Source organism: Pyrus communis, chromosome 7, assembly GCF_963583255.1.
Source record: "Pyrus communis chromosome 7, drPyrComm1.1, whole genome shotgun sequence".
Classification (NCBI taxonomy): domain Eukaryota; kingdom Viridiplantae; phylum Streptophyta; class Magnoliopsida; order Rosales; family Rosaceae; genus Pyrus; species Pyrus communis.
In genome coordinates this window covers 18,202,058-18,274,146 of record NC_084809.1, presented here as the reverse complement: position 1 = coordinate 18,274,146, position 72,089 = coordinate 18,202,058, and the positions used below count along the sequence as shown (strand labels likewise).

Sequence of the window (72,089 nt, the reverse complement as noted above, 5' to 3'; positions counted from 1 at the left end):
GCTAATCTAATTTGAATTGACTCAAACAGAAACTAGAACTTAATTGGGACGAATTTGAAAGTGTTATGACTCCAATTGCTTAAAAACACAAAATAAAACAAATACGAATGACTACGACTCAACAAAATATGGGGGAATTGTGGTTGGACGAATTTAAACTAAATGGGCAGATTGTAAAGAAAACAGATTTTAAGACAAAATTGTGATGAATCAATGGATGATGGGATAGCTAAGGGGTTCTTCTCCACACATGAAATATATGCAACGTAAATCAATTTCCAATTATCAATCCAATAAGTTATGAACCTCGATACTCCAAGTTAATTAGGTCCGCTTAAATTAACCTTCAGATTTCCCTAGAATCATTGAATTGGATGAATATGCATCGCCGTCAAATTATTCCTAACAAATTCTCTATATGAACAGCATGATAAAGATATAAGTTAGAATCATTACGTTCTTTGGAAATCATAAGCATCGACAAGGCATTTGTAACTATGGAAAGCATGATATGCTTGCCAGGAATCTACTTAACATGATCGTGACTAGCAACCTTCACTACTTGTGAATATAAATTCATAACGATTAGGTGAAACAAACTTATATCCTAGCATCAAATTCAAGCATGCAAATTAAGCGTGCACTTTCAATCAACATACAAGAATAAGTTCTAAATCAAACGGTTAAGCAAATTGTATTCAAAACTTATGCAACGATAACTGGAAGTAATCAACTTATTTCACATATATAATCATGGTTTCGAATCACCCCCTAGCTAACTAGAGGGTTTAGCCTCTCATGTTCACAGAAAGAGAAATAAAATTGAATTTAAACATAACGAACAAAAGATTGATTACACCTAGAACGCACAACGAATCCACTTGAATTTCTGCGCGTCCAAGCTCCTCTTTCTTCTTCTCCTTGCTGCGGCAGAGATGGTATGGGTGGTTTTTTGGATGATTTTCTGGTTTGGGAATGGGTTTAGGGAAGTGTGATGGTGCGGCAAGGTGTTAGGGAGGTGTATGGAGGTGTGGAATTGGCTGCAGTGGTGGTGGAATGGTGCGGCTGATGGTGGGAGAATGGTGCGGCTGATGGTGGGAGAAGGTGATGGAGGCTACGTGAAGATGAGGGAAGGCTGGAATTCACGGGTTATTTTTGGAAGAGAATGGATGGGATGGTGGCTGCACGGTTTTTAGGTGTTTTTGGGTGAATAAATGGATGGAATCCCCCAGTTGCGGCTGATTAGAATTATCAAAATATGAATGCATCCCGCTGGAATGAATTAGGGTGAAAAATTGATGGGGGGGCCACGGCTTAGAAGAATGGGATAGATTCTTTAGGGGAGTGACGGCTTAGGTGGTAGAAATTAGGGTGAAATATGATGGAATGCACGGCAAAGGTGTAAATTGTGGCTGAAAAGCCTTTTTGTCCATATGTGGCTAAATGCTTTATGAAAATATAAATGCAAGGAATTAATTAGGTCGGCTAGGGTCAAACTAAAAAGGTACGGCTGAGATTAATTAGGGTGATTAGGGTTAGGGTTTAAGTGAATGATATTGGACACAAATGCCCCCCTAGGGTGCGGCAAGGGAAGGAAAAGAAAGTGCAAAGGCACGGCTTGGGCTTTAAAGTGGGCTAGGGCCATTGTTTTGTGTACTCAAGTGCATACAAGGCCTACAAAGTGGCTAGAAAATATGGACGTTTAGATTAGGAAAGGTTACCAAAACGGGAAACTTAGGGGTAACTTTCCTACTTCAAGTAGGAAACCTTGTTTGAGTAGGATTCCTCGTTTTGGTAAGAATTCATCGTTGGAGTAGGAATTCGTCGTTTCTTCAAATCTTCAACTCATTCATTCCTCTTTCGCTCCAAAAGACTCCAATTTGCATCTTCTTGCACACTTTGGCCTTATAATCTGAAAATACACAAAAGTAGCCTTAAACACTAAAATAGCTAAGTAAACACAACATAAATGCACGAGAACTGATGCGTGATTTACTTGACACTCAAATTAAACCCTCGTTTGACAATTGTAGTAGAATGGATAAGTGAGGGATCGTTCTAGACCGGGGATTAGGAGGGCTTGCTAAAACCTTCTAAATTGACTTAAAAACATAAAAACACAATATAAAACACTATTTAATGCTCGAAGAAAGCAAAACTAAAAATAAGAAAGATTAAGACTAAGACTTCAACGAAATAGGGGGGAATTGGATTTGGACGAATTTAAACTAAAATGAATACTTGGAAACAAAACAAATTGTAAATATGGATTTGACGGAAATGAATGGATGGGAAGCTAGCTAAGGGTTCTTTCTCTACACATGATATTTATGCATATGAATCAATGTCCAGTTATTCCTTCATTGAATTATGAACGACAATGCCCCAAATTAACCGTGACATCACTAGTTAACCCTCAGATTTTCCTTATATTATTGGATTGGATGGCATCATTCGACAACCCAAAACATTCTCAAAAGTTCCCTACATGTCATCATAATAGAGATACAATCGAAGATCATTAAGAATAATGAAAACCATAAGCATTGACAAAGCATTTGCAACTATGACATCATGTTACTCATGCTAAGAATTAAACTTAACGCGATCGTGACAAGCGACCTTCACTACTTTCAAGTATAAGTTAGTAACGATTATGTGAAACCTTCTTAAACTTTAGCCACATATTCATGCATGCTAATTAAGTGTCGACCCTCAATCAACAAACATGATGCGAGTTTTATACGCACACAAATTAAACCCTCGTTTGACAATTGTAGTAGAATGGATAAGTGAGGGATCGTTCTAGACCGGGGATTAGGAGGGCTTGCTAAAACCTTCTAAATTGACTTAAAAACATAAAAACACAATATAAAACACTATTTAATGCTCGAAGAAAGCAAAACTAAAAATAAGAAAGATTAAGACTAAGACTTCAACGAAATAGGGGGGAATTGGATTTGGACGAACTTAAACTAAAATGAATACTTGGAAACAAAACAAATTGTAAATATGGATTTGACGGAAATGAATGGATGGGAAGCTAGCTAAGGGGTTCATCTCCATACATGTTACACTTGCATAATAAAATGATTTCCAATTGCATTTCAATAAACCATGAATTCTCAACACCCCGGGTTAATTAGGTCCGCTTAAATTAACCGTCAAGTTTTCCTTAAGTTAATGAATTGGATGATTGCATACGACAACCCAAAGCATTCCTCACAAGTTCCCTACATGAATTGCATAATAGAGAAACAAGCAAGAATCATTAAGCATCATGAAAACTATAAGTGTTGACGAGGCATTCGTTACTATGATTGCATGAAACTTATGCCAAGAATTCGTTTAACGCGATTGTTTATAAGCAACCTCCACTACTTGTGAATATAAGTTCATAACGATTAGGTGAAACTCACTTATATTCTAGCGTCATATTCATGCATGAAAATTAAGCGCGCATTCTTAATAAACATACATAAATAAGTTATCAATCAAACGGTTAAACAAATTGAATCCACAACTTATGAAACGCAATTAGAAGTAATCAAATCAAAATGCAAGCATAAACATATATTTCGAATCACCCCCCTAGCTAGGGGGGGTTTAGTTCCTCATACAAAACAAAGAGAATTAAAATTAAACATTGAAATCAAAGAAACACCTAAACATTCCAACAACTCAAACTTGAATTGTATGAACGTTTAGGCCCTCTTCTCTTCCTCTTCGTTGTAGCACAAGGTCTAAAGATAGTTGGTTTGGGGGGATGGAAGTGTGGAATGGAGTGGGGAATTATGGAAATAGGTGAGGAGTGGTGGAGAAAATGGTGCAGAAAATGGAGAGAAACTCACGGCTAGAGAAGGAATGGAGTGTTTGTGTTGTGGTATCTACAATGGAATGAGATGTTTTGAATGATGGGAATGCAAGGGTATTTATAGGAGGAGTGGAGATGTATATGGCTATTTGTTTAAGGTGTTTGTGTGGAGGAATGATGGAGAATTGCATGTGGAATGGCTGCAATGATGAAGAATGAAAGCTGAAAAATAAAAGGGAAAGCTGGAAATCTGAAAATGCAAATGGGAATCCTGAAATGCAAAGGTGGCCACGGTTTTGAGTGTGTTTTGTGTTGGAAATGCATGTGAATGCATGTGAATGTTGTTTGTGTGAAGTGTGTGTGGGTTAAAGAGTGAATGGTGGTGTAATGATGAAGTGTGATGGCTGAAAATGTCAAGGGAAATGCATGTGATTGCATGGCAAAGAATTTCAGGATGCATGTGTGTGTTGAATGGTTTCTTGGTGAGGGATGTGGAGTGGTTGAATGTGGTGCAATGATAATGTTTTGTGGCTGAATTGGTGGTGGAATTATGATGGGAGTGCATATGATTAAAGAGTGGGAGTGCATGTGGGTGAATGTGAAGGGAATGCATGTGTTGATGACTAGGTTAGTGGGTGGAAATCTGAAAATGGCATAAGGGAATGGGAGCTCACGGTTTTGAGTTGTTTGTTTGTGTGAAGTGTGTGTGAATGCATGTGAAGATGCTAATAAATAATGCATGTAGGGTTAGGAAATAAAATCATAACTTAAAGGGAGATGATTAAAGGGTGTTGAAAGGTTTGAAATGCATGTGTTGAATTGGTGGTTGAATGATGAAAGAATAAGTGAATGATTATGATAAGTGTATGATATGTTAAGTGATAAATGAATGATATGTTAAGTGATAAATGAATGATATGTGGTGAGTGATAAGTGAATGGAAGTGATAAGTGATAAGTGAATGGAAGTGATAAGTGAATGGTTTGATAAGTGAATGATATGATAAGTGAATGCTTATAATAAGTGAATGATATGATAAATGAATGCTTTAAGTGTTTAAAATAGGGAACAAAGCCCTTCCTTGCATGGCAAGGAAGGGAGACACAAGGAAACACACGACAATGTCCTAAGGTTGCAAGGAATGTTGTTTTTGTGTTCTAAAATGCGTAGGAGTCTTCAATGATGCTTAAACATGAGGTCTTTTAGGATTTAACTTTCCTACTTCAAGTCTTTAATTTCGTCCATCCTCTTGGCTCCAAGCATATGATATCCATTCCAATCTCTAATTTGCTCCAAAAGGCTCCAAAAGGCATCCTTTTGCATACCTTGCCCTTAGAACCTGAAAACACACAAAAGAAGCATAAAGGACTAAAATAACTAGAGAAACATAACGTAAATGCACGAGAACAAGCCATTTAAGTCGCATGAATATGCTCCTATCAAATACCCCCACACTTATCTTTTGCTAGTCCTCGAGCAAAACAGAAAGAAAAACAAAACAAAACCAAACGAAACAAAAAAAGTAAAACACAACCTAAACATTCCAACAACCGTCTTAGGGATTTCCAATGCACATGACACGTTAAAAATCATCATTCCCACAGATTTTAGTCATCTTCACACTTAAGTACATTCTTAATCATAGTCACCATATACTAGTTCACAATTAAGCATTTAAAACCATGTTTTGAATGTAGTAACATGCCTTAGAGAAATTGCTCAAATCCTTACAAGATATGCACTCGTTTTTCACACAGATTTTCTGACTACACACCCTACACTAGTTATATGTGAGAAGATTGATGTAAACATATAGACGAACACTCACATATGTTATAACAAGGAAAGCATTTTCTGGATTTACGATAATGACATGAATATGATCTCATGAATGGAATGCTACTACTTAGAATGAGAACCAGTGATTCCATAAGCTCATATCAATTTCAAACTCCACATTATTGAACACATAACGATCAAGATAGAAGTCAAAGGGGTGTAACGGGGCTAAAGGTGTTTGGCTAACAAAGAAGGTATATGGAAAACAAAGGTTCTTAAAGAAATAGCGAGCAAAGCATTTGAATTAATGTAGAATTCACTTTTGAATGAAAACTCAACTTTTGAACAACAAGGGGGAACAAGCTCTTTTTTTTTTTTTTTTTTTTTTTTCTTTCTTTTCTCTTTTTTCTTTTTCATATGTTTTTCACAAATTTTTTTTTTTCTTCTTTTCTTTTGACTCTCAAAACATACAAACTTAAGAACAAACTTTTACTCCCCCACACTCATTTTCTTGCAAAATGTACTCAAAAGGAATTCATTTAAGTCATGCTCACTATCTTTTAAGAACAAGGGTACAGATGGTCCTAATCTAGGCTAGGTAAGGGGTGATATGGTTAGCAAAGAAAATAGGTTAAACGAGGCTCAACGGTGTTAAGACTTACAATATATACGAAATATGGGAAGTAAGGCTATTTGGCTATGGTGGCAACTACACAACTTCATCTTGATATATGTTATGCAACTCAATATCATGCTTTGAATGAAACGGATATAAGTTCTAGCATTTAGTTCTATCATGATACAATTGCATTCTAAGTAGCAACCAAGCAAGGAATAATGAGATCATTCAACAACTTTAGAAAACAAAGAATCACAGAAAATAACTCTCCAAAGAAGGTAATGGCTCGAGTCTCACAGGGTTGTAGCGTTTGTTTGAGTTCCTTCCTTCAAGCATGTTACAAAAACGAATTTTTCTTTTATGATTGCATGTGAAGTCATACATTATAACCATAACTAAGCATAAACCAAGAGTAAATCAAACTTTTCTCTATGTTTATAACTCTTTTTAACAGTCATGCAATTACAAACCAATTCCTTATCATTGTGTTGGAAGGTACCCTAAGACACAAACTCACAAAAACAACTCAAAACACTCTTTTTAGGCTTTTCAAAACAATTTTTCAAATTTTTATGTGCTTTTCGGAGTTATAAAAACAAAACATACTAAAACACTCTAAAACAACTTAAAAACACCTTAAAACAGCAAGGAACAACATTTGAAGTTATGGGTGATAAAATCCCACGAATTTGCATTAACAACATTAGTTACCCCCCCCCCCCCCCCCCCCACATTTAAATCAAACATTGTCCTCAATGTTTTAAGCATAGATTCACACAAAACATAAGTAATCACACAAACAACAACTAAACATACTAAACATGGCAGAATGTAATTAACAAAAAGAAGAGTTTAGGGACGCAAATCTGGTTATGGAGTGTAAATTCCCTCTTCTCTTTGTTGATTGCATTGAGGCTTGATCTTGATGATTCCACAGGCTTACTCTTGAACTGGTTTCTGCCCATTGTTGATTTTCCTTTGTGCTACTTCTTGAACTGGGCAGCAGGATGGTTCTTTTGGTCTCCCCCGAAGGTCTGAGCATACCCTTTTGGTCTGTTTCTTTGTTCAATCTTTCCAATTCGTATTGAAAAGGGTTGGAGGATAACTCAGCCTATGTTTGTCTCCACATGCTTCAATGTATCATTTTCACTTGCCTTACTCGCTCCCCTTTGCAGAAGTGGTCCCTTCTCCGGAAGTGTATCAACCGTTGAAGATGACTACTCGAGAGCAACGCTAGGTAAGCAATCAGGAATAGATTCCAGGCAGTTGGCTCCAGATCTGAAGATTGACTCCAAGTGCCGGCTGATTGCTTCTTTTACTTTGCCATGCGAGTAAGAACAAGGACAAAGAAAAAGACAGGGAAAGAGCATGATATGAGATACTTTTGCTTTTGACCTTGATGATATGAGATACCTTTGCTTTGAAGAAGCGGTGGATGAATCAGCACATGCTTCAATCCGCCGTTTCCTCCTGGGTCATATGTACTCCAGGCATCTGGTATCATCTTTGGGGAAGAAGAAAGAATTGAGTATTTTGAAAGACCTTGCTGGGAGTGCGCCCTCAGAGGTGAGGGAGAGTTGGGCATTTTCTTCAGGTTTGCCCTGCCATAAAAGACGAAGGTCGACATATATAGAGATAATATCAAGTGGTGGTACTTTTTACCCTTGTCGACAAACGTTTTGATCCCACAATTCCGGCTTTTTGAAATAGTGGCGCCTCTTCGATCTTTGAATACGCCTCTTCGATTTCTGAGCAGGCGCCCCTTCGATTTCTGAACGACGCCCCTTCGCTTTCTGAACGACACGTGGTAGTGCAGATGCGGCTCCTTTTGACAAAGCTGCACGCGTTTTCTGAAAAGCAGAGAAAGCGTCGCCGAACTTTGCGCTTGTCGGCTAAAGATGTGTAGTTGCGATGATGGCCTCCACGTGTTTTCAGCTTTGTCAGAAATCTTTTGCCAAAGTTGAACGCGTCTTCTGAAAAGCCGAGAACGCGTCGCCTAAATTACGCCGGAAATTCCGGCTCTTTGAATCGGTGGACGCGTCGCCTTGGCTTTTTTATTGAGCTATCGATCACCACAACAAACACACTCTGAAGATTTCCCATTCCTGAAACTCGACTCCGGCCCTTTGTGAAATTTTTAACTCCATCCACCCCTTCTCTTTGAACACTTTTGAAAAAAATGGCAAACTCATCGAACCTTAGCTTAGATTTGAGTCTCAGCAGCGATCCGGTTGCGCCCCGTCAAGGTAATGTATGGCGCCCTTCTTTTTTATCTTCTAACGGTCCTCTTTCAGGTGAAGACTCTGTGATGCAGGATGCCACAACAGCTACAATAGTAGCTAAAAACCTCCTCACTCCAAAAGATAGTAGGCTGCTGTCAGGACGGTCCGATGAGTTGGCCGTTCAAGAGTCCCTTGCACTTAGTGTTCAGTGTGCGAGCTCTGTGTCCAACATGGGCCTACGCCTGCTTGCCCGCTCCCGTCAGGTGGAATCGTTGATGGCAGAGGTGGAAAGACTTAAGCAAGAGATCCAGCAGCTTAAGTACGAGAATAGAAGTTTGCATGTGCTTGCAAATAACTATTCGTCGGGGATGAAGAGGAAGCTTGATGAGCTGCAAGAATCTGAGGGTCGAATTCACAGTGACCGTCAAAGGCTTGCGTCTTATCTCCAGAGGCACCTTTTTCCTGGGTCATCCAGCGCTTGGCCAAGTATTGAGGCCTGGAATGCTCTAGCTCCGATGCCTCCCGCTCCGATGGCTTCCGCTCCGATGCCTCCCGCTTCTGCGCCTTCCGCTTCTGCGCCTCGTAGTGGGGCTTCACGTAAACAACCTTTGTGAAGCTCCACCTTTCTCCATGTTTAGTATCTTTCTTTCAAATTGTTTTTTTTTTTTTTTTTTTTTATTAACATAAATAAAATCAAACGGCATGGAATTTATCTTTGAATGGGCGGTGATACTTGAAATGATCCGGTAATAGTTTAAATTCCATTTTGGGTGCCTGAATCATTAACCACATGTTAGTATAAAAGAAAATTGAAATTCGGGGAGGCGGCTTACCTGTGTGCTCCAAAATGAACTCCAGAATAAACACCCCTTCGAAAGTTATGACTTGTCCCGTGTCATAAAATCCAACTTCCTTGGGAATTGTGGTTTCAAATTTGTCCTCTTTGATGCCTTCTACATCTTCTCCAGCCACTACCTTCTCTTGAATCATTCTTCTTGGTGTACAAAGTCCTTTGAAGAATTCAACACCATCTAAAACTTGCTGTGTTGCACCAAGAATTTGAATAGCATTTTGCACCTTTGGGAAGGCTTCCACGATGTCCTTTTTACTCTCTTCTTGGTTGGGAATCAAAAACCTGCTAGGAAAAGGGACATTGGGTGGAATAACATCAAAATAACATGAAATTGGGACGTCCTTACTGGTGGTGGGTGGTTTAGAGGGCTTAGGGGGCTGCGGCAAGGGTTGTTCTACCCTTGCCGTGTGCATGTCTTCTTCCTCCTCCTCAATTAGCAGCTCTTCATCCACTTCTAGGCTATGTTTGGACATTTTTAGGTCAGCTCCAACCTCCATAGCACTTCCCAAAGTGATAGCATTATGGATTTCAAAATCTTCCTTCGAGTTTTCAATAGTTGAGTTGGAAAGTTCACTTTGCTCTTGAATTTGTTTCATGAACTCCATAATCTGCCCAAATTGCTCGTCCAATTTACCCAACTTCTTGTCTTGATTTTGTTCGTCCTGCGTCAAAGAGGTTAGTAATTGAAAATTTTTATCATTATCCATGGACATACTTGAACTTGATTGGAATTGTTGTGGGGGAGGTTGTGGTGGCTGCATAGGTGTTGTATTGAACTCCTCATATGGTTGCCAATATGCTTCTTGTTGAGCCTCCTTGGCTTGATTTTGTGACCCCTACGCCAAAGAATTTATTTCATTAAGAATTTGAATATAATCTACTGGCGAACTTGAATTTAATTGAGCATATTGCATATGAAGTTGTGGTGGCTGCATAGGTCTTGAATAGAACTCCTCATATGGTTGCCAATATGCTTCACGTTGAACTTGTTGATCTTCCCACCATATAGAGTTTGAATGATCCCTCCAATCTCTTTGTGGACATTGATTGGCTTGAAATCCTTGCCTATATGAAGCACCAAATGTAGGGACACTCTGCATTGTGGTCCTTTCGGCATACGGCGACAATTTAGAAGTAAGATTTGCCAATTGAGCTTGAATGCTAGCAAAATCCATATCTTACTTCTCTAGTACCTAAAAAGAAAGAGAACTAAATCAAAAATCAAAAGTAACAACAAACAAAGAAAACAACACTAAGTTAGAAACTAAAACGAAAACAACTAAACCCAAAAAAAAAGAAAAGAACTAAGGGATTAGCAAAGTTGCTAATCCCCGGCAACGGCGCCAAAATTTGATGCGAGTTTTATACGCACACAAATTAAACCCTCGTTTGACAATTGTAGTAGAATGGATAAGTGAGGGATCGTTCTAGACCGGGGATTAGGAGGGCTTGCTAAAACCTTCTAAATTGACTTAAAAACATAAAAACACAATATAAAACACTATTTAATGCTCGAAGAAAGCAAAACTAAAAATAAGAAAGATTAAGACTAAGACTTCAACGAAATAGGGGGGAATTGGATTTGGACGAACTTAAACTAAAATGAATACTTGGAAACAAAACAAATTGTAAATATGGATTTGACGGAAATGAATGGATGGGAAGCTAGCTAAGGGGTTCATCTCCATACATGTTACACTTGCATAATAAAATGATTTCCAATTGCATTTCAATAAACCATGAATTCTCAACACCCCGGGTTAATTAGGTCCGCTTAAATTAACCGTCAAGTTTTCCTTAAGTTAATGATTTGGATGATTGCATACGACAACCCAAAGCATTCCTCACAAGTTCCCTACATGAATTGCATAATAGAGAAACAAGCAAGAATCATTAAGCATCATGAAAACTATAAGTGTTGACGAGGCATTCGTTACTATGATTGCATGAAACTTATGCCAAGAATTCGTTTAACGCGATTGTTTATAAGCAACCTCCACTACTTGTGAATATAAGTTCATAACGATTAGGTGAAACTCACTTATATTCTAGCGTCATATTCATGCATGAAAATTAAGCGCGCATTCTTAATAAACATACATAAATAAGTTATCAATCAAACGGTTAAACAAATTGAATCCACAACTTATGAAACGCAATTAGAAGTAATCAAATCAAAATGCAAGCATAAACATATATTTCGAATCACCCCCCTAGCTAGGGGGGGTTTAGTTCCTCATACAAAACAAAGAGAATTAAAATTAAACATTGAAATCAAAGAAACACCTAAACATTCCAACAACTCAAACTTGAATTGTATGAACGTTTAGGCCCTCTTCTCTTCCTCTTCGTTGTAGCACAAGGTCTAAAGATAGTTGGTTTGGGGGGATGGAAGTGTGGAATGGAGTGGGGAATTATGGAAATAGGTGAGGAGTGGTGGAGAAAATGGTGCAGAAAATGGAGAGAAACTCACGGCTAGAGAAGGAATGGAGTGTTTGTGTTGTGGTATCTACAATGGAATGAGATGTTTTGAATGATGGGAATGCAAGGGTATTTATAGGAGGAGTGGAGATGTATATGGCTATTTGTTTAAGGTGTTTGTGTGGAGGAATGATGGAGAATTGCATGTGGAATGGCTGCAATGATGAAGAATGAAAGCTGAAAAATAAAAGGGAAAGCTGGAAATCTGAAAATGCAAATGGGAATCCTGAAATGCAAAGGTGGCCACGGTTTTGAGTGTGTTTTGTGTTGGAAATGCATGTGAATGCATGTGAATGTTGTTTGTGTGAAGTGTGTGTGGGTTAAAGAGTGAATGGTGGTGTAATGATGAAGTGTGATGGCTGAAAATGTCAAGGGAAATGCATGTGATTGCATGGCAAAGAATTTCAGGATGCATGTGTGTGTTGAATGGTTTCTTGGTGAGGGATGTGGAGTGGTTGAATGTGGTGCAATGATAATGTTTTGTGGCTGAATTGGTGGTGGAATTATGATGGGAGTGCATATGATTAAAGAGTGGGAGTGCATGTGGGTGAATGTGAAGGGAATGCATGTGTTGATGACTAGGTTAGTGGGTGGAAATCTGAAAATGGCATAAGGGAATGGGAGCTCACGGTTTTGAGTTGTTTGTTTGTGTGAAGTGTGTGTGAATGCATGTGAAGATGCTAATAAATAATGCATTTAGGGTTAGGAAATAAAATCATAACTTAAAGGGAGATGATTAAAGGGTGTTGAAAGGTTTGAAATGCATGTGTTGAATTGGTGGTTGAATGATGAAAGAATAAGTGAATGATTATGATAAGTGTATGATATGTTAAGTGATAAATGAATGATATGTTAAGTGATAAATGAATGATATGTGGTGAGTGATAAGTGAATGGAAGTGATAAGTGATAAGTGAATGGAAGTGATAAGTGAATGGTTTGATAAGTGAATGATATGATAAGTGAATGCTTATAATAAGTGAATGATATGATAAATGAATGCTTTAAGTGTTTAAAATAGGGAACAAAGCCCTTCCTTGCATGGCAAGGAAGGGAGACACAAGGAAACACACGATAATGTCCTAAGGTTGCAAGGAATGTTGTTTTTGTGTTCTAAAATGCATAGGAGTCTTCAATGATGCTTAAACATGAGGCCTTTTAGGATTTAACTTTCCTACTTCAAGTCTTTAATTTCGTCCATCCTCTTGGCTCCAAGCATATGATATCCATTCCAATCTCTAATTTGCTCCAAAAGGCTCCAAAAGGCATCCTTTTGCATACCTTGCCCTTAGAACCTGAAAACACACAAAAGAAGCATAAAGGACTAAAATAACTAGAGAAACATAACGTAAATGCACGAGAACAGGCCATTTAAGTCGCATGAATATGCTCCTATCAAAACACAAATAAGTTAATCATCAAATAGTTAAGCCAATTGCATTCACGAATCAAGAGTTCATAACCGGAATTCATCAATTCATATCACATAAATAAACATGGTATTGAAATCACCCCTAGCCAAAAAGGGTTTAGTTCCTCATAACTTTGAAATCAAAGAAACGCGTAAACATTCCAACAACTCAAACGTGAATTGTATGAACGTTTAGGCACTCTTCTCTTCCATTCCTCATATTACAAAACAAAGAGAATTGAATTTAAACATTGAAATCAAAGAAACGCGTAAACATTCCAACAACTCAAACGTGAATTGTATGAACGTTTAGGCCCTCTTCTCTTCGTCTTCGTTGTAGCACAAGGACTAAGGGATGTTGTTGGTGTGTTGAATGGATTGGGGGATTATGGAAATGGAAGAAATGGAGGAGAAAGGGAAGGGAATGGTGCAGAAAATGGAGAGACTCACGGCTAGGGAGAAGATGGAAGTGTTTTGTGGTGTGTTGTGTATGAAAATGAGATGATCTTGAATGAATGAATGCAAGGGTATTTATAGGAGTAGTGGAGGGAACATATGGCTGTTTGTTTAAGATGCAAGTGGCTAATTAATGATGGAAAATCAGTTAGGAAAACATGTGAAAACTGGAATTGCATGTGAAGGTGTTGGAATGTGCTGAAATGGTGAAGGGGATACACGGCATTGAGAAGCTTTCTTGCTCATTTTCTGAATGCAATGATGAAGAGTTTAATAATTAATGCATGTAGGTGGCTGAAATGATGAAGAATGAGTGGTGGAAATGAAAGGGAAAGCTAGAAGACATGTGAAGATGCTGGAATTGATGAAGGGGATACACGGCAATGTGTTTTCAGGATGGTTCTTTGTGGTTGTGATGCATGTGATTGTAATGTTTGTTGGTTAAAGATGCATGTGGATGTATTATACAATGGGAAAATATGTGATTGAATTAAAGGACGCAAAGTGAATGAATCATGAATCATTGTGGATGAAAGGTGGAAGTGCATGTGTTGATGACTAGGTTAGTGGGTGGAAATCTGAAAATGGCATATAGGAATGGGAGCTCACGGTTTGAATGTGTAAAGTGTGTGTGAATGCATGTGAAGATGCAATAAATAATGCATGTAGGGTTAGGAAATAATGAAGAAATGCATGTGAGATGTTTGGAAAGGAAATGGGAACCCACGACAATGAAGTTGTTTTGTGTTGTGAATTATGATGAATGCATGTGAGTTAAAGAGGGAGAATGTGGTGAAATGATGAAGTAGGAAGGTGGAAATGCATGTGAGATGTTTGGAAAGGAATAAAGAATGAATGGTGGAAATGTGAGTGAATGATGTGCATGTGTGAGAATGCATGTGGAATTAAGAGGAGTATGGAAGTGAAATAAATGAATGATATGTTAAGTGATAAGTGAATGATATGTGGTGAGTGATAAGTGAATGGTTTGATAAGTGATAAATGAACTAGTTTAAAGGGCTAGGGTTTAAGTACATAGAATGGGCCTAAAATAGGTTGGTTTGTATGGCATAATGTGTTATGTGATTGGGTTAGGGCCATTGTTTTGTGTCTTCAAGTGCATACAAGGCCTTCAAATTCGTCCATCCTCTTGGCTCCATGGATAAGCTATCCAATCCATGCCCAAAAATGCTCCAAATGGCCTCAAAATGCACTTACTTGCTCCCTAGGCCCTTAGAACCTGAAAACACACAAAAGAAGCATAAAGGACTAAAATAACGAGAGAAACATAACGTAAATGCACGAGAACAAGCCATTTAAGTCGCATGAATATGCTCCTATCAAGAACAAGCTAATTAAGTCGCATGAATATGCTCCTATCATTGAACCCCCGTGTTAGTGCTCCCGCCATGGACCAAGGCACAGTGTTCATGTGATTGTTCACCTTCCGCACCGCACGCTCACCTTAGATCCAAGTTAGGTGCTAGCTTGTCATACAAGTCGCATTAGGCGACTCCGACTCGTAGGTGACCCGTGCATAATGCTAGATTTCACGTGATCGTAACACTAGAGCGTACATATTTACACCTAGCCTGTCGTACAAGTCACACTAAATGACTCCGACTCGCGTGCTAGCATAAACTGATAAGTAATAGGTTCAGTAGTACAGGTCACATCAGGTGACTCCGACTGGCATGTTAATTTAGACTGATCTCACACTTGGCTTACTGTAAACATGAAAAATTCCTGAAACAAGAACACGTGTACAAAATATATTTTGTATTGATTTTGGGGTTACAATCTCTTTTACAATTTGATCCTCTGATTATATCTTCGTAAAATGTAGATATGTGAATGAGCTATTGATCCAAAGGGTCGTTGAGGTTTGGTCTAGGGATGAACAATTATGCGGATTTATTGATGTTGATCCAAAGGGCCGTCAGGGCTTGATCTTAGGATGAATGATTGATGAACGGATCCTCAAGGGTTTTTAGGCTTGATCTTGAAGAACGGGTGTGTGGATTTGTTGATGTTGTTGATCCAAAAAGCCGTTGGGGCTTGATCTTAGGATGAACGGATCTTTAAGGGCTATTGGGCTTGATCTTGAAGAACGGGTGTGTGGATTTGTTGATGTTGCCAATCCAAAGGGCCGTTGGGGCTTGATCTTAGGATGAACGGATCTTCAAGGGCCTTCAGGGCTTAATCTTGATGAATGGCTGATGAACGGATCTTTAAGGGCTTTTGGGCTTGATCTTGAAGAATGGGCGTGTGGATTTGTTAATGTCGTTGATCCAAAGGGCCGTTGGGGCTTGATTTTAGGATAAACGGATGATAAACAATGAACACTTTCTTCAAGGGCCGTTGGGGGCTTGATCTTGAAGGTTGAGGGAAGTTTCTTCAAGGGCCGTCCGGGCTTGATCTTGAAGAAGGATTTGACGAAGAATGAAAAGGGCTTTCTTAATCCCTTCGGGATTCGCTTGAGAGCTTTAGGGTTTCAAAGCTTCAAGGTTTTGGTGTGATGCAAAATCCTTTTTTTTTTTTTTTTCTCTCTTGATGGAGAAGCCTATTTATAGGCTTTGAGAGTGAATCACCACCATCCATTTTTTTGGTGAAGTGAATGGATGTTGTAGGTGAAATAAGTGGAGTTGGTAGGTGAAGTAAATGTGTAATGTAGGTGAAATAAATGGAGTTTGTAGGTGAAATGAGTGTGTGATGTAAGTGAAATGAATAAAGGTTGTAATTTTAATGCATTGGTCGACATTTATTTCACTGAAAACGAATAAAAACGAATAAACAAAACGACACTAAACACGTAAAACACAACCTAAACCTTCCAACAACCGTCTTAGGGATTTCCAATGCACATGACATGTTAAAAATCATCATTCTCACAGATTTTAGTCATCTTCACACTTAAGTACATTCTTAATCATAGTCACCATATACTAGTTCACAATTAAGCATTTAAAACCATGTTTTGAATGTAGTAACATGCCTTAGAGAATTTGCTCAATTTCTTTCAAGATATGCACTCAATTTTTACTCAGATTTTCTAACTACACACCCTAATCTAGTCATATGTGAGAAGATTGATGTAAACATGAAAACGACACTCACATATATGTATCACAAAGAACGCAAATTCTGGAGTTAATAATCAAGTTTAGATATGATCTCATGAATGGAATGCTACTACTTAGACGCGAGAACCAGTGACACCATAAGCTCATACCAAGTTCAAACTCCACAAATTGAAATACACAACACTCAAGATAGAAGTCAAGGGTTGTAACGGGGCTTGGGGTATGTGGATAACAAAGAAGGGATATGGAAAACAAAGGTTCTTAAAGAAATAGTGAGCAAGCATTTGAATCAACTTAGAATTCACTTTTGAATGAAAACTCAACTTTTGAACAAAAAGGGAGAATTTAGACAATTTACGCCCAGAATTGGTGTTTTGGAACCTTTCTTCAATCACTTATTCTTTTCTCTTTTTTTTTTTTGTTTTTTTTTTTTGTTTTTTTTTCTTTCTTTTGAATCTCAAAACAAAAACACTTAAACATTCTCTCCCCCACACTTATTTTCTTTCATAATGTAACTCAAAAGGAATTCAATTAAGTCATGCTCACTATCTTTTAAGAACAAGGGTAAGGACGGTCATATTCTAGGTTAGGTGAAGATAAAGTGGGTTAACAAAGAACATGGGTTAACATGGCTCAACGGGGGTAAAACTTACAACATATACGAAATATGGGAAGCGAGGCTATTTGGCTATGGTGGCAACTACACAACTTCATCTTGATATATGTTATGCAAATCAATAACATGCTTTGAATGAAATGGGCATGAGTTCTAGCATTTGGAACTATATGATGAAACGCCTTCTAAGCAGTAACCAAGCAAAGAATAATGAGATCATGCAACGATTTTAGAAAACAAGAAATCACAGATTATACTCTCCAAAGAACGTTATAGGCTCAAGTCTCTCAGGGTTGTAGCATTTGTTTGAGTTCCTTCCTTCAGGCATGTTACAAAAACTAAATTTTCTTTTATGATTGCATGTGAAGTCATACATTATAACCATAACCAAGCATATACCAAGAGTAAATCAAACTTTTCTCTATGTTTATAACTCTTTTTAACAGTCATGCAATTACAAATCAAATCCTTATCATTGTGTTGGAAGGTATCCTAAGACACAAACACACACACAAAAACAACTTTAAAACAACTCTTTTTGGGTTTTTCAAAACAATTTTTCAAATTTTTATGGGATTTTCGAATTTTTAAGACAAAACACACTAAAACAGTTTTAAAACAGTGAGAAACAACATGTGAAGTGATAGGTGATAAAATCCATCGAATTTGCATCAAATATACTTAGTTACCCCCCCCACACTTAAATCAAACATTGTCCTCAATGTTTTAAGCATAGATTCACACAAAGCATAAGTAAATACACAAAAAGCACTTAAACATACTAAACATGGCATAATGTAATTAACAAAGAGAAGAGTTTAGAGACGCAAATCTAGTTATAGAGTGTAAATTCCATCTTCTCCTTGGTAATTGCATTGAGGCTTTGATCTTTGTGATTCCACAGGCTTACTCTTGAACTGGTTTCTGCCCATCGTTGATTTTCCTTTGTGCTACTTCTTGAACTGGGCAGCAGGAATCTTTTGGTCTCCTCCACTTGTTGATTTTCCTTTGTGCTACTGGGCTGGAGGATTCTTTTGGTCTTCCCCGAAGGTCTGAGCTTACCCCTTTGGTCTGTTTCTTTGTTCAATCTTTCCAATTCGTATTGAAAAGGGTTGGAGGATAACTCAGCCTATGTTTGTCTCCACATGCTTCAATGTATCATTTTCACTTGCCTTACTCGCTCCCCTTTGCAGAAGTGGTCCCTTCTCCGGAAGTGTATCAACCGTTGAAGATGACTACTCGAGAGCAACGCTAGGTAAGCAATCAGGAATAGATTCCAGGCAGTTGGCTCCAGAACGGAAGACTGACTCCAAATGCCGGCTGATTGCTTCTTTTACTTTGCCATGCGAGTAAGAACAAGGACAAAGAAAAAGACAGGGAAAGAGCATGATATGAGATACTTTTGCTTTTGACCTTGATGATATGAGATACCTTTGCTTTTGAAGAAGCGGTGAATGAATCAGCACATGTATTTGTTGTGCTGTTTCCTCCTGGGTCATATGTACTCCAGGCATCTGGTATCATCTTTGGGGAAGAAGAAAGAATTGAGTATTTCGGAAGGCTTTGCTGGGAGTGCGCCCTCAGAGGTGAGGGAGAGTTGGGCATTTTCTTCAGGTTTGCCCTGCCATAAAAGACGAAGGTCGACATATATAGAGATAATATCAAGTGGTGGTATTTTTTACCTTTGTCGACAAACGTTTTGATCCCGCAAATCCGGCTTTTTGAAATAATGGCGCCTCTTCGATCTCTGAACACGCCTCTTCGATTTCTGAGCAGGCGCCCCTTCGATTTCTGAACGACGCCCCTTCGCTTTCTGAACGACACGTGGTAGTGCAGATGCGGCTCCTTTTGACAAAGCTGCACGCGTCTTCTGAAAAGCCGAGAAAGCGTCGCCGAACTTTGCGCTTGTCGGCTAAAGATGTGTAGTTGTGATGATGGTCTCCACGTGTTGTCTGAAAAGAAGAAATCTTTTGACAAAGTTGACGCGTCTTCTGAAAAGCCGAGAACGCGTCGCCTAAATTACGCCGGAAAATCTGGCTTTTTGAATTGGTGGACGCGTCGCCTTGGCTTTTTTATTGAGCTATCGATCACCACAACAAACACACTCTGAAGATTTCCCATTCTTGAAAATCGACTCCGGCCCTTTGAAATTTAACTCCATCCCTTCTCTTTGAACACTTTTGAAAAATGGCCAACTCATCGAACCTTAGCTTGGAATTAAGCCTTAGCAGTGATGCGGCCGCGCCGCGTCAAGGTAACGTATGGCGCCCTTCTTTCTTTTCTTCTAACGGTCCTCTCACAGGTGAAGACTCCGTGATGCAGGACGCCACAACAGCTATAATAGTAGCTAGGAACCTCCTCACTCCGAAAGATAGTAGGCTGCTGTCAGGACGGTCCGATGAGTTGGCCGTTCAAGAGTCCCTCGCACTTTGTGTTCAGTGTGCGAGTTCTGTGTCCAACATGGGCCAACGCCTGCTTGCCCGCTCCCGTCAGGTGGAATCATTGATGGCAGAGGTGGAAAGTCTCAAGCAGGAGATCCAGCAGCTGAAGTATGAGAATAGAAGTTTGCATGTGCTTGCAAATAACTATTCGACGGGCATGAAGAGGAAGCTTGATGAGCTGCAAGAGTCTGAAGGTCGGATTCACAGTGACCGTCAAAGGTTTTCGTCTTTCCTCCAGAGGCACCTTTTTCCTGGCTCATCCAGCGCTTGGCCAAGTATTGAGGCCTGGAATGCTCTATCTTCGATGCCTCCCGCTCTGATGCCTTCTGTTCCTAAGCCTTCCGCTCCGATGCCCTCTGTTCCTACGCCTTCCGCTTCAAGAGTAAAGCCACGTAGTGGGGCCTCAAGCAAACAACCTTTATGAAGCACCATCTTTCTTTGTTTAGCAGTGCCTATCAATAAATCAAACATTTTCTCAATGTTACAATCATAGACTCACACAATTAATAAACAAACAAACAATAACAACTAAACAACCTAACAAGGCAAAAACGAAATAGCAACAAAGAAAAGAATTTTTTTTTTTTTTTAAATTTTTATCAAATTTTCGGAGTTTTATACCAAGACACTATAAAACACACTAAAACACTCTAAAAACGCTTAAAACAGCAAGAAACAACATTCTAAGTGAAAGGTGAATAAATCCCACGAAATTCATGCAAATACAAATTGTTTACCCCCCTACACTTAAATCAAACTTTGTCCTCAATGTTTAAAGCAGAAAGTCACAACAGAGCAAGGAAATAAACAAATACGAGAAAGAAAGCAAAGTAAAGGCCGTAAAGAAAAAGAAAGGAATAAAAATAAGTCTCTTAAAGGGGTTTCCAAGTTCTTCTCTATTCGGATGCATGGGTTGCCTCCCACGAAGCGCTTTCTTTTACGTCTTTCAGCCGGACGAGTACCCTCTTTTAATCTTCATTTGAGCCCACGGAATGGAAAGGAATGTCTTCCACCACTTGCCCCACACCATGCTCGTAATATGGCTTCAACCGATGCCCGTTCACCTTGAATTCTACGCCATTCCTTAAGCTTTTTATGTGGACTGCACCATAAGGTAAAATGTTAGTAACAACAAACGGGCCAATCCATTTAGAACGCAACTTACCAGGAAACAAACGTAGGCGAGAGTTGAAAAGTAACACTTTCTGCCCAACTGTGAAGGTCTTGGTTCGAATCATTTTATCATGGAATGCTTTGGTCTTGGCTTTGTACATCCGGGCATTCTCATAGGCTTCATTCCGAATCTCCTCAAGTTCATTCAATTGGAGCTTCCTATGAACTCCCGCTGCATCTATGTCCATGTTGAAAGTCTTCACGGCCCAATGTGCCTTGTGCTCTAACTCTACGGGCAAATGACATGGCTTACCATAGACGAGCCGAAAAGGTGACATCCCAATGGGTGTTTTGTACGCCGTACGATATGCCCACAGTGCATCATCTAAACGTAAGCTCCAATCCCTCCTTGTTGGTCCAACGGTCTTCTCCAAAATTTGTTTGATTTCTCGGTTAGACACCTCGGCTTGGCCATTTGTTTGAGGATGGTAAGGTGTGGAGACCTTATGGTTGACATGGTACTTTCTTAGCAACGCCTCAATGGTCCGATTGCAAAAGTGAGACCCTCCATCACTTATGATTACTCTCGGCATTCCAAACCTAGCAAAAATGTTAGTTTTCACGAAATCTGCAACCACCTTAGAATCGTTAGTACGGGTGGCTTTTGCTTCCACCCATTTAGAAACATAATCAACGGCTAGCAAGATATAAGTGAAACCATAAGATGGAGGGAAAGGGCCCATGAAATCAATGCCCCAAACATCAAAAATTTCAACATTAAAGACAGGGGTTTGCGGCATTTGGTCCTTGGTTCCTATGTTACCCATTCGTTGGCAACGATCACAAGACATACAAAAGGTTCTAGCATCCCTAAATATAGTCGGCCAATAAAAACCACACTCTAAAACCTTGAGGGCAGTGCGTTGTGTGCCAAAATGACCACCACATGCATATGTGTGACAAAAGCTTAGAATTGAGTGAAATTCAGAATCATGCACACATCTACGTACAATTTGATCTGAGCAATACTTCCACAAATAAGGGTCATCCCAAACATAGAAACGTGCATCATTTTTAAGCTTATCACGTTGGTGCTTGTTTAGTTCATTTGGAATTTGTTTAGCCACCAAGTAATTCACTAAATCTGCATACCATGGTTCACTTACCTCAATGGAAAGCAACTGCTCATCGGGAAAAGTTTCAGGGATAGGTACGGCATGTTCATGCTCCTCGTGGATCATTCGGCTTAAATGGTCAGCCACTACATTCTCGCTTCCTTTCTTATCCCGGATTTCAATATCAAATTCTTGAAGAAGAAGAATCCAACGGATAAGCCTCGGCTTTGCTTCCTTTTTCGTGAGCAAGTACCTCAAAGCTGCATGATCAGAATAAACGATTACTTTAGTACCAATTAAATATGAACGGAATTTATCTAAAGCAAAAACCACAGCTAGAAGTTCTTTTTCCGTCGTGGAGTAGTTCAATTGGGCATCATTGAGAGTCCGAGAGGCATAGTATATGACATGCGGCCGCTTGTCTCTTCTTTGTCCTAGAACAGCTCCTAATGCATAGTCGGATGCATCGCACATGAGCTCGAACGGAAGGCTCCAATCTGGAGGTACAATAATGGGGGCCGAGACTAGCTTCTCCTTGAGTTGGGTAAATGCCGAATTACACTCTTCATCAAACTTGAATGGCACATCTTTTTGAAGCAATCGGCAAAGAGGGCTGGACATCTTGGAGAAGTCCTTGATAAAACGCCTATAGAACCCTGCATGGCCAAGAAACGAACGTACCTCTTTCACCGAAGTAGGAGAGGGTAAGTGACGTACAAGGTCTATTTTCGATTTATCTACTTCAATTCCTTTTTCTGAAACAATATGTCCTAAAACTATACCTTGTTTCACCATAAAGTGACATTTCTCCCAATTCAAGACAAGGTTAGTTTCAACACATCGTTTCAAAATTAAGGTCAGATTATCCAAGCAATTATCAAATGAACTCCCAAATACACTGAAATCATCCATGAAAACCTCAATGATCTTTTCAACAAAATCGGAAAATATACTTACCATACACCTTTGGAAAGTGGCCGGTGCGTTGCATAAGCCAAATGGCATGCGACGATAAGCAAATGTTCCAAAGGGACATGTGAATGTGGTCTTCTCTTGATCATCCGGGGCTATCACAATTTGGTTATATCCAGAGTATCCATCAAGAAAACAGTAAAAAGCATGACCGGCTAACCTTTCGAGCATCTGGTCGATGAATGGCAAAGGAAAGTGATCTTTCCTAGTCATGGCATTTAGCTTCCGGTAATCGATACATACTCGCCATCCAGTCTGAATGCGTGTAGGCACGAGCTCATTCTCATCATTCTTGATAACAGTTACTCCGGACTTCTTGGGAACGACTTGAACTGGAGAGACCCAACGGCTATCGGAGATAGGGTAGATCACTCCGCAATCCAAAAGTTTGATTATTTCCTTCTTCACCACTTCCATCATCGGAGGGTTGAGACGGCGTTGAGCCTCTCGAGTTGGTTTAGCCCCCTCCTCAAGAAGTATACGGTGCATGCATGTGGTAGGGCTTATTCCTTTAATGTCGGCCAAAGTCCACCCTATGGCCGTTTTGTGCTCTCGCAGCACCCTCACAAGCTTCTCCTCCTCCATTGCCGTGAGACTTGATGAAATGATGACGGGCAATGTTTCGCCTTTTCCCAAAAACACATACTTCAAATGGTCCGGCAACGGCTTAAGTTCAAGCGATGGTGCCTGAACAACAGAAGGTAGCATCTTAGTGGAAACTGAATTTGAAAGTGAGAGTGGAACCTTACCATATTGTTGTGGCAATGACTCAAGGGCTGCCACAACCTCAATTATTTCTTCACTAGAACCCATTGCAAAGAATTCCTCCTCCTTGCCGTGGCCTTGCATTGGCCCAAATCCTTCATTTTTGCGCTCTATGGCCTTAGTGATGGTTGTTTCCAGGGCGTCCTCGTTCAATTCTTCAAGGTATACCTGCGCCAAAGAATCGATAACATCAATGGAAAAACAAGAATGGTCATCAACGGGATATCTCATAGTTTCAGAAATATTAAAATCAATCACTTCCCCATCGAATTCCATTGTCAAGGTGCCTTTGTATACATCAATCTTCGTTCGGGCCGTCTTCATGAATGGCCTACCAAGGAGAATCGGCAAAGATGTAGAATGGGCTGAATCCTCCATGTCTAGGACGTAGAAATCAGCCGGAAAAATTAAATGGTTCACCTGCACAAGCACATCTTCCAAAACTCCTTTTGGATACGCGTTAGAACGATCGGCCAATTGTATAATTACACCATCTTGTTTTAATTCACCCAAATTCATAGATGCATAAATAGAATAAGGCATGACATTTATGGATGCACCTAAATCAAGCATGGCATGTTCAAAACGATTATGTCCAATCACACAAGGAATCGTGAAACTACCGGGGTCTTTGCACTTGGTAGGCAGTTTACGTTGCAAAACAGCGGACACATTCTCGCTTACCTTCACTACCTCTTTGTTTGCCCTTCTTCTCTTTGTATTGCATAGGTCCTTGAGGAATTTAGCATACTTTGGAACCTGTTTGATTGCATCGAGAAGCGGTATGTTCACTTGTACCTTCCGGAACGTTTCAAGAATGTCCTTCTCGCTTTCTTCCTTTTTTTCTTGCATGAACCTGCGAGGAAAAGGTACATTGGGCAGATTAGGACGTGAAGTACATGAATTTGAACTTAAATTACCTGATTTGGCTGAGTTAGGGTGATCTGCCTCAGGTTGTGTCGTCTCTTCATCTACTTTCTGGGCAGATTTGGGATTGTTTGGCTCGGTCCCAACTTCTTTTCCACCCCTTAGGGTGATGGCCTTGGCGGATTCGAATCCTCCCTTTGGATTGACTGTGGTTGAGCTAGGAAGCTTTCCTTGCTCTCTAATCTGTCCAAGGAACTCAGAAATCTGCCCTATTTGTTTCTTCATATCCGTCATCTCCTTCTCGTTATTTGTTATCCGGTTGTTTTGATTTTGCAACCCCTGCGAAATAGAGGTTAGTAATTGCATAGCTTGATCATTTTCCAAGGACGTACCTGAATGAGATGATGCCGAAGGTTGTTGGGGTTGTTGGGGTGCATACGGCTTGGAATAAAAACCAGGGGGGTTTGGCCTAAATCCTCCTTGTTGGGCAGCTTGTTGTGGCTCCCTCCATTTGAAGTTTGGATGGTCCCTCCATCCGGCATTGTAAGTGTTCGAGTATGGGTTGTTTTGATTTTGTCCTTGGAAACCAATTGCATTGGCAGATTCCCACCCACCATTCTCGATTAGTTGAGGGCACTTGTCGGATGGATGCCCTTGAATTGAGCACACACCACAAACTTGGTGTTCTTGTGCTTTTGGACCAATCACAACCTGAGAAACAAGAGAAGTAAGATTAGAAAGTTGTGATTGAATTTCAGAAATAGCACTCACCTCATTTACACTTTGTTGTCGTGGGGCTTCCCTTTGACCCACTCCTTCATATTGTTGAGCGTTGAGCGCTCGGTTGGCTATGAGAATCTTGGCATCCCTTGGTGTTTTGTCCACCAATGCTCCTCCCGCTGATGCATCAAGCATTTGACGTTCGACAGGAAGGAGGCCCTCATAGAAATATTGAAGGAGAAGTTCCTCCTTCATTTGATGTTGAGGACATGAAGCTACAAGGCCCTTGAAGCGCTCATAATAAGCCGGGAATGTCTCACCATGATTCTGTTGAATACCACTAATTTTCTTCCGTAGGAGAATCACTCTCGAAGTAGGGAAGAATTTCTCCAAGAAAGCACGCTTCATACTCTCCCACGAAGTCACAGTTCCCGGGGCTAGTTCGTAGAGCCAATCTTTGGCCTTGTCCATAAGTGAAAATGGAAAGGCCTTCATCTTCAATATACTCCCATCCACATTGACGGGGGTCATGCTCGAACAAACCACCTCGAACTCCTTCAAGTGTTTGTTATCCAAACCCGAGGCCGAAAGCTCCTTGATGGTTCTATTATCTGCTGCCATGGCTTGTTCTTCTTCAAAAATCTGATCCGTGGGCTTTTCTTCTACACCTACTTCGTCTTCTTCAAGCCCAGGTTGTGGTGGAGGTTGTGGTGGCTCTTGTTGACTCCTCATTCTCCTCAAAGTGCGTTCAAAATCACCGTCAAAGTCGGAGATGTTCTCTATAATAGGCCGAGAGCGACGAGTCATACACAGTACCTAAAAAAACAAGGAAACAAACAAACTAAGAATCTGAAATAAGAATGCACGAAAAACAAAAAAATATAAAAATAAAGACAAAGGATTAGCAAAGTTGCTAATCCCCGGCAACGGCGCCAAAATTTGATGCGTGATTTACTTGACACTCAAATTAAACCCTCGTTTGACAATTGTAGTAGAATGGATAAGTGAGGGATCGTTCTAGACCGGGGATTATGAGGGCTTGCTAAAACCTTCTAAATTGACTTAAAAACATAAAAACACAATATAAAACACTATTTAATGCTCGAAGAAAGCAAAACTAAAAATAAGAAAGATTAAGACTAAGACTTCAACGAAATAGGGGGGAATTGGATTTGGACGAATTTAAACTAAAATGAATACTTGGAAACAAAACAAATTGTAAATATGGATTTGACGGAAATGAATGGATGGGAAGCTAGCTAAGGGTTCTTTCTCTACACATGATATTTATGCATATGAATCAATTTCCAGTTATTCCTTCATTGAATTATGAACGACAATGCCCCAAATTAGCCGTGACATCACTAGTTAACCCTCAGATTTTCCTTATATTATTGGATTGGATGGCATCATTCGACAACCCAAAACATTCTCAAAAGTTCCCTACATGTCATCATAATAGAGATACAATCGAAGATCATTAAGAATAATGAAAACCATAAGCATTGACAAAGCATTTGCAACTATGACATCATGTTACTCATGCTAAGAATTAAACTTAACGCGATCGTGACAAGCGACCTTCACTACTTTCAAGTATAAGTTAGTAACGATTATGTGAAACCTTCTTAAACTTTAGCCACATATTCATGCATGCTAATTAAGTGTCGACCCTCAATCAACAAACACAAATAAGTTAATCATCAAATAGTTAAGCCAATTGCATTCACGAAGCAAGAGTTCATAACCGGAATTCATCAATTCATATCACATAAATAAACATGGTATTGAAATCACCCCTAGCCAAAAAGGGTTTAGTTCCTCATAACTTTGAAATCAAAGAAACGCGTAAACATTCCAACAACTCAAACGTGAATTGTATGAACGTTTAGGCACTCTTCTCTTCCATTCCTCATATTACAAAACAAAGAGAATTGAATTTAAACATTGAAATCAAAGAAACGCGTAAACATTCCAACAACTCAAACGTGAATTGTATGAACGTTTAGGCCCTCTTCTCTTCGTCTTCGTTGTAGCACAAGGACTAAGGGATGTTGTTGGTGTGTTGAATGGATTGGGGGATTATGGAAATGGAAGAAATGGAGGAGAAAGGGAAGGGAATGGTGCAGAAAATGGAGAGACTCACGGCTAGGGAGAAGATGGAAGTGTTTTGTGGTGTGTTGTGTATGAAAATGAGATGATCTTGAATGAATGAATGCAAGGGTATTTATAGGAGTAGTGGAGGGAACATATGGCTGTTTGTTTAAGATGCAAGTGGCTAATTAATGATGGAAAATCAGTTAGGAAAACATGTGAAAACTGGAATTGCATGTGAAGGTGTTGGAATGTGCTGAAATGGTGAAGGGGATACACGGCATTGAGAAGCTTTCTTGCTCATTTTCTGAATGCAATGATGAAGAGTTTAATAATTAATGCATGTAGGTGGCTGAAATGATGAAGAATGAGTGGTGGAAATGAAAGGGAAAGCTAGAAGACATGTGAAGATGCTGGAATTGATGAAGGGGATACACGGCAATGTGTTTTCAGGATGGTTCTTTGTGGTTGTGATGCATGTGATTGTAATGTTTGTTGGTTAAAGATGCATGTGGATGTATTATACAATGGGAAAGTATGTGATTGAATTAAAGGATGCAAAGTGAATGAATCATGAATCATTGTGGATGAAAGGTGGAAGTGCATGTGTTGATGACTAGGTTAGTGGGTGGAAATCTGAAAATGGCATATAGGAATGGGAGCTCACGGTTTGAATGTGTAAAGTGTGTGTGAATGCATGTGAAGATGCAATAAATAATGCATGTAGGGTTAGGAAATAATGAAGAAATGCATGTGAGATGTTTGGAAAGGAAATGGGAACCCACGGCAATGAAGTTGTTTTGTGTTGTGAATTATGATGAATGCATGTGAGTTAAAGAGGGAGAATGTGGTGAAATGATGAAGTAGGAAGGTGGAAATGCATGTGAGATGTTTGGAAAGGAATAAAGAATGAATGGTGGAAATGTGAGTGAATGATGTGCATGTGTGAGAATGCATGTGGAATTAAGAGGAGTATGGAAGTGAAATAAATGAATGATATGTTAAGTGATAAGTGAATGATATGTGGTGAGTGATAAGTGAATGGTTTGATAAGTGATAAATGAACTAGTTTAAAGGGCTAGGGTTTAAGTACATAGAATGGGCCTAAAATAGGTTGGTTTGTATGGCATAATGTGTTATGTGATTGGGTTAGGGCCATTGTTTTGTGTCTTCAAGTGCATACAAGGCCTTCAAATTCGTCCATCCTCTTGGCTCCATGGATAAGCTATCCAATCCATGCCCAAAAATGCTCCAAATGGCCTCAAAATGCACTTACTTGCTCCCTAGGCCCTTAGAACCTGAAAACACACAAAAGAAGCATAAAGGACTAAAATAACGAGAGAAACATAACGTAAATGCACGAGAACAAGCCATTTAAGTCGCATGAATATGCTCCTATCAAGAACAAGCTAATTAAGTCGCATGAATATGCTCCTATCATTGAACCCCCGTGTTAGTGCTCCCGCCATGGACCAAGGCACAGTGTTCATGTGATTGTTCACCTTCCGCACCGCACGCTCACCTTAGATCCAAGTTAGGTGCTAGCTTGTCATACAAGTCGCATTAGGCGACTCCGACTCGTAGGTGACCCGTGCATAATGCTAGATTTCACGTGATCGTAACACTAGAGCGTACATATTTACACCCAGCCTGTCGTACAAGTCACACTAAATGACTCCGACTCGCGTGCTAGCATAAACTGATAAGTAATAGGTTCAGTAGTACAGGTCACATCAGGTGACTCCGACTGGCATGTTAATTTAGACTGATCTCACACTTGGCTTACTGTAAACATGAAAAATTCCTGAAACAAGAACACGTGTACAAAATATATTTTGTATTGATTTTGGGGTTACAATCTCTTTTACAATTTGATCCTCTGATTATATCTTCGTAAAATGTAGATATGTGAATGAGCTATTGATCCAAAGGGTCGTTGAGGTTTGGTCTAGGGATGAACAATTATGCGGATTTATTGATGTTGATCCAAAGGGCCGTCAGGGCTTAATCTTAGGATGAACGATTGATGAACGGATCCTCAAGGGTTTTTAGGCTTGATCTTGAAGAACGGGTGTGTAGATTTGTTGATGTTGTTGATCCAAAAAGCCGTTGGGGTTTGATCTTAGGATGAACGGATCTTTAAGGGCTATTGGGCTTGATCTTGAAGAACGGGTGTGTGGATTTGTTGATGTTGCCAATCCAAAGGGCCGTTGGGGCTTGATCTTAGGATGAACGGATCTTCAAGGGCCTTCAGGGCTTAATCTTGATGAATGGCTGATGAACGGATCTTTAAAGGCTTTTGGGCTTGATCTTGAAGAATGGGCGTGTGGATTTGTTAATGTCGTTGATCCAAAGGGCCGTTGGGGCTTGATTTTAGGATAAACGGATGATAAACAATGAACACTTTCTTCAAGGGCCGTTGGGGGCTTGATCTTGAAGGTTGAGGGAAGTTTCTTCAAGGGCCGTCCGGGCTTGATCTTGAAGAAGGATTTGACGAAGAATGAAAAGGGCTTTCTTAATCCCTTCGGGATTCGCTTGAGAGCTTTAGGGTTTCAAAGCTTCAAGGTTTTGGTGTGATGCAAAATCCTTTTTTTTTTTTTCTCTCTTGATGGAGAAGCCTATTTATAGGCTTTGAGAGTGAATCACCACCATCCATTTTTTTGGTGAAGTGAATGGATGTTGTAGGTGAAATAAGTGGAGTTGGTAGGTGAAGTAAATGTGTAATGTAGGTGAAATAAATGGAGTTTGTAGGTGAAATGAGTGTGTGATGTAAGTGAAATGAATAAAGGTTGTAATTTTAATGCATTGGTCGACATTTATTTCACTGAAATTTCGATGTCTACAAATGCCCCCACTTCAAGGCGCGTCGTATACATGTGCTTGTTACGTGTAGAAGATGTGTTTTGAAGTCCCTTAATGTAGATGTCGATCTAAAGGCTGTCGAGGCTTGATCTTGAATTGGGCTAGAAATTTCTTCAAGGGCCGTCGGGGCTTGATCTTGAATTCGACTAGAAGATTTTTTGGTTTCCTCCAATCGTTGATTTTCCACAGGCTTCATCTTGAATTGGGCTGGAGGGCTTTTTGGTTTCCTCCGAAGGTCTAAACTTACTCCTTTTATCTGGAGTTGAATTTGATTCAAGGGTGGTGAACACTTGATTTTGAATCGGACTTGTGATTTCTTCAAGGGCCATCGAGGCTTGATCTTGAATGAAAATAGGACCACGAGCGGTTTCAGGATTCAGACACATTGCAGGCAAGCACGAGGTGGAGGTGATGGCCTGTTTCTTTGTTCAATCTTTCCAATTCATATTGAAGAGGGTTAGGGGATGAATCAACATGTGCAGTTGTTGTGTTTGTTGACGATCCACAAGATTGATGTTTCATTGTCACTCGTCTTAGCTGTTCTCCACGTAGAGGTGGTATCTTCTCTAGAAGTATATCAACCATTGAAAACGACTACTCGAGAGCAATGCTAGGTAAGCAATTAGGGAATAGGTTCCAAGCAGTCGGTTCCAGATCGGAAGGCTGATTTCAAGTGCCGGCTGATTGCTCTCTTTCTCCTTACCTTGCAGGTAAGAACAAAGATAAAGGAAAGGACATAGAGAAAGCATGATATGAGATACTCTTGCTTTCGACCTTGATGATATGAGATACTTTTGCTTTTGAAGAAGTACTAGTGATTTGATGGCGTCGCGCCGCGAGACTTTGCTCTTTGGGGACGGTGCTAGCAGAAGGTTGTTGAGGCTTCTCGAGCCTCTTTGATTAGAACAACTATGTCGAGCTTGGATTTGACTTAAACTCATCTGTCTGGATTATGCGATTCTGTAGGGGAGGGCGTCGTGCTACAGTGATTTGTTCCAGCTCATTCTTCTCTGCTTGTTTCTTTTTGCATAACCGAGGTGGTGCGCAACCCTTTGCCTTTAAATGGTCTTTCAAAGCATCACTTCTCAGCGATTCATCCATGCTTGGCAGCTTCAGTGTAAAGAGCCGACATCGTGTCACCTATCCTGAAGTATTCATTGAGGGAATTCGAGACTCACCAACAGTTGAAGACGAGCACTCGAGAGCAACGCTAGGTAAACAACCGGGCAAAGGTTCTGGGCAATCAGTTCCAGATCGGAAGTTTGATTTCGAGTTCCTACTGATTGCTTTCTTTCTCCTTGTCTTGTAGGCAAGAGCAAGGGCAAAGGAAAAGACAGGGAAAAAGCATGATATGAGATACTTTTGCTTTCGCCCCTGATGATATAAGATACATTTACTTTTGAAGGCTTGGTTAAAGAGGTGTTTTCAGGGAAGAAGAAAACTGAGTATATTGAGAGGTTTGGTTGCAGCTGCATTCTTGGCAAGGAATAAGAGTTCGGCGCTTTGGATGTATGCCTTGCCATGAATGTCGACATATATAGGGATTCTAATAGCAGGTAGTGGTACGGGTGCGGCTTTGTCACCCATGCTTGCCGGCAAAAGTGTGGTAATTGGGATAGTGAACTCCATGCATTTTCAACTTTGTCAGAGATCTTTGACAAAGTTGCACGCGTTATCTGAAAAGCTAAGATTGCATTTGAAAAGCGTTGACGAACTTTACGTGGGAAAATCCGGCTTTTAAAATTTGAAGAGTGGTGTCTCTTTGATTTTTTTTTTTTTTAATTGGTGGCTATCTTGCTTCTCCTTTTATAGAGGTATCGATCACATCCAACATGCACACTTTGATGATTGCCTGCTTATGAAAATCGTCTCCGGTGTATTTTTGTTTTAGATTTTACTTCATCCCACCCTTTTCTTTTAACATCTTTGAAAATGGCTAACCCATCTAACATTTGCTTAGATTTGAGTCTCATTGGTGATACAGGTGCGCCGCATCAGGGTAATATATGGTGTCCATCTTTCTTATCTTCTAATGGCTCTCTTATAAGTGAAGACTCCGTGATGAGGGATGCAACAATGACTACGATAGTAGCTAGGAACCTCCTCACTCCTGGAGATAATAGGCTGCTTTTAAGACGGTTCGATGAGTTGGCCATTCAAGAGTCCCTAGCTTTCAGTGTTCAGTGTGCGGGCTCTGTGTCCAACATGGGCCAACGCCTACTTGCTCGAACCCATCAAGTTGAATCATTGACGGCTGAGGTGGAAAATCTTAGAGAAGAGATTAGACAGCCAAAGCGTGAGAATAGAGATTTGCACATGCTTGCAAATAATTATTCGACGAGCATGAAGAGGAAGCTTGATTAGTTGCAAGAATCTGAAGGTCGGATTCAAAGTGACCATCAGAGGTTCGTGGCTTTCTTCCAAAAGGCACCTTTTGCCTTCGTCATCTAGCGTTCAACCAAGTATTGAGGCTTCGAATAATCTATCTTCAATGTCTCCCGCTCCTGGGGTTTCGCCAAGTAGTGGGGCTTCACGTGAGCGACCTTTGTGAAGGCTCTCTTTCTTTTTTTTTTCTTTTTTTTTGTACGCATTTGTAATTTCTAGAGATATCAATGGACGAGCTTTGTTTTATTCAGTGTATTGTGCTAAATATAGATAAAACATATATCTCACCAAGATGTGTTACTTTACTTTTTTTTTTTTTTTTTTTTTAATCATACTTTTCCAAGGTGGTGTCGTGCACCATCCTTCCCTTATTTTCTTCTTTGCAATAAGTCTGTCGCCACCACCCTTTTTTTTTTCTTTTGACTTGCTAATAGTAGCATGCATCATCTTTTTTTCTTTTTGTACAATTGCTCTCGGTGCGCCTGGCACCATCAATACTTTTCTTCTTTATTATTATTTTGCTTCTTTTTTATTTTTTATTTTTAAAATTTTTTTTTATGTATATATGGTGCTCTGTAAGGCTAGGTTTGTGGGTGAAAACCCAGGCCGAGTCTAAGAGAAGACGGAGGATGAGGGGATGTACGTGCTGCTGAAGCTGATTGGCCGAAGGAGATGGCTCGCAGAGGAGGACGAAGACAGACAGAGAGCTGGTGTTGTAGCTGATTACGCAATTTGAGCATTACAGGTGGAAAGGAACTATACCAGCAATAAAGATAGAAGTGGTGGGGACACATCCGGCTCCGTAGCAGCTTCGTATTAATGTAACGACGATGATCGGCCAGCTAGAAAGTGAAGAACAACTGTCCCGAGATCACTGGTGCTCCGGTGAGATCTGCCAGTTCCTAGCCACAGGATGGAAAGGTTACCCGGAGAAGTTCATCTTCCATCGCATGACCTAAGTACTCCTCTGAAATGCTCAAAACCTCACTCATAGGCGAGAAGGCCGCCATCTTCTGCGGTGAAGCGTACAACAAGTTCTTGTTCTTTAACGAGAACAAGCTCGTCACTGCATGGTGGCCCAACTTTGTCAATGATAGGAGCATATTTAGGCGACTTAGCTAGCTTATTCTTGTGCATTTGTGCTATTATTTCCTAGTTAATGTCGTATTACAATTCAATTTCATGTGTTTGTAGGTCCTAAGGGTTAAAGTACCAAGAAAGTGCATTTTGGTGCATTTTGGAGCAATTTTGGACACTATGTGGATAACTTGCATATGGGCCAACATGGATGGACGAATCTAGAGTTCAAGAGGCTAGAAATGTGATAAGAAGAGGAAGGAACTAAGCTAAAGACAAAGTGGATAAGGAAGTAGCTCAAAAGAGGAAACCCTATCCAAAACCTTATCTAAAACCTTATCCAACATTATCCAAAACATTATCCAAACCTTATCTCATCTTATCCTATCCAAGCCTTATCATGTCTTAATCCTAGTTGCAAGGGGACCTAAATAGATAATTCTAGAACCTATTTCTAGAAGCATCATCTTCTAGAAGGCCCAAATCAGCCACAAAACCCATTATTTCTAGAAACCCTACAAAGGTGGCGCATCAAACCCTTTTAGAAGGCCTTGCCTTGCCTTGCAAGCCATTCCACCCTTTCCCCCACTTGTGCCGCACCTTCCTAGGCCCTATCCCCTTTGGATTTTGATTTCTAGGGCCTAATCCCTTTTGGATTTGGGTAACACAAGCCTTATAGGAAACTAAGTGGGCCAAACCCCTTCCTAGGTGGATTTGATCACCTATAGCCGAACCCTAGGGCCCTAATCTACTTAACCCTAGGACTATATAAACATAAAATCAGCCAAAACTTCGTACCACCCTTTATGCTATTCAGAAACCTTGTGCCGCAACCCCTATTATCCATTCTTCAACCTCCATACACCTCCCTACACATATGCCGCACCCCTACCACCATAATCAGCCATCCTCCATCCCTCTAAACAAGAGCACACCATTCAAAACCCCTAAATCCACCACCCACACCAAGTGTTGCAACAAGGAGGAGGAAGATGAGCCTAGTCGTGCATGCCATTCATCTTGGAATTGCTGAAACGTTTAGGTGTAATCTTTCTTATGATTTCAATGTTTAAATTCAATAATTTTTGTTGTGCAAGCATGAGGAACTAATCCCCTTTTGGCTAGGGGGAATTTCGAAACCATGGCTATATTTGCATGATGGTTTGATTACTTTCAGTTGTGATTTCATGAATGGTGAATGCAATTTACTTATCTGTTTTAATTAAAACTTGTTTATGTATATGAATTGAGAGTGCACACTTAATTTGCATGCATAAATATGATGCTAGGGTATAAGGAAACTTCACTTAATCGTTGGGAACTTATATCCATGAGTAGTTAAGATTGTTGGTCACAATTATGTTAAGTAAATTCTTGGCATAAGTATCATGCGCTTTAGTAGTTACGAATGCCTCATCAACACCTATGATCTCCATAGAACCTAATGATCTTTGATTGTCTTTCTATTATGCGCTTTCATATAGAAAACTTTTAAGGAATAATTTGATTGCTATGCGCTAATTCCATTCAATTCAATGACCTAAGGGAAATGTGAGAGTTAATTTAAGCGTACCTAATTAACTTGGGGTGTTGAGGTTCATAATTCATTGAATAAGCAACTGAAGATTGTGTTGTATGCAAGTATGCCATGTGTGGAGAAAAACCTCCTAGCCATCTCACCATCCACTTAATTCTATCAATTTCGCCCAAATCTGCCTAGTTTACATTATTGTTTTGTTTGTTTGATTTTCGTCCAAAACCAAATCTCCAATTGTCTTAGAGTGTCTAATTGGTTCAAATATGTTTTAGATTGTGTTTTTAAGAGTTTTAAGTCAAGTTAGAACCAATTTTCGTCCAAGTTTGTGTTTAGGCTCAAAACTGCCTAGTTTGTGTTTTTAGGCAGTTTTGAGTGTTTTTAGCCTATTTTGAGTCTTGTGAACTTGTTTGAGTCTTTTTAAGTGAGTTAAGTGTTTTAAAGGTCAGTTTTATTTATTTGAGTCAGTTTAGAGTGTTTAGCAATCCCTCCTAATCCCCGGTGTAAGAACGATCCCTACTTATTTATATGCTACAATTGTCAAAAGAGGGTTAATTTGTGTGTTAAGTTAATTTTCGCATCAACTGTTATGCGGATTTATTGATGTTGATCCAAAGGGCCGTCAGGGCTTGATCTTAGGATGAACGGTTGATGAACGGATCCTCAAGGGCTTTTGAGCTTGATCTTGAAGAACGAGTGCGTGGATTTGTTGATGTTGTTGATCCAAAGAGCCATTAGGGCTTGATCTTAGGATGAACAGATCTTCAAGGGCTTTTTGGCTTGATCTTGAAGAACGGGTATGTGGATTTGTTGATGTTATTGATTCAAAGGGCCATTGGGCCTTGATCTTAGGATGAACGGATCTTCAAGGGCCTTAGGGGCTTAATCTTGATGAATGGTTGATGAACAAATCTTCAAGGGCTTTTAGGCTTGATCTTGAAGAACGGGCTTGTGGATTTGTTAATGTCGTTGATCCAAAGGGTCGTTGGGGCTTGATCTTAGGATGAACAGATGACAAACGATGAACACTTTCTTCAAGGGCCATTGGGGGCTTGATCTTGAAGGTTGAGGGAAGTTTCTTTAAGGACTGTCGGGGCTTGATCTTGAAGAAGGATTTGACGAAGAATGAAGAGAGCTTTTTTAATCCCTTCGGGATTCTCTTGAGAGCTTTAGGGTTTCAAAGCTTCAAGGTTTTGGTGTGATGCAAATTCCTCCTCTTTTTTCTCTTGATGGAGAAGCCTTAAATCAAGACATTGAAGATAAGGAATCAGCTAAGTGATAGGAGCATATTCATGCGACTTAAATAGCTTGTTCTCGTGCATTTACGTTATGTTTCTTTAGTTATTTTAGTACTTTAAGCTATTTTCGTGTGTTTGTAGGTCCAAAGGGCTAAAGGAGCAAAAAGATGCATTTTGGAGACTTTTGGAGCACTTTTGGGCTAAGGACGGATAGCTTATGCTTGAAGCCAAAGTGTTGGAACCTTGTTCTCTTTAGTTTTAGGACATTTAAACCTTTCCTAATCCCAATCATGCCATGCATAACACACATCCATTCTAACACATTGTCATTGCACATGCATTTCCTTCATTAGTTAACCCACATGCACTTATCACTTATCATCACCACATATCATATCACTTAATCACTTATCACTTATCATCACCACTTAACCACTTATCATATCATAACCACATATCATATCACTTATCACTTATCACTTAACATATCATACACTTATCACTTATCACTCATAATCATCTACACATTTCAACCATCCACCTACTTCACCTACAACATCCACCTACTTCACCTACAACATCCACCTACTTCACCTACTACATCCACCTACTTCACCTACAACATCCACCTACTTCACCTACAACCTCCACTTACTTCACCAACCTCACACACTTCACCTACAAATGACATAGCCATATGTTCCCTCCACTACTCCTATAAATAGCCTTGCATTCATTCATTCATGGACATCTCATTTTCATACACAACACACCACAAACACTTCCATTCCCTCATTGCCGTGAGTCCCCCTTCCCCTACAAATCCAAACACCATCCTTCCATCTCCACAACTCCTCTTCCATTCCTCCACCACTCCCCAAACCATTCACACCATCAAACTATCCCTAGACCTTGTGCTACAACGAAGAGGAAGAGAAGAATGCCTAAACGTTCATACAATTCAAGTTTGAGTTGTTAGAATGTTTAGGTGCTTCTTTGATTTCTATGTTTAATTTCAATACTCTTTGTTTTGTACGAATGAGGCATGGAAGAGAAGAGGGCCTAAACGTTCATACAATTCAAGTTTGAGTTGTTGGAATGTTTAGGTGTTTCTTTGATTCTCTTTGTTTTGTACCATGAGGAACTAAACCCCCCTTGGCTAGGGGGGGATTCGAAATAAATGTTTATGCTTGCATTTTGATTTGATTACTTCTAATTACGTTTCATAAGTTGTGGATTCAATTTGTTTAACCGTTTGATTGATAACTTATTTATGTATGTTTATTGAGAGTGCACGCTTAATTTTCATGCATGAATATGACGCTAGAATATAAGTAAGTTTCACCTAATCGTTATGAACTTATATTCACAAGTAGTGGAGGTTGCTTATAAACAATCGCGTTAAATGAATTCTTGGCACGAGTTTCATGCTCATCATAGTAACGAATGCCTCGTCAACACTTATAGTTTTCATAATGCTTAATGATCTTTGATTGTATCTTTATTGTGTTGTTCACGTAAAGGACTTTTGGAGAATGTTGTGAATTGCGTTGCGCTAACCCATCCAATTCATTAACTTAAGGAAAACTTGACGGTTAATTTAAGCGGACCTAATTAACCCGGGGTGATGAGTTTCATAATTTATTGAAATGCAATTGGAAATCTTTTTATTATGCAAGTGTAACATATGTGGAGATGACCCCCTTAGCTATTCTATCATCCATTCATTCCATTTCATCAATTTCATATTTACATTCTGTTTTAATTTGTTCATTTAATTTAATTTCGTATAAACTTAAATCCCCCTTTACTTTAATGTCAATTTAGTTAGAAATCATTTTAGTTTGTGTTTTTAAAAGCATTTTGATCTTTTGGTTTGTTTTAGAGTTTTAAAGTTTAGTTTTACATTCTTTGAGTCTAATTTAGTGTTTTATATTGCGTTTTTACGTTTTTGAGTCAGTTTCCAAGAGATTAACAATCCCTCCTAATCCCCGGTCCAGAACGATCCCTACTTGCACCTATACTACAATTGATAAAAAGAGGGTTTAATTTGTGTGCGTATAAATTCACGCATCAAATTTTGGCGCCGTTGCCGGGGATTAGGAGGGATTGTTAATCTCTTGGAAACTGACTCAAAAACGTAAAAACGCAATATAAAACACTAAATTAGACTCAAAGAATGTAAAACTAAACTTTAAAACTCTAAAACAAACCAAAAGATCAAAATGCTTTTAAAAACACAAACTAAAATGATTTCTAACTAAATTGACATTAAAGTAAAGGGGGATTTAAGTTTATACGAAATTAAATTAAATGAACAAATTAAAACAGAATGTAAATATGAAATTGATGAAATGGAATGAATGGATGATAGAATAGCTAAGGGGGTCATCTCCACATATGTTACACTTGCATAATAAAAAGATTTCCAATTGCATTTCAATAAATTATGAAACTCATCACCCCGGGTTAATTAGGTCCGCTTAAATTAACCGTCAAGTTTTCCTTAAGTTAATGAATTGGATGGGTTAGCGCAACGCAATTCACAACATTCTCCAAAAGTCCTTTACGTGAACAACACAATAAAGATACAATCAAAGATCATTAAGCATTATGAAAACTATAAGTGTTGACGAGGCATTCGTTACTATGATGAGCATGAAACTCGTGCCAAGAATTCATTTAACGCGATTGTTTATAAGCAACCTCCACTACTTGTGAATATAAGTTCATAACGATTAGGTGAAACTTACTTATATTCTAGCGTCATATTCATGCATGAAAATTAAGCGTGCACTCTCAATAAACATACATAAATAAGTTATCAATCAAACGGTTAAACAAATTGAATCCACAACTTATGAAACGTAATTAGAAGTAATCAAATCAAAATGCAAGCATAAACATTTATTTCGAATCCCCCCCTAGCCAAGGGGGGTTTAGTTCCTCATGGTACAAAACAAAGAGAATCAAAGAAACACCTAAACATTCCAACAACTCAAACTTGAATTGTATGAACGTTTAGGCCCTCTTCTCTTCCATGCCTCATTCGTACAAAACAAAGAGTATTGAAATTAAACATAGAAATCAAAGAAGCACCTAAACATTCTAACAACTCAAACTTGAATTGTATGAACGTTTAGGCATTCTTCTCTTCCTCTTCGTTGTAGCACAAGGTCTAGGGATAGTTTGATGGTGTGAATGGTTTGGGGAGTGGTGGAGGAATGGAAGAGGAGTTGTGGAGATGGAAGGATGGTGTTTGGATTTGTAGGGGAAGGGGGACTCACGGCAATGAGGGAATGGAAGTGTTTGTGGTGTGTTGTGTATGAAAATGAGATGTCCATGAATGAATGAATGCAAGGCTATTTATAGGAGTAGTGGAGGGAACATATGGCTATGTCATTTGTAGGTGAAGTAAGTGTGTGAGGTTGGTGAAGTAAGTGGAGGTTGTAGGTGAAGTAGGTGGATGTTGTAGGTGAAGTAGGTGGATGTAGTAGGTGAAGTAGGTGGATGTTGTAGGTGAAGTAGGTGGATGTTGTAGGTGAAGTAGGTGGATGGTTGAAATGTGTAGATGATTATGAGTGATAAGTGATAAGTGTATGATATGTTAAGTGATAAGTGATAAGTGATATGATATGTGGTTATGATATGATAAGTGGTTAAGTGGTGATGATAAGTGATAAGTGATTAAGTGATATGATATGTGGTGATGATAAGTGATAAGTGCATGTGGGTTAACTAATGAAGGAAATGCATGTGCAATGACAATGTGTTAGAATGGATGTGTGTTATGCATGGCATGATTGGGATTAGGAAAGGTTTAAATGTCCTAAAACTAAAGAGAACAAGGTTCCAACACTTTGGCTTCAAGCATAAGCTATCCGTCCTTAGCCCAAAAGTGCTCCAAAAGTCTCCAAAATGCATCTTTTTGCTCCTTTAGCCCTTTGGACCTACAAACACACGAAAATAGCTTAAAGTACTAAAATAACTAAAGAAACATAACGTAAATGCACGAGAACAAGCTATTTAAGTCGCATGAATATGCTCCTATCACTAAGAAGAAGGAAACATTATCCAAACTACCTTATCTTATCTTATCCTAACCTAATCTTATCCCACCTTAATTCCAGATGCAAAGAGGACTAAATTTCACATTAAATCACCTAAATATCAGGTTCTAGAAGCCTTATTGTATGTCCTTGTTTATTGTCGCGTATCCTATCTTCTATCCTTCTACAAACCTGTCACAATACCCTTTCTAGAAGCCCTAGACTCTGCCGCACCCTCTCCTTATTCTTTTTGGTTTTTGCCATGACCTAACCTTAACATTTTCCCCCTACAACTCTGCCGTGCCCTATCCTTGTCCTCCAAGGATTGGCGTGAACCCTAGCCCTATATATACCTATTTTATGCCGCACAAAATTACCACACACAAGAGAGCCTTAGAGAGAAAATCAGAAAAATCACCTTGTGCCACATCAAAGAAAGAAGTAGAGAAGGGGTTTTGAGCCGTGGCCTGCAATCCAAGGCTATTGGAGGGCTGGAGCGTTTTTAGGTGTATTCTATCCTTAGTTTTAGTCCAATGTTTGTTTTAATTTAGTTTTCAATTATGCTAGACATGTGGAACTAATTTCTTTTTAGTTAGAGGTGAATTCAAAGCCATGAACATATATGTGATATGAATTGATTTCCTCCAGTTATTGTTTCGTAAAACATGAATGTGATTTACTTATCTGTTTGATTGATAACTTATTCTTGTATGTTGATTGAGGAGGCCTACTTAGTTTGCATGCATGAATTTGATGCTAAAATATAAGGGAATTTCACCTAATCGTTATGAACTTATATTTATAAGTAGTGAAAATCATTAGTCATGATTGTGTTAAGTAAATCAATGGCAGGAGTATCATGCAGTTCATAGTTACGAATGCCTTGTCAATGCTTATGATTTTCATAGAACTTGATGATCTTTGATATGTATCTCTATCATGCAGTTCATATAAGGAACTTGATAAGAATAATTTGATTGCGTCGCTGAGTCCAATTCAATAAAATTAGGAAAATATGAGAGTTAAGTTGTGCAGTTCACAATTAATTTGGGGCATTGTCATTCATGGTTTATTGGAATAATAATTGGAAATCGATTTATATGCATATGTGTCATGTGTGGAGAATGACCCTTTAGCTAGCCTTTCACCCTTTAATTCACCCAATTTCGTACAAACTTAATTTGTTTCTGCGATTTACTTAGTTTTAGTTAAATTCGACAAAACAACCTCCATTTAGTAATCTAAGTCTTTTTAGTTTAAATTTCGTCCAAACTTCTCTTTAGTTCATGTTTGAGTCAATTTAGTTAAATTTCGTCCAAATCACTCCATAGTGCTTGTTTTGGGTTATTTGAGTCAATTTTGTGTTATTTGAATTAGTTTAGCTTGTTTTGAGTTGTTTAAGTTTAGTTTTCTGTTTTTTTGGTCTAGTTTAGTGATTTAGAGTTTAATTTGTGTAGATTAGCATCCCTCCTAATCCTCGGCCTAGAACGATCCCTACTTTCACATACTACAACTATCAAAAAGAGGGTTTAATTTGTGTGTTAGTTTATATCACATCATGTCCACGTACGTCCTAAGGGTAAGTCTCCCCTATATGCGAAACAACTAATAATAATTACTTAACTAACACATATACGAAAAAGCTAGGAAAAACTCCCCATAATTTGCTCAAACAGAAGGTTTGAATATACGAAATGTTATACTCGAAGTCACAGACCCGCACGTGTTAACTACTCGCTGGCCGAAGCCCGGACTTGCTGTCATGCGCCGCCTAACCCATGGCCATGCGCAGGCATTTGATAGAACCCTAATGTACGATAGGAATATTCCGTCAAAATTGACGGAATATTCCATTAAATTGTAACGGTGTTACCTAATGCTGTTAGAATATTTCGTCAAGTCTAACAGAATATTCGTTGTCTTCTCCGGTGGTCATCGCCGTTTGTCGTCGTCTGGTTTCGTCGAAAACTGGGGATTTTCGTCGGTTTTCTAAGAAAATTTCAAAACTTCATATCTTGCACATTTCTCAACCATTTTTCATGAAATTTATATGGAATTGAAGCTTTTGAAGAGTAGAACAAAGTTGTACCTTTCAAAAGTCCAAAAGTGGATTGAAAATGCCTCCAATTGTTCGGCCAAAAACTCGACTTCTCGAAACCATGTGTTTTGAGGTTGGTTCTTCCTCAAACCTTGACTAGCGACCTTGGGGAGTTAAGTAGAGGCCTTTAGACTTCCCAAAAGCTTGCAACTCATTCGCAACTCGTCGGGGAAAAACTGACCCAAGTCAGAACTTCCAAGTTAGACATCCAAAACTTGGTCAAATCATGATCTGAAGGTACAGCTGTGCTCATGGTGGTGAGGTGAGTTCAATGGTGGTGTTTTTGGGTTCCAACTAGGAGCCTTGATGGTTGTTTCTGTGAGTTGCAGAGAGAAGAGAGAAGAGAATGAGAGAGAATGAGTGCTTCCTGATTAGTTTAGTGAGAGTGAGGGTGTGAAGTATGATTGGTGCCAAATTTAAGGGATGGCACTTGATTGGGCGATATGGTCTCAGAAAAAAGAGTGGAAGTGAGGGTTTTAAGGGATTTGATTGGTGGTTTGTGTGAAGAAAGGGGGAACACGGGATAATTTTTAAAAGGGAAAAGAGATAGGGTTTTTAGATTTACACAGTAACAAGTACTTAGAAAATCTATCCCCTTATCTAATACAGTGTTTCTAACACTGATTGATTAGTACACATTTGTGTACAATTTTACCTATTGTAACATACTTCAAATGAGCGTAACTTTTTCGTTACAAATCCAATTTAGGTTTAACTCACGCTCACTCGTTCGTAACAAAGCGTACTATTTAATTACGATAATGTTTCAGATTTACACAGTAGCAAGTACTCAGAAAATCTATCCCCTTATCTAAGATAGTGTTTCTAACACTGATTGATCAGTACACATGCGTGTACAATTTTACCCATTGTAACGTACTTCAAATGAGCGTAACTTTTTCGTTACAAATCCAAATTGGGTCTAACTCGCACTCACTCGTTCATAACAACGTGTACTATTTAATTACAATAGCGTTTCAGATTTACAAAGTAGCAAGTACTAAAAAAATCTATCCCCTTATCTAATACAGTGTTTCTAACACTGATTGATTAGTACACATGCGTGTACAATTCACCCGTTGTAACGTACTTCAAATGAACGTAACTTTTTCGTTACAAATCCAATTCAGGTCTAACTCGCACTCACATGTTCGTAACAATGAGTGCTATTAATTATGATAGCGAGAAAAATAATTTAAAGTTGCATAATCACATCCATGTCACTTTGCCAACAAGGGCATAAATGTTAATTCACATACTCGGGGAGAATTTGCGTAGGAAATTAGGGACGGGTCATCACATTAAAATGTTCATAAAATTAAATTAAGATAATTTACATAATTTTTTTTTAAAGTTACTTTTAGAAAACAATTATCCTAAGCTCATTTTTAATAATCTATGGCAAAAAATAGCTCAAAAGGATGAAAACAAAAAAATTATTTATGAGTTAAAACTTAAATAGATATTTTAAGTTTTAATAGATATCTTAGCGTGGTGCATTACCCCCTTCCCGCTTTATCATCCACCGCTGTCCCCACACACCTCAATACCACCGTCCAATCAAACAACACGAATCCAAAACAACGGTCCAGATTTCCGACCCTACAGTCGCATCACACATCATCCTTGCCTTTATGCTCCTCGAATATTTGATCTCCCTCATTTCTCCGAATATAAAATCCACCTGAGCCTCTCGCGGAAGGCTCTCTATCCTCTTATCTCTTTTTTCACTCTCCAAGGCTCGAAGAGTCTCTTTTTTCACTCTCCAAATCTCGAAGAGTCTCTCTTTTCTCTTCTAATTTCCCCGGCGTAGAGACACCAGCGAAGCTAGGGTTCCGGCGAGGATGGTGGTTCTTCTCTCAACCCTCGCGACGGAGATTGTGATCCCCGTCGCCGCCGTCGTGGGGATCGTGTTCTCGCTCGTCCAGTGGTACCTGGTCTCGCGCGTGAAGGTCACGCCCGAGCGCCAAGTGCCGCCGTCCGGCCCCAACAGTAACAAGAATGGCTACAATGACAACCTAATTGAGGAGGAGGAAGGCTTGAATGACCAAAACGTCGTCACTAAGTGCGCTGAGATACAGAACGCTATCTCTGAAGGTAGAGCTTAAATTTCTGAGCTTGGTTTAGATCTTTTGAGGTTTTTGTTAGATCTGGTGGTTCTCTTGGATTTTTGACAGTGTTAAGATATTTTTGTTACCTCCAACAGTGCAGGAGCTTTAGACTGTTTGTTTGTTTGCTCAGAAACCGCACGAAATGAAAGGAAAATTCATAATTTACAGCTCTTAGCTAGCGTTTGGTTGCTGAGAAACAAGGAGAAATTGGACGGAAAAATAATTAGTAGTTCAATTCAATTGTCAGTTTAAACTTAGTTTGAGTGCTCAAAATCGACTCTAATAAAAGATAAAATTTGTCATTGCAATTTCTCGGCAGCCAAACAATGTTAAAGATGAATGGATATCCACGGAATTCTAGGGTTTATGTTAGCTCAAGTTTTGAGCTTTGGATTGCATATCTGACTCTGAGTTGGGTCTTCTTCAAGGTTTGCTTTTGCGTTTTGTTAAACAGATTGTTTAATTTTTTTAATGTTTATTTTAATTATCCAGATCTAGTTTTATACTGGGAAGAAAATCCTAATACTAATAATACAGCTTTATCTTCTCAATCTTGGTGTTATTGTGATAAATGGCAGTTAATAATTTTGTCCTATGTCAATAGTCATTTGCTTTTTTGGGTGTTATCTTTAGGGTTTAGGGACGTGCTACCACACATCCTATTTTACTTTTCACACACTTTGATCATTTATATCCGTTGATTTTCTTTAATTCATTTGATCCGACGGTCGAAAATTAAAAAGGTATGTAAGAAGTAAAATAGAATGTGTGGATATCACACTCCTATCTTTATTGTTACTAGCAGAGTGCTCATATTTTGTGTATGTGAATAATCGCTCACCTTCTCCCACGTTTTCCTCAAGTACAACTGTTTCAGTTCATTCAAACTATCAAAAAAATATTATGATTTCACTTATATGTATGAAAAAAATAATGGCGGAACAATTTCTTTTAATAACTGTCATATTTTTATCTTATGTAAATATTTTGATACAAAATTACTATTTTGCCTTTCTTATGTAAATATTGTGTATAAAAGTAAGACAAAGTAAAATAAAAAAAAGCAAAAAGTTCAAAAGATATAAAATTACTATTTTATCCTCCTCATGTCAACCTATACCCACACCCCTATCTTTATTGTTACTAGCAGAGAGCCTATATTTTGTGTATGTAAACAATCGCCCACGTTCTTCTCAAGTACAACTATTTCAGTTCATTTAAACTATCCAAAAAATATCATGATTTCACTTATATGTATGAAAAAAATAATGGTGGAACAATTTCATTTACTAACTGCCATATTTTTATCTTATGTAAATATTTTGCCGTTCTTATATAAATATTGTGTATAAAAGTGAGACAATAAAAAAATAAGGCAAAAAGTTCAAAAGATATAAAATTACTATTTTACCTTTCTCATGTCAATCATGTGGATAAAAAATGAGGGTAAAATAGGAAAAATAGGAACAAAAAGTTGACAAGCCCTTAATAAACCCTTAATTAATAAAATAGATTAGTATGTGCACAGCACGTGTCTTGCAAGTGAGCAATATCTTGTAGCATGTCGTTGGGCATCTTACAGTATAAAATTGAGGTTATTTTTATTTTCTTGTGGGTACTGTGTTGTTGTCGGGAGCATAATTTATTTGATTTTTGTTTATGAAGTAAAGTTCTCATCTTTTTTTTTTTCCTGATTTGAATTATTATACAAAGTTACGTGGCGAGTTACATTATTTTTCCTGCAATTTAGCAATTTGGCAGCAGCATAGATCTCGAACTTTTGGTATTTAGCATGTTAATGCAGTTGAACAAAGTATGCGTTTTAAGGATGGTATTCTCACTATTTAAAGTATAGATCACAAACGAAATACATATGTCATGAATGGTGGAACATATCATAAAATTTAACAGAACACGCAGTTATGTGAGTCGACATGATAATGTATAAAATGAGAAGTTGGGTTTGTGCATCGATTTGATTAGTAACTTGAGAACAACATTGAACATGGAGCGATGTACTACTATTTTTACTTTTCTAGCACTGATAGAGTGAGACACTACTGGTTCCAGCTTTTTGGTCCTTTACCGTTTTTATTTTTTTGGTTTTTCGAGTTCGGGTTTATTTAGATGTTCATAATCCAAGTGTATGCTCAGACGGTGTTATGCTTTTCGAAAATAAGGTATTTCTAGATATGTTAATACTGCAGGCAGATTTTATTAGCTTTTTATATAGTCTCCATTTTATTAATAAGCTCTGTATGCATGGCTGTACAGGTTCAACATCCTTTCTTTTCACTATGTATCAGTATGTTGGGGTCTTCATGGTTGTCTTTGCAATTCTGATCTTCCTCTTCCTTGGGTCTGTGGAGGGTTTCAGCACAAAGAGCCAGCCCTGCACGTATGATGCCAAAAAGACCTGCAAGCCAGCACTTGCAACTGCAATTTTCAGCACTGTAGCTTTTGTACTTGGTGGTATTACCTCTGTTCTGTCCGGTTTTCTTGGCATGAAAATTGCCACTTATGCCAATGCTAGGACAACATTGGAAGCCAGAAAAGGTGTTGGGAAGGCCTTTATTACTGCATTTAGGTCTGGTGCGGTTATGGGTTTTCTCCTTGCCGCAAATGGTCTTTTGGTACTTTTCATTACTATCAATCTCTTTAAGCTGTACTATGGTGATGACTGGGAAGGACTTTTTGAGTCCATTACTGGCTATGGTCTCGGTGGATCATCCATGGCTCTCTTCGGGAGAGTCGGTGGTGGTATCTATACCAAGGCGGCTGATGTTGGGGCTGACCTGGTAGGAAAAGTTGAAAGAAACATTCCTGAAGATGACCCAAGAAACCCAGCTGTAAGCGATATCAATTTTACTCTTAAATTTTGTTCTTGGGATATAATAATGGGGTTTTGACATTCAAGTTTTTGGTTTTAACTTTCAGGTGATTGCTGACAATGTTGGTGACAATGTTGGGGATATTGCTGGTATGGGATCTGATCTTTTTGGCTCATATGCCGAATCATCTTGTGCTGCCCTGGTTGTTGCTTCCATTTCCTCATTTGGAATCAACCATGAGTTCACCTCTATGTTGTATCCTCTCCTTGTCAGTTCTGTTGGCATCATTGTTTGTTTAATCACAACCCTTTTTGCCACCGATTTCTTTGAGATCAAGGCTGTCAAGGAAATTGAACCAGCTTTGAAAAAGCAGCTTATCATCTCCACTGTTCTCATGACTATTGGAATTGCAATTGTAAGCTGGATTGCTCTGCCATCATCCTTCACAATTTTCAATTTTGGAGTTCAGAAAGTTGTTAAAAACTGGTAAGTTCTGTGTAAGTTCAGACACGTGTTTCCTTTAATTGCCAAACCACAAAATTAAGGTTTATTTTATTACTAGCGCTTGGTCTATCAAGTTGTAATTACTCTTGATTTGTTTATGTTGAGTACCATGGATGAGCTATCAATTGAGTTGGCGTGTTGTTTGTCATTGATGTAATTTGGCTTTGCAGGCAGTTGTTCTTGTGTGTGGCTGTTGGTCTTTGGGCTGGACTCATTATTGGGTTCGTCACCGAGTATTATACTAGCAATGCATACAGGTGCTAAATATACTAGACAATACTGCCCCTTTTTACTACTTTCACTTCCCGTCTTGACTCATCCTTTTATGTTGTTCACAGCCCGGTGCAAGATGTTGCTGATTCCTGCAGGACTGGTGCTGCTACCAATGTTATCTTTGGGCTTGCTCTGGGATACAAATCAGTCATCATTCCAATTTTTGCTATTGCAGTCAGTATTTACGTTAGTTTTAGCTTTGCTGCTATGTATGGCATTGCAGTGGCTGCACTTGGGATGCTGAGCACCATTGCTACCGGGTTGGCCATTGATGCTTATGGGCCCATCAGTGACAATGCCGGAGGCATTGCTGAAATGGCTGGCATGAGCCATAGAATCCGTGAGAGAACTGATGCTCTAGATGCTGCTGGGAATACCACTGCAGCTATTGGAAAGGTATAATTGATGTACTTTCAGAGTGTACCGTGCCTTTTACCTTTTACCTTTTACCTTCAGTGTGAATTAGATGCCGGTTTGCTTCTGTTTGGCCTGTTTCTGAAGTTGAAAAACACACCAATAACATAGTATACTGTTTTTGTTTTCTCAAAAAAAAAGTATGCCCTTGTGTTTTGAAAGTTGACTGCAAAGTCCTACAGTTAAATTTGATTCTATATTTTGCCACCGTTATTGGCAGTTCTAGTTATTCAGGAACTTGATCAGCTAATACTGCCATATTTAGGATAACGGTCTTTGTTTATTACTGCTTCGTGTTTGTTTTCCTTTGGCTCGTCTTTATGGAACCTACTTTTACAGTGCTTAGCTTACTCAAAATGCCCTCCTATGAGAGAGATGATGTGCTTGGATGTTTCTATTTTTTTCCTGACTTCACAGTGAAAGGGTCTTTCTGATTGATCAATGAATTATTTTATTGTAGGGATTTGCCATTGGATCTGCTGCTCTGGTGTCTTTGGCTCTTTTTGGCGCCTTTGTGAGTCGTGCAGCAATCTCAACCGTTGATGTCTTAACCCCAAAGGTCTTTATTGGACTTATCGTGGGTGCAATGCTTCCTTACTGGTTCTCTGCCATGACCATGAAGAGTGTGGGAAGTGCAGCGCTAAAAATGGTTGAGGAAGTCCGCAGGCAGTTCAATACCATTCCAGGTCTTATGGAGGGTACTGCTAAGCCCGATTATGCTACCTGCGTCAAGATCTCCACTGATGCATCCATCAAGGAGATGATTCCACCAGGTGCCCTTGTCATTCTTACACCTCTCATTGTTGGAACATTCTTCGGCGTGGAGACCCTATCCGGTGTCCTGGCTGGTTCCCTTGTTTCCGGCGTGCAGGTATTGTTGAACTTCAATGACTAGGCATATTTATGATTGCTGGTTTATTTATTTCCAGTAATCAATATGAAATTTCGGAATCAACTGATTTGACTACATTTGTTTGTCTATCAGATAGCAATATCTGCTTCTAACACTGGCGGTGCATGGGACAATGCTAAGAAGTACATTGAGGTAAACATTTGATTCTTTTTTCTAGGTCGTGTTTCTCCTCCCCATGTTGGAAGAGGTCCTAAGTTTCCCGTTGATCAGTTGTTTAAATTTTGAAACATATCATTTCGTTAGTTTGGTTTTTTTTGGGTTTGGATTTCAGGCTGGTGCTTCAGAGCATGCAAGGAGCCTTGGGCCGAAGGGTTCAGACCCACACAAGGCAGCAGTGATTGGTGACACCATTGGAGACCCACTCAAGGACACCTCAGGGCCATCACTCAACATCCTCATTAAGCTCATGGCGGTGGAGTCCCTCGTGTTTGCTCCCTTCTTCGCCACTCACGGAGGCCTACTTTTCAAGATCTTTTGAGGAGGGAAGAGGGAAGAAGTGTTTGATGACCGTTGTATGAGGGGGAAAATGGCCTTATATATCATTTTGTTCGATTTTTGGTCGGCGGAGGTTTTATTAACTTTTGTTTGTACCAGTATCCCTCTTCCCTCCTCCGTCCTTAGCCAGTGTTTCAGTTAAATTGCCAACTCTGAGAATTAATGACGAAAATTAGATGTACCGAAATGAAATGTTGTATGAAATTAGGGTTCGAGCTTGAACCCTAAATTTCAATTTTTTCCCCAAATTATGGTAGCAACTGGCGACGTTGGGAATCATCGATTTTAATTACGATTTTAACACTATTTGTATATGGTAATTAACTCAAACTGGTTGGCGTTGTGTTGAACGTGGATAATACACAAAAAAAAATTGCATAATTTCGTAAGTTTTTTCTCTTTCTCGAAGAAAGATTAGACAAAATATTCACCTTTGTTTTTTGTTTGGTAATAAACCTATTGAATTTCAGCTATCTGAAGTTCTGAACTCTATTTTTCTATTTTTCAAGTCACGTTTCATTTTTGCAGAAGATTAGACTAATCAAATATGAGTGAGGTATCTAATCGTGCGCAAAGAATTGACCTACATATTATTTTGTAAATACGGTCAGGCGGTATAGATCGTAAAAGAACATGGAGTGAACCACAACTAGTCTCAATTTCCTGTAAAAAAATTAGAATCGCTCTCTTAAGGGAACATACCTCAGAAATATAATACGTGAAGGATAGATAATACATAGCACTCGCTAGTGTTAGTCTATGTACTCACCGTCTAGTTTAGTCTAATAAAAAAAAAAAAAAAAAAACGATAGGTGTTCACTTTCTAGTTTACTTATTTTATTTTATTTTATATTTTATTTTAAACAAACGATATTATCTACACTAAGAAGAGGTGGTGATGTTTCATGTTGAACAGCTTCTTTTTCGGTTTGTTTTGAGTTCAACAGGATTGGGCAATGTTAGTGACTACTTGTATTTCTGTGTACATTATCGATGTTGTTAATTATTCAAATGGGTATTTGAACACTGCACGCGCGTTTGTGGATGCATTGATATGCAACTGTGCGACAGGTTCGTATACTTTTCTTGAATTCATGGCAATTAGGGAAAACCTGCACCCTACGGAAATGAACATTTTTGCGTGGTGCATTAACACTAACATTGTCTCTTTTTTCAGTTATTTTCAGGTTATATGACTCAGACTGTAATGGAAAGGTGTCCTTCAATGATGTATTAGAAGTGCTGCGTGATTTGTCGGGTTCATTCCTTTTTGACGAGAAAAGAGAGGTAAAATCATGTTTTTACCCGTTCATTTAGTAATAGCATCGCAGGAGAAGGGTTAATGATTTAAAAGAATAGAGAATTGGATGGAGACCTCAGTCATAGAATGCAAGCTCGATGGATGAAATGGAAGAGTGCATCGGGTGTGTTGTGCAACCGACGTATGCCACTAAAGCTCAAGGGAAAATTTTATAGGATGACAATAAGGTCGGCAATGCTTTATGGCATGGAATGTTGGGCGGTGAAGCAACATGTACACAAAATGAGTGTAACGGAAATGAGAATGCTTCGTTGGATTTATGGACACACAAGAAAGGACAAGATTAGCAATGAGGAATCCGAGGCAAAATAGGAGTAGCCGAAATTGAAGATAAGATGAGAGAGAATTGGTTAAGGTGGTTTGGACATGTGAAACAAAGACCTACAAATGCTCCAATGACAAATGCGAGTACGAGACAGACGCCCAAGGCCAAAGGGGTAGAGGAAAACTTAGGAAGACTTGGAAAGAGACTAAGAAAAGATTTGGACTAGTTGGATCTAACAGAAGACATGGCACAAAACCAAACGCAATGACGTTCTAGGATTCATACAGTCGACCCCACTTAGTGGGATAAGGCTTTGTTGTTGTATTTGTCATCCATATCTAACCTTATGATTGTAGCACTTCGTTGAAATGTTGTGCAGGAGCAAATCATTAACTTCCCTTGTGTTCTATGTTCACTTCGGTCCTTCAAATGCAGAATGTGTTGGCCCAAGTCTTGCAAGAAGCAGGTTATACAACGGAATCTTCTTTGATATCAGATGACTTCGTTAAGGTATTCTATATTTTACTGTCATATGTTTCCTGTGAAAGAATTATCATATTGAGAAGGGGCTAGACCGCGTGTACGCTTGCTGCCTTATATCTTTCTCAGGACTTCGTTAGGATTTTAATGATGGCAGACTTGATATAATTGTTGTTTATGTAATATTTTTCGCCCGTCAAACACTACGGAGGACATATGATACCTTTCGAAGCATCAGTGCAACTCTCAGACAACTTTTCCAGTTCAAGCATCTTCGGCTTATCCTGAACGTTTTCCCTTGAATTGTTTGAAAGTCGTTTATCTGATTACGAAAGTATAAAAAATATTGCATTACAGATGCCCAGACAGTAGGCCGCTAGCTAAGTAACCGTGGATGTAACATATCGTAGAAATTCTTATGTTTTTGGATCAAACATGTTACGGACGCCTACATTGTAAAGTTGAAGATAGTTTTCAGCCGTACCTTTTACATGCTAAACCCTGTGCTCATTTATGATACAGAGCAGGGATCGTCCGTAAGAGTCTGCATTTATGTTAACTTTAGAAATTTTCATTAGGCGTTTAACGTGTTTGGTTACTTGTTTGTATCTGATGCAGGTTCTTGGTAGTTGTGGTCTAAAAATGCAGTTGGAAGTGCCAATCGACTTAGTGGTTTTCTCATGGTTCGATTTTCCTCTTGTTGTACCAATTGAAGGTGAAGTTTGAAGTGGAGGGTAGACTTTCCCTGCTCCACAAATTAGAAGAAAGTCGATCAACTTCTTATTCCCTGTTTCAAAATTCAATAAAACATAGAGTAGAAACATTGTCGTCATGGAGCTTTGACTTCTCCTTAATCAATGCTTTGCAATCTCAAAACGACAACCAGTTGCCCCAGATGGATCGATCATAATAGAAACAGGTACCACATTTGCACGCTTAACAAGTGATGACGATGAGACCTCAAACATAAATTGATTTGATTTCAAATTCGAATGTTGATACTTCACTAGAAAATTGAGCATAACAAAACCAAAGGGCAGCCTCTGCTTTAGAACTTACGCTTGGATTTTGCTGAAATTTCCTCCCAATAAGAATGGACGGCAAATTTAGAGAAAAGGACACTCTGCAACTGCTTTGCAACTTCCTCCCTCGCTGTATTGCAATTCTCACGTAAGCATCGATAGGCCATAAAACACTTCAAACACCGCCATCTTTCTCACAAGTGAAACAAAAGCATCTTCTTTAACCAACACCTCCCCCCCCCCCCCCCCCCCAAAAAAAAAAAAAAATTCACTTTCTTCTCCTTTCCATAACCCGAGCTCAGAGAAGGACGAGATAAGAGAGCCCTATGGAGAATGTGGTCAGAAATCGAAAGCCCTGATATTATTGACAAATTCTAATAATTCCAAGGAAAGCATTATTCTGAGATTACCTCAAGTAATTTACGCAATGGAAATTGTTACGCCGAAGGAGCTTTCAAGAATCAAGTGTGCAAGAGCAAGCACTAGTGAGGAAGGAATTGACAATGGTTCTACACTAATGCACCAAAGGATAGGAAAGAAAAGAGAATCGCAACAACTCATATATTTTATGCATTTATACCATTCATTTCTAGTTTCTTTGTGATGTTTTTGAGTTAAACTGGTTGCATTTCACCCTATTTTGTATCAGTATGCAGTTACATGTGTTTAGGATCAATTTGAGGACAAAAGAAGTGAAACACACCATTTTTAGGGTTGACCCATATTCAAACATGGAAAGAAGTTTAACGGCCTGTTTTGAAGCCCAAATAAAGAATCCACAACGAATCTGGCTTGTTAGAAGACTAGGAACAAAATGGGAAAGGAATTGGGATATCTAGCCTAATTTGGAGGTGGCAAATAAGGCAAAAATTTGCAAAATAAAGGCTAAGTTGCTGGGATCACTTTGGAATATCTTGCAGCCCCATTTAGCATATAAATACTAGGATTTCAAATCACTTTTACACAAGCCCCCTTGGGGGTCGCCCAGAGGTCTCTCTCTTATCTTTCTTTGGCCTTCCAGAAACAAAAATCCTATTTCCTTTCGCCATCCGCTGCCACTGAAGAAACCATGCAGTTACGCTGTTCTTGAAGGATTTTCACATCAGAATTGCTTCAAGGGGTTTCTTCTATGAACTTTAATTTCACTCATGTTGTTCTTGATATTTATATATTTTGTAATCATGTTGTATAATTAAGTTCATAGCTGGGGAATTCGATGCAGCCTTGCAAACCTACTTCATGTTATTAAGTTAAAGTATTCAAATTACCAATCTGTGTTCTTGTTTCATTCATTGATCTTATAGTATAATTTGTTTGTTAATCTTATAGCACGTTTACGTAACCGTAATGAAAAGAGGAGGAATTGAATTGAGGAGGAGTTGGAATGAGGAGAAGTCAAAATCGGATTCCTGTTGAAATTGTTTACTTAAATGTTCTGGAATCGGAATAGAATTTCATAAAGCTGTTTACTAATTCAGCAGAATCGGAATATAAACCATTATGATTACTAAAATGCCCTTATCCCAAATCAAATATGTATTAATGCTAGCCAAGATAGTGTAAGCCACCATGATTTGCATATATACTGATGATGCACCTACTGATGCTGCACCAATGAATATATATTTATTTAAACAAAAAATAACTCAACCCCAAACCAATCTTATCTTTCTCTTCCCGAAAAGCTCACTCCTCACCGCCACCTCTCACTATCTCAAACCATTCCATTATAATTCAAGTTATTTATTTCAAGTCTTGAGCATTTGATGTCAAATAAACTCCACTGTAAGTCCCTCATTCCTTCTTTCTCTTCTTCCTACTCTCTCTCTCTCTCTCTCTCTCTCTCTCTCTCTCTCTCTCTCTCTCTCTCTAACCCTGCGCATTTTGATTTCAAAATTTTCCTGGGGAAACATAGAGATATGGCAGAAAGTGGGAGTAGTGGGTTTGGGTTGCGTCCCTGGGCATGGGTGGTTGCAATGTTGGAGGAGGGAGTAGCAGTGGACATTATCGTTGGACAACAGCAGGTGGATCTTCTATGTTAATGCAAAGGGTAGTGCTAGAATTTTAAAAATAAAGTGAGGATATAAGCGAAAGAAAATTTGTATTCCAGATTCCCCACAGCAGGCGGAATTGAAATACCTCATAGATCTTAGGAGTCCAATTCCTCCAAAAGAAGGAACTGAATTCCAAAATTTTTGTGGGTCCCTCCACTTTTTCAATTCTTCCAGATTTAGTAAACACTGGAGTAGTCCATAATCGTAATTCAATTCCACATTTTGATTCCGATTATAGGTACGTAAATGCGCCCTTAATGTTTGATCACCATTAGGGCTGCTTATGAATTATTTGATCACCATTAGGGTTTCATTCACCGATTTTATAGTACACATCATGCTTAATCTTGGTAGACATGTGAATAAATGAAAAAACTGCTATGCATACATCCTGTCATGTGATTTCTTTGGTTCTTTGAAGTTTTCTTGTTCTTAATGGATTCTTATTTGGTAATCTAAGTTGAACATCACAATTAGGTTGCAGATTATGAGTACTTGGTCACAAGCACACATCAAATGGATGATCATAAATAAGTAAAACGAACCCTAGTTGCAGATTGGAGAGTTGAATACGTTAATTTTCATGGAATTGACTTGTAATGGTGAAATCAGTATCCCTAGTTCCATTCCCATTTTTTCTGAATCAACCTATCATTTATTTTTATCTTTCTTGCATTTTTAAGTTATTTTAGTTTCCAATTGGAAAATCTAAATTCAGTTTGCATTTTCATTGTTTAGTTAGGGTTCTCATAAAGCTAGTAATTTGTAAAGTTCTAATCAGTCATTGTGATTCAACATCTTTACTTGTGTTATTATACTATTCTTATATTTGCACTTGAAAGGAACACAACAAATCGACTCGGTGCAATTTGGAGACCGTCAAGTGGTTAAAAACCATTGCCGGATTCAAGGACTTTGGGTGCAGAAAAGGCAAAGAAGAAAACGCTACTGCTTGGTGGTTGTTCAAGAGGCAAGGTTCTCAATGTCCCCGGTAAGGGGAAGACTGTAGAGTGCACTGGTGAAGTCGAAGAACTAGACGACCGACGGTTCTTGAAGAAGAAACTGAAACTATGAAGCACGAAATTTTGGATGTTGCAGAAGAAATAAGTTGATGAAGGAGAAATGTCAGCAGTTTCGGATGCTAAAAATTGAGCCCAGATATTTCACAGCAATAGAACTCAAGTCTGTCGATGGAAACACGAGTATCTACTCTTCACAGGTAAATTTATGCAAAATCCTGATAACATAACATACATTCTTGGTTTTAACTGTAAGTTTGTAACAAAATTTCATTATTTCTCAGAACTCATATGCTGAAATGTTTGGCTGACTGATTTCGATGCATTTGATGGACAAACAGGAGGAAAGAATAGGAGCTAGTTTGTCAGATATTTTACGCCAAGATCTACATCCATCTCTTGTATAAACTAAATAGATGATTCCATCAATATGTAATCCCAGAAGGTATTTGTAACCACCGTGCTCAAATGTCCTCTCTATTATTATAGACAACCATTCTGTTTTTCTTGGCTATAAATTCACTGTTATATCATAATTAAACAGATAATAATCTGTATTTAAATTGTTCTAACAGCTGCATATTAAACATTTACTCTTCTATTAAAGAGGCTCACAGAAATGCAAAAATGTGTTCATAGATATGCTTTCCAATATCAAATTAAATTTCCCCCTCATGTCTAGGGAAAGGCTCAAGTACATGTACATAAATAAACAAAAAAGAGTACAAAGGATCAAAGTTTCACCTGTTTCAGCTTGTAAAGTGAATGGTGAAGGAGGTATACATAAATCTTATATTTCCCCTCTGTAACCACCGGATCCAAAATAATCCCTCCTAGAGCTGGCAATTGCCATGCTTTTCTGTTGCTCTAGTTTGGGGCAATCTTTGATACGATGACCAAGACCGCCACAGTAAGCACAACCCTTGACCCCGCTTGCATTTGTAATTGCATCCACATCTTCCATTGGATCATTAAGCTCAGCCAAAACGGGTGGAATCCTTTGTTTTGCCTCTTGCAGGAGGTGTTTCAAATCAAGAAGTGTCGTTTCTGTTTGATTCTTGTTTATAAAAGTTGTTGCTATTCCAGTCTTGCCACATCTTCCTGTTCGTCCAATCCTGTGGACGTAGTTTTCAATTTCTGGTGGCATGTCATAATTAATGACATGTTGAATGTCAGGAAAATCCAAACCCTTTGAGGCAACATCAGTGGCAACCAAAACATCTTTCTTCCCTGCCTTAAAAGAAGAAATGGCATACTCTCTCTCTTCCTGATCCTTCCCTCCATGTATGGCCACTGCTTCCACTCCTTTTAACAGAAGATACTCATGAATATCATCCACATCAGCTTTGTTTTCACAAAATATTAGAACAGGAGGTGGGGTCTTTTGTAGACATTCAAGAAGGTAAACGATCTTGGCCTCTTGCTTCACATACTCAACCTCTTGAATCACATCAAGATTTGCTGCTCCAGCTCTTCCCACATTTACCGTTACAGGCTTTACTAAAGCACTTCTAGCAAAGTTCTGAATTTTTGCGGGCATGGTGGCTGAAAATAGGAGTGTTTGTCGTTGAGCTTTAAAGTGGTCAAAAACTTCTCTTATGTCATCCTCAAAGCCCAAATCTACCAATCTATCGGCCTCGTCCAAAGTTAAATATCTGCAAATAAAAGTAGTGTAAGTCTACGAAGCCCAGTAAAAGTTTCTCCAAATAAAAAAATTGTGTGCATTGGGCTCACAGCCAGAATCTTAATTTAAACCTAGGAATTAGGATGCCTCAAAAGTAAAAACAGCCAAATTACACAACTGTATCGAAAGTTCAAAACATAAATGTATAGGCAGAAGCAAGAAAATGCACAAACACTTGTTACTGGACCACAAACAATAACATAAGCATTCTTAATATCATTGGGTAATCACTCGAAAACTAAACTCCTCATAATTCAATTGCATCAATGTATGAGCTTCATGGTAAGGACTACAAAAAATTCAGAGTCAAAATTAGATCAAATCATTAGGGATCCAGTTATGTGCCCCGCAAAAAGCAGTGTTTGTTCAATATCATTATTCTAGTAGCTATACGTAACATTTATAGAATTGCAGACGGAACACCTCAAGATAATGACTTTTTAAGAGTTTTTATAATGGCATTCCTTACCTGCAACTATCGAGGTTCATTTTTTTCTTTGCCAGCATATCCTTCAACCTCCCAGGAGTAGCAACAACTATATGGACACCTTTTTTCACAATTTCCAACTGCGAACGCATATCCACTCCACCAATACAAAGCAAAGGCCTTATTTCTGGATATCCAGCCTCTCTCATAGGAAGCAGAAACTCTTCCACCACTTCATAAGTCTGCCTTGCAAGCTCCCTTGACGGGCAAATAATCAATCCAAAAGGCCCTTCACCTTGATTAATTGGCATCATAATCTCCTCCTGCAATGCTATCATAATCAATGGCAACACAAAAACCAATGTCTTTCCTGAACCTGTAAACGCAATACCAATCATGTCCCTCCCTGTTAAAATCACCGGAAGACCTTGCACCTGAATGGGGGTTGGCTGAACAATCCCCTTGGTTTTCAACATCTTCAGAATTGGTTCAGGAAATCTCATATCCTTAAAATTCTTAATGGGTGGTGGAATATCATCACCGCTAACTATGATGTGCCACTGCCTTCGAATAAAATCACATTGCTGGCTAGACATCCGCCTTATATTCAATGGGGGCTTCCAACCAGTCAGTAAAGGCTCCGTGTAAGTGATTCCCTTTGCCAATTCACGAACTGACATGAGGGTTTTGCGATCTGATAAGTGCTCGATCATTTCCTTCTCTTGTTGCAAAATCTCCTCAGTTGGAGTAATCTCAGGAGCGTCACGCTTCAACTGTGATGCTTTTACAAGAAGGCTAGGTTTTGCTTCAGCAAGCTTTGATTTCTCCAACTCTTCCTCAAGTCCGGATGACTTCCCCTTCCGTTGAAGAATCTTCTGAGCCTCCATTGCTCGTCGCTTCGCCACTGGAACATACTCAGAATAATCATCTTCTTCTTCCATGGTTCAAGTTCCTGCAGTCCAACAAAATTCTACAGCAATTATTGAATAGTATTAAATTGAAGAAAGCAAAGAAAAACACACACACACACACACACACACACAAACAACCAACAACAACAACACAACAAACAACTCAACAATCTTAATACCAAAACTAATGAAATGGCGAGGGCAACATAGAAATTAGGGTTACATCAGCAGAAGAAGAAGGTGACAGAAAACTTACAGTTACAGCAGTAGAAGAAGAACGATAGGGAGCCTCACCCGGCCGATATCCCGCGGTTTAGCTCGAGTTTTGGTGAGTCCGCGAAAAATGAGAGCGGGTTTGGTGAATGCAGAGTCGAAGCTTTGAAGATCCAAATGAGGGGTTTTCTTATTTTGCTGAAACAGGGTTGGTTTGCATCCTATCTCCACCGTTTATTAAATCGTACGGTTGGTATTGAAGGACTTGACAATATTGTGCACGATTCGTTAACACCGCACAAAAAGTTTAATGTCCGAATTAAGGCTTAAAATGAACTTCTAATTTAGTCTTTGAATTATCACATGAGTGAAAATCAGGTCTCTAAACTTTTTTTTTTTTCCTTCAGAAAAATTAATCTTGAATTATAAAAATATGTCAATTACATCCCTAGTATTAGATTTGAAGCTACTCTATTCAATTTTCAGCCAATTTAAGAGTCATGTTAGTTGCATGTGATACACTAAAGGTGGGCATAAAAACCGTGGAATTGCGAAACTGGATCGAACCATAACAAAATAAATAGTAAAAAACAATGTTGACAAAAAATAGTCAACGTAGGTTCAAGAACTGAAGCGAACCTTTCATTCCAGTTTTGGTTCCGATTTTCATGTTAGTAGAACCACTCAGAACTGAACCGTAAATATAAATAGTTAATTAAATTTAATAGTTGTATACAGGTGCTACTAAATGAGTGGTGAAAACCAAACTAGTTTCACCTAGTGCAACTTCATGGGAGCATTTCTCAATTAGGTCTTTCACTTGCACGGTTCATGTCACATCCCGACTCGGGATGTCCACTGGACTCTGAATCGAGTTGTGCTAGCAAACACTCGTAGGGTGTTGAAGTCATAAAGTGTAGTGAGGTGGAAAATGTAAATAACTTTAAACCTAAAGTGCCTAAATGGAAGAGTGCACATGTGAGCGGGATTGAACCCAATTCACACATGATGTCAGAGCACAAGTAAAGTACAGTAAAAGTAGAAGAGAATTATACCATCAAGGGTAATCTCCTATTCCAACATTTGCCAAGAATCCTCGTCGGCACGAAAGCTCTGCCATTATTCCAACACATGCTGACACACGAGTTCATGCAGAAATATTCTGACATGAACAGGATTGTGTGCAACAAATATACGCTCTAATACTACAATCACGCGAAGACTAGCGCTATGCGCAATAAATATGAGTCCTAATTGCCTTTAGCAATCTAGGACAGGACTGGCACTTACAATGGATCCAAAGTGAGCGTACGGTGTGATGTGCACATACACATGAAAGATTGGCCTTGGTTGAGGCGAGTACTAACACCGGTGCAGCAAACGATGAGCAAATAACATAAATATAGTCATGCAATGGTAAATCGATAATTCAATAACCCTAGTTAGTGAAATGCTATTCATAACCGTAAATACCATTAAAGAATCCATACTACTACGCATACCTATGTGCCCTGTAGGACATCATATAATTGCAAGGATTCCATCAACACGTTAATTTTTATATACGTTACCCTAATCTAGGTGCAACGTAGAAAATTCTTTACCAAATATATAAATGGAAACTAACAAGTATACATATACTATATAAAAGAAAAAACCCACTCACAATTACTTGCGATGTCACATCCGTTCGAGCTAGTAAAGCCCGAGTCTCTGATAGTAATCGCACCTAAGCATAATGTTGGGACCCATTAGTAAAACTCCACTAAGGCAATTAAATTTGGAAAAACGAAGTGGGGCTTTGGAATCAGGGCATTTGATAGGAGCATATTCATGCGACTTAAATGGCTTGTTCTCGTGCATTTACGTTATGTTTCTCTAGTTATTTTAGTCCTTTATGCTTCTTTTGTGTGTTTTCAGGTTCTAAGGGCTTAGGGAGCAAGAAAGTGCATTTTGAGGCTATTTGGAGCATTTTTGGGCATGGATTGGATAGCTTATCCATGGAGCTAAGATGATGGACGAATTTGAAGGCCTTGTATGCTCTTTGAGACATAAAACAAAGGGCCTAGCCCAATCAAACAAACCTTTGAGCCATGCAAAACCTCTAGCCCAATCAAACAATGCATCACAAACCCAAAACCATCAAGAAACCATCCTTTGCCATGCCTTCCACATCAATTCCAGCTTGTCTTCATCATTGCAGCCTCTTTGCCCTTTTATTTATGCTTTAAACCTATTTCCTTTCCCTAAATTGCAGCCACAATCCACACCTTTCCAACCTAGCTGCACCCTACATACATTAATTAGTCATTCTTTTCATATTGCACTCACATGCATTCACATGCATTTCAAGAACCAAAACAACATTGTGCCGTGCCTTCCCTTGCCATTTTCAGTCATCACACTTCATCATTACACCACCATTCATTCATTAATCCACATGCACACTCACCCATCCTCTCTAATCCGTGCATCTCACCTTGCATTTCACATGTATTCCATCTTTTAATTTAATCACATGCACATTCAAACAAACACAATCATTTCAGCCATTTAATCATTCAACCATGCTTTCCCATTTCATTACAAATTGCACATGCATTCACACCCCTTTAATCCACATGCATACACATGCATCACAACCCCAAAACCATCAAGAAACTTTCCTTGCCGTGAGTTCCCTCCCTTTCCAGCTTTTCCCTTTGCATTTTCAGATTTCCACCCACATGCACTCCCACTCTTTAATCACATGCACTCCCATCATAATTCCACCACCAATTCAGCCACAAAACATTATCATTGCACCACATTCAACCACTCCACATCCCTCACCAAGAAATCATTCAACACATGCATCCATAATCATTTCTTCATCCTTGCCGTGGGTTCCTATCCCATTTCAGATTGTCATTCCATCATTGCACATGCATCTACAAACAATTCAGCCAACACATGCACTTTAATCATCCACCACATATTCCCTTACACACTCCACCTAGCCGTGCACATTCATACACTTCCATTTTCCATATTTTCCCCCATCTTGGCAGATTTCACATGCACACACATGCAATTCCAGCTTTCACATGCTTTCCTAGCTATTTTTCATCATTAACCATCCACATGCATGCTTAAACAAACAACCATATACACCTCCATTCCTCCTATAAAAACCCTTGCATTCTCATTCATACACACCTCAATTCACTCATTCATACACTCTTCCATATTCACTCATCCATTGCAGAAATGTAGACCATAAACCACCCTTGCCGTGACTCTCCCTTACAATCCAAACACCATCCTTCCATCTCCACAACTCCTCTTCCATTCCTCCACCACTCCCCAAACCATTCACACCATCAAACTATCCTTAGACCTTGTGCTACAACGAAGAGGAAGATAAGAGTGCCTAAACGTTCATACAATTCAAGTTTGAGTTGTTGGAATGTTTAGGTGTTTCTTTGATTTCTATGTTTAATTTCAATACTCTTTGTTTTGTACGAATGAGGCATGGAAGAGAAGAGGGCCTAAACGTTCATACAATTCAAGTTTGAGTTGTTGGAATGTTTAGGTGTTTCTTTGATTCTCTTTGTTTTGTATCATAAGGAACTAAACCCCCCTTGGCTAGGGGGGATTCGAAGTATATGTTTATGCTTGCGTTTTGATTTGATTACTTCTAATTGCGTTTCATAAGTTGTGGATTCAATTTGTTTAACTATTTGATTGATAACTTATTTATGTATGTTTATTAAGAGTGCACACTTAATTTTCATGCATGAATATGACGCTAGAATATAAGTGAGTTTCACCTAATAGTTACGAACTTATATTCACAAGTAGTGGAGGTTGCTTATAAACAATCGCGTTAAATGAATTCTTGGCAAGAGTATCATGCATTCATAGTTACAAATGCCTCGTCAACACTTATAATTTTCATAGAGCGTAATGATTCTTGCTTGTATCTCTATTATGCAATCATGTAGGGGACTTGTGGGGAATGTTTTGGATTGTCGTATGCAATCATCCAATTCAATAACGTTAGGAAGATTTGAAGGTTAATTAGTGCATCACGGTTAACTTGGGGAGTTGAGAATTAATGATTTATTGAAACGCAATTGGAAATCATTTTATTATGCAAGTATAACATATGTGGAGATGAACCCCGTAGCTAACTTTCCATTCATTCCATTCCATCAATTTGTTCATTATTTTCTTGTTTTTGTTTTCATGTTTAATTTAACTTGTTGTTCAATTATGTTAAACATGTGGAACTAATTTCTTTTTAGTTAGAGGCGAATTTGAAGCCATGAACATATGTTGGTTATGATTTGATTTACTCCAGTTATGAATTCATGAACTTTAGATGTGGGTTACTTTTCTGTTTTGATTAAGAACTTGTTTATGTATGTGGGTTGAGGGTCGACACTTAATTTGCATGCCTAAACTTGATGCTAGGATATAAGGGAATTTCACCTAATCGTTATGAACTTATATTCATGAGTAGTAAAGATTGCTAGTCACGATTGTGTTTAGTAAACCCTAGGCTGGATTAACATGCGTATTCCATAGTTATGAATGCCTAGTCGATGTTTATGATTTCCGTTGAACTTAATGATCTTTGTTAAATGTCTCTATCATGCGTATTCCATGGTTAGGGACTTTGATTAGGAATGCTTTGGATTGTCGTATGCAATCATCCAATCCAATGAATCTAGGGAAATCTGAAAGTTAATTTAAGCGGACCTAATTAACTTGGAGCATTGTCATTCATCGTTTATTGAAGTCATAACTGGGAGTCAAATTATATGCTTATGTTCACGTGTGGATAAGGAACCCTCTAACTAGTTTTTCATCATTCTATTCCATCAATTTCGTTTGTACAATCTGTTTTGTTTCCAAGTTTTTGTTTTGTTTTTAATTTCATCCAAAACCAATCCCCTATTTCTTTTAAAGTGTTAGATTAGTTAGAAATACATTTAGTTTGTGTTTATAAGTGTTTTTGATTCATTTTGTTTCCCAAATTCGTCCAAAGTACTCAAGGTGCTCAAAACTGCTCAGAAAGTGTTTTTTTAGGCAGTTTCGAGTGCTTTGGGTACTGTTTGAGTCTTTTGGTTTGTTTTAGTGTTTTAAAGTTTAGTTTAGCAATATTTGAGTCTAGTATAGTATTTTATTTTGTGTTTTTACGTTTTTGAGTCAAATCCAAGTGATTAACAATCCCTTCTAATCCCCGGTCCAGAACGATCCCTAGTTATACATATACTACAATTTGACGAAAAGAGGGTTTAATTTGTGTGCGTATAAATCCCGCATCAGCATTGAAATAAGCTAAGGAGGGTCCCGGTAAATTTTGTAAAAAGCCAACGGAAAAGTTAACGGTCAACCATAAAACGTTAACCGAGCTGGCCTGACGGTCAACTTTGTTAAAACTTTGAAATTTCACTAAATGGATGTCAAAAATGGACTCGGGGTGTCAAGATTAGCCTAGAAGGGTATCCGAGAGAATTCCAAAAAAGTCAACACAAAGAATATTCCTAGAACATTCTAAGCCCATTTCAAAAATGGGCCGAACTTGGGTTAAGAGTTTATGGGCCAAAGGCTTGGATTACGTTCTGGGCCGGGCTTGGGCTTAAGGCCTTTTTTTTTTCACATCTTCTCCGCCCACTGGTTTCTACGAAAGGAAAGCCGAAAGTTCACCGACTCCGATCGACTGCACAACTGAACCAACCCTAGCAACTTAATATACCAAATTGAAGCTTAATAGATGAGGAATCAAAGTATACCATTACAACTCCCGACTGTGGTTGGGGTAGGCCAAAAAATACCTGCAAGTCTCTTGAGTTCGCAGAAAAAATCTGGGAAACTTCCTATCACATCCCAGCTCGGGCCTCCACCATATCTCGGGCTCGACTCCACCATAGCACGATATTGTCCACTTTGGGCCCCGACCAAACCTTCACGGTTTTGTTTCTAGGAACTCGCACGAGAACTTCCCAGTGGGTCACCTATCTTGGGATTGCTTTTGTGTGAACTCACTTAACTTCGGAGTTCCTAAGGAACCCAAAGCCAGTGAGCTCCCAAAAGGCCTCGTGCTAGGTAGAGATGGGAATATACATATAAGGCTTATAGGATCCACACCCCTGGGTATGTGGGATGTTACAATCCACCCCCCTTAGGGGCCCGACGTCTTCGTCGGCACACATCCGGCCAGGGATTGGCTCTGATACCAGATTATAACATCTCGACCCAGGCCCCTACCACATCCCGAGCTCGACTCCACCATAACACGATATTGTCCTCTTTGGCCCCGACCACGCCCTCACGGTTTTGTTTCTAGGAACTCACACGAGAACTTCCCAGTGCGTCAACCATCTTGGGATTGCTGTCGCACAAACTCGTTTTACTTCGGAGTTCCTACAGAACCCGAAGCCAGTGAGCTCCCAAAAGACTTCGTGCTAGGTAGAGATTGGAATATACATATAAGGGTTACATCATCCACACCCTTGGGCGATGTGGGATGTTACACTTCCTGATGTTGTTTTAGGCCTTACCTTTCGTCGAAGACAACGAGAACTCGCCGGAATTCGTCAGGAGAAGAAAAACGTGTACAATGTTCTGTCACTATCAAGATTCAAGGATTGTGGCATGGGTTTGAGAAAATGAATGAAGTGGTGATGGTGGTATGGTGCGACGGAGGTGATAGAGTTTGCCGCAGCGACGAGGTGTGGGGTCTTAGTTTACTGAGAAGGAGAGAGGATCCTAAGTTAGAGAGAGTTGTGAGAGATGAGAGAGTTTGAGTGAGGGGGTGAAGTCACAACAAAGGGTTGGTTGAGTAAAGAGAGAGAGTGATAATTGAGTGAAAGACCGCGAAATTGGGAGACACAGAAGAGAAGAAGAAGTATAGGGTGTGGGCCCCACGTGGCACACAGCTTAAAGTCACCAATGAAAATACAGAAAAAATATCTCCCGTAATGTGAATTTACCAAAACGCCCATCACACTCCGTAGTTTGTAAAATCTTCGTCGTAACTCCAATTTCAGTTCTGCTTACGCCTATGTGTTCGTATCGTCGAATACTTTAAGAATACAATAAAGTAATAGCCCATACGGGTCATGAAATGATGGTCAATGATCTCACCTCCAGGGACATTTTCGTCAAAGCGCTCTTTTAAAATTTATAAAATCGTGAAATTAGGGACGGGTTGTCATAGAGTGTGCATTTGACAACCAGTGGAACTCAAGGAAATAAACACATATAATGCGATACTTGGACCATAAGAATGTGCACTGATAACTCATATATTTCATGCATTTATACCATCCATTTATAGCCCCTTTGTGATGTTTTTGAGTTAAACTGGTTGCATTTTACCTTATTTTGTGTTAATGTGCAGTTGCATGTACTTCAAGATCAATTTGAAGGCAAAAGAAGTGAAACACATGCCATTTTTTGGGTTGACCCTTATTCAAATGTGGAAAGAAGTTTAGTGGCCTGTTTTGAAGCCCAAATAAAGAATCTAAGACAAATCTGGCTTGTCAGAAAACCAAGAGCTGAATGGGAAAGGAATTGGAATATCTAGCCTGATTTGCAGGAGCCCAATAAGGAAAAACATTCAAAACTTTGGCTTAATGGTTGGGATCACCTTGCAATCAGCTACAACCCCATTTAGCCTATAAATACTAGGGTTTGAGATCACTTTTTCACAAAGCCCCCTTGGGGTCGCCCAAAGCTCTCTCTTCTCTTTCTTTAGCCTTTCTTCTAGAAACATAACCTATTTCCCTTCACCATCCGCTACCATTGAAGAAACCACACAACCACGTGTTCTTGAAGAAGTTCAACATCATAATTACTTCAAAGGGGTTTCTTCTATGAATTTAATTTCACTTATGTTGTTCTTCATATTTATATATTATGTAATCATGTTGTGTAATTAAGTTCATAGTTGGGGATTTCAAGGTAGTCTTGCAAAACTATTATATGTTATTAATTTAGTATTTGATTCATCAATCTGTTTTCTTGTTTCATTCACTGATTTTATAGTCCAATTTGTTTGTTTATCTTAATGTTTGATCCCCATTATGGTTTCTTACAGATTATTTGATCAACATTATAGTATAGATCATGCTTAATCTTGGTAGACATTTGAATGAATGAAGAAACTACTATGCATACATCCTACCATGTGATTTCTTTGGTTCTTGGAAGTTTTCTAGTTCTTGATGGATTCTTATTTGGTAATCTAAATTGAACAACACAACTAGGTTGCAAATTAGGAGTACTTGATCACAACCACACATCAAATAGATGATCATAAATGAGTAAAACAAACCATAGTTGCAGATTGGAGAGTTGAATGTGATTTGACTTAATTTTCATAGAATTGGCTTGTAATGGTGAAATCAGTATCCCTAGTTCCATTCCTATTATTTCTGAATCGACCTATCATTTATTTTTATCTTTCTTGCATTTTTAAGTTATTTTAGTTTTCAATTGAAAAATCTAAATTCAGTTTGCATTTTCATTATTTAATTAGGGTTCACATAAAGCTAGTAATTTGTAGAGATCTAATCAGTCCATGTGGTTAGACACCCTTACTCATGCCATTATACTATCCTTACATTTGCACTTGAAAGGAACACAACATGCACTCAAAAGAACAAAAACTTATTGGGTGTCAAAAGTACACACTTTTTCAATTTTGAGTGCATTTGGATTTTTTTCCTCATTAATAAAAACATACGAGGCGTTTGACACCTATGGAAATTAAGCAAATAAACACATAAAATGCGCTACTAGGACCATAAGAATGTGTACTCGAAAATCAAAAGTGTATTAGGTGTCAAAAATACACAGTTTTTTCTATATTGAGTGCATTTCAATTGTTTTCTGCATTAATAAAAACAACCAAGCGTTCGTTTGACACCCATTGGAATATAATGTGCTACTAGGACCATAAGATTATGTACTCAAAAGATCTAAAGCTTATTTGGTCTTAAAAGCACACAATTTTTCTATTTTGAGTGCATTTGGATTGTTTTCCACAGTAACAAAAACAAGCAAGTGTGCTTTTGGCACCTTAAGGCACTTAAGCGAATAAACACATATAATGCGCTACTAGGACTATAAGAGTGAGTAAACAAAAGATCAAACACTTATTGAGTGTGAAAAGTACACAATTTTTATATTTTCAGTGCATTTGGACTATTTTTGGCATTAATAAAAACAAACGAGCATACGTTCGACAACCATTTGACTCAAAAGATCAAAAGCTTATTGTGAGTCCAAAGTACACTGTTTTTCATTTTTTTAGTGCATTTGCACTGTTTTCGGCATTAATAAAAATAAATGAGAGTGAATTTGACAACCATTGGAACTCGAGCAAATAATCACATATAATGCGCTATTATGAGTGCATTTGGACTGTTTTCCGCGTTAATAAAAACAAACAAGGCGTTTGACACCCTATGGAACTTAAGCAAATAAAAACATATGATGTGCTACTAGGGCCCTAAGAATGTATACTCAAAAGATCAAAAGTTTATTGGTTGTAAAAAAATACACAGTTTTTCTATTTTGAGAGCATTTCAATTGTTTTCCACATTAATAAAAACAAATGAGCGTGCATTTGACAACCTTAGGAAGTTAAGCAATTAATCACATATAATGCGCTACTAGGACCATAAGAATGTGTACTCAAAAGATCAAAAGTTCATTGGATGTCAGAAGTATACAATTTTTCTATTTTGAGTGCATTTGAATTGTTTTCCACATTAATAAAAAAAAATGTGCGTGCATTTGACACTCATTGGAACTTAAGCAAATAAACACATATAATGCGCTAGTAGGACCATAAGAATGAGTACTCAAAAAATTGAAAGCTGATTGGGTGTCAAAAGTCACTAGGTTTTCTATTCTGAGTGCATTTGGACTGTTTTCCTTATCAATAAAAGCAAACGAGCGTGCGTTTGACACTAATTGGAACTTAAGCAAACAAACATGACAAAGATGCATACAAATCAATTTCCAGTTATTCTTCCTATTAACCACCAGATTTTCCTAAATTCATTGAATTGGACTCAGTGACGCAACCAAATTATTCTTATCAAGTTCCCTATATGAACTGCATGATAGAGATACATATCCAAGATCATTAAGTTCTATGAAAATCATAAGCATTGACATGGCATTCGTAACTATGAACTACATGATACTCCTGCTAGGAATTTACTTAAAAGAATCGTGACTAGCAACCTCCATTACTTGTAAATATAAGTTCATAACTATTAGGTGAAATTCCCTTATATTTTAGCATCAAATTCATGCATCAAACTAAGTAAGCCTCCTTAATTAACATACAAGAATAAGTTATCAATCAAACAGATAAGTATTTTGCATTCACGATTTATGAAACAATAACTGGATGTAATCAATTCATATCACATATATGTTCATGGCTTTGAATTCACCTCTAGCTAAAACAAAATTAGTTCCACATGTCTATCATAACTGAAAACCAAATTAAAATAAACATTGGACTAAAACTAAGGATAGAATACACCTAGAAACACTCCAGCAATCCCAAGGCCTTAGATGACAGGCACGGCTCCAAGCTTTCCCCCTTTCTTCCTTGCTGCGGCACAAAGTATCTAATTTCTCTGGATTTGTCTCTCTATGGGTTCCCCCTCTATTATGCAGTAGATGTGGGTATTTATAGGGCTAGGGGGCATGGCAAGGTTGTGTTGGAGAAGGATTACGCACTCCAATCCCATAAGGAAAAAGGTAATTCTATGGCAGAAACCAGGGAGAATAAGGAGAGGGTGGTTGCAGCAGATTCTTAGGGGAAAGGATAAGGTAAGGTGCGGTATAGATTTAGGCTACTAGAATTCTGATATTAGGTGTTCTAATGTGAAAATAATTCCCCCATGCAGCTGGAATTTAGGTAGAATAGGATTAGGATAAGATTAGGATAAGATAAGATAAGATTTTGGATAATGTTCCTTTTCTTTAGCTAATTCCTTATCTTCTATGTCTTGAATTAATTTCTTCAACTCTTTAGCACATTCCTAGCCTCTTTTGATCTTCAAAAACATCCATCCACCTCACTCCATGCAAGTGTTATCCATTCCAAGCCCAAAACTGCTCTAAAATGCTCCAAATTGCCTTTTCTTGCCACTTTTTCCATTTGAACCTACAAACACATGAAAATAGCTTAAAATACTCTAATAAATATAAACTAACAAAGTAAATGCAAGGAAATAGGCTAACAAAGTCGCATAAATATGCTCCTATCAAATTCTCCCACACTTAGCTTTTGCTAGTCCCTGAGCAAAACAAAGAAAACAAAACACAACCTAAACCTTCCAACAATTGCCTAAGGGATTTCCAATGAAACACGACATGTTAAAAATCACTACTCCCATAGATTTTAGCCATCCTTACCCTCAAGCTTATACTTAATCGTAGTAACCACTCAATAGCTCTCATTTAATCAATTAAAACCTTAGAGAATTCACGCAATTCCTCACCAGATATACTCTCTATTTTCACATAGATTTTCTGACTACACTACTAAGTATATGTGAGAAGATTGATATAAACATGTAGACTAGCTCTCACATATGTTATAACAAAGAAAGCACCTTCTGGAATTATTAACATGATCTCATGAACGAAATGCCACTACTTAGAAACGAGAACCAAGGATACCATATGCTCGTACCAATTTCAAACTCCACATATTGAAACACTTAACAATCAAGATAGAAGTCTAAGGGTTGTAATGGGGCTAAGGTATTGGCTAACAAAGAAAGGTTAAGGATAAACAGAGGTTATTAAAGTGATAGTAAGCAAAGTAATGATATAAACACTTAGAGTTGAACTTTTGATTGCAGAAATCAACTTTAAACACCCATAGGAGATTCACACACACTTAGGTCTGGATTCAAACTTTTGGACCCTTTCTTCAACAACCAATACTTGTGAGTTCATTCTCACTTATTTCTCAACTCTTTTCCTTTCTTTTCCCAACTTTTTCTTCTTTTTTTTTTCTTTTCCCGTGCCCTTTTCTTCTTTGGCACACTAAACGTACAACCTTATAGATTTCCAACGAGAAACCTTCCCCTACACTTGTTTTTCTGCATATTGTAGATCAAAAGGAATTCCCAACAAGTCATGCTCCACTATTCTTTAAGAACAAGGGTATGGATAGTCCTATTCTAGGCTAGGTAAGGATAATGTGGCTAACAAAGAAAATAGGCTAACTAAGGCTCAACGGGGTTAAACCTACAATACATATGCAAAGGGTAAGGCTTTTTGTCTTTGGTTTAACTAAACAACTTCATCTTGTTATATGTTATGCAATCAATTTTATGCTTTGAATGAAACGGGCATGAGTTCTAGTATTTGGATCTATAATGATGAAAACGCTTTCTATGTAGCAACCAAGCAAAGAAATAATGAGATTGTAACATCCCACATCGCCTAGGGGAG

The 72,089-nt window shown here is 38.7% G+C and overlaps 3 protein-coding genes across 3 annotated transcripts; 2 read left to right on the top strand and 1 right to left on the bottom strand.

Moving 5' to 3' along the window:
* Window positions 1-44,388: 44,388 nt before the first annotated feature.
* On the top strand, window positions 44,389-50,483 carry LOC137738959 (pyrophosphate-energized vacuolar membrane proton pump-like). Its single transcript, XM_068478428.1, has 8 exons — window positions 44,389-44,760; window positions 47,049-47,623; window positions 47,712-48,091; window positions 48,280-48,366; window positions 48,448-48,778; window positions 49,257-49,667; window positions 49,782-49,841; window positions 49,981-50,483. Exons 1-8 carry the CDS (start codon window positions 44,508-44,510, stop codon window positions 50,185-50,187), a joined length of 2,304 nt encoding a protein of 767 aa, XP_068334529.1. The 5' UTR covers window positions 44,389-44,507; the 3' UTR covers window positions 50,188-50,483.
* Window positions 50,484-51,160: 677 nt separating this feature from the next.
* Window positions 51,161-52,996, top strand: LOC137740654 (uncharacterized). The gene is made up of 4 exons (XM_068480489.1): window positions 51,161-51,275; window positions 51,382-51,491; window positions 52,226-52,300; window positions 52,889-52,996. Exons 1-4 carry the CDS (start codon window positions 51,161-51,163, stop codon window positions 52,994-52,996), a joined length of 408 nt encoding a protein of 135 aa, XP_068336590.1.
* A 3,989-nt stretch (window positions 52,997-56,985) lies between these two features.
* Window positions 56,986-59,782, bottom strand: LOC137739616 (DEAD-box ATP-dependent RNA helicase 35). The gene is made up of 3 exons (XM_068479246.1): window positions 59,644-59,782; window positions 58,519-59,428; window positions 56,986-58,020 (listed from the first exon to the last, which is right to left on the bottom strand). The coding sequence occupies exons 2-3, from the start codon at window positions 59,415-59,417 to the stop codon at window positions 57,156-57,158; spliced, it is 1,764 nt and encodes a 587-aa protein (XP_068335347.1). The 5' UTR covers window positions 59,418-59,428; window positions 59,644-59,782; the 3' UTR covers window positions 56,986-57,155.
* Window positions 59,783-72,089: the final 12,307 nt, after the last annotated feature.

What these genes read in the sequence shown, in the direction of transcription:
- LOC137738959 (XM_068478428.1), top strand. Translation starts at nt 44,508, where the DNA reads ATGGTGGTTCTTCTCTCAACCCTCGCGACGGAGATTGTGATCCCCGTC. An exon ending in ATGACCCAAGAAACCCAGCT is followed by an intron (nt 47,624 to 47,711) that starts GTAAGCGATATC and finishes TTTAACTTTCAG; the next exon opens with GTGATTGCTGACAATGTTGG. An exon ending in CCACTGCAGCTATTGGAAAG is followed by an intron (nt 48,779 to 49,256) that starts GTATAATTGATG and finishes ATTTTATTGTAG; the next exon opens with GGATTTGCCATTGGATCTGC.
- LOC137740654 (XM_068480489.1), top strand. Translation starts at nt 51,161, where the DNA reads ATGTTAGTGACTACTTGTATTTCTGTGTACATTATCGATGTTGTTAAT. An exon ending in GATATGCAACTGTGCGACAG is followed by an intron (nt 51,276 to 51,381) that starts GTTCGTATACTT and finishes CTCTTTTTTCAG; the next exon opens with TTATTTTCAGGTTATATGAC. An exon ending in TTTTTGACGAGAAAAGAGAG is followed by an intron (nt 51,492 to 52,225) that starts GTAAAATCATGT and finishes CTTCAAATGCAG; the next exon opens with AATGTGTTGGCCCAAGTCTT.
- LOC137739616 (XM_068479246.1), bottom strand. Translation starts at nt 59,417, where the DNA reads ATGGAAGAAGAAGATGATTATTCTGAGTATGTTCCAGTGGCGAAGCGA. An exon ending in ATGAACCTCGATAGTTGCAG is followed by an intron (nt 58,021 to 58,518) that starts GTAAGGAATGCC and finishes TTTTATTTGCAG; the next exon opens with ATATTTAACTTTGGACGAGG.